The 55,201-nt window shown below is 41.2% G+C and overlaps 1 protein-coding gene across 4 annotated transcripts; it reads right to left on the bottom strand.

Moving 5' to 3' along the window:
* Positions 1–3,545: 3,545 nt before the first annotated feature.
* cep162 (centrosomal protein 162) lies at positions 3,546–50,672 on the bottom strand. 4 transcript variants are annotated; one of them, XM_034289109.1, is made up of 27 exons: positions 50,524–50,672; positions 42,726–42,813; positions 41,226–41,394; positions 40,115–40,189; positions 37,593–37,889; positions 35,304–35,465; positions 28,036–28,222; positions 27,092–27,162; positions 26,303–26,370; positions 22,193–22,223; positions 18,978–19,088; positions 18,608–18,823; positions 16,061–16,251; positions 14,693–14,851; positions 13,847–13,990; positions 11,121–11,233; positions 10,926–11,031; positions 10,701–10,827; positions 10,365–10,528; positions 9,281–9,379; positions 8,965–9,183; positions 5,884–6,090; positions 5,273–5,748; positions 4,871–5,012; positions 4,675–4,773; positions 4,264–4,398; positions 3,546–4,125 (listed from the first exon to the last, which is right to left on the bottom strand). In XM_034289109.1, the coding sequence occupies exons 2-27, from the start codon at positions 42,783–42,785 to the stop codon at positions 3,913–3,915; spliced, it is 4,041 nt and encodes a 1,346-aa protein (XP_034145000.1). In that variant the 5' UTR covers positions 42,786–42,813; positions 50,524–50,672; the 3' UTR covers positions 3,546–3,912. The 4 variants fall into 4 exon arrangements, with proteins under 4 accessions (XP_034145000.1, XP_034145001.1, XP_034145002.1 ...); XM_034289110.1 differs by having other exon boundaries at positions 5,902–6,090; XM_034289111.1 differs by lacking the exon at positions 14,693–14,851.
* Between the last annotated feature and the right edge of the window lie 4,529 nt (positions 50,673–55,201).

The following is a 55,201-nucleotide window of genomic DNA, read 5'->3' as shown; positions in this document are numbered from 1 at the left end:
AGAAACCTAGAGAGGACCCAAGCTCAGAGGGGTGACCAGTCCTCTTCTTGCTGTGCCAGGTGAACATATTAAGATTACAATTATAATTATTAATAGGTGTGGGCTGAGTCTAGAGTCTATTTAAACCTAGTCCAGGTTGGAAGCATGACCGGATGGACAAGGACAGGGACAGGGACAACACAGGGCAGGGGGAGGTGTCAGTACAGTGACAGCTGAAATCATCAGGCATCGTCTTGATCTGCAACACAACCAGGAGGACTCGGGACAGGGACAGCAACGGGTCCCCCAAGCCAGATACTCCGCAGATGTGGGCCAGTACATCATGCCCTCCTAAGCTCAAAACAGGAGAAAATGCATTCCTTATATCAACAACGATTTATAGTAGAGAAGGAGAACTGACCCTACTCCCCCAGCACAATAATATAGCAGCGTAAGACCTTGGGACTGAGACAGGGGGGTCCGGCGACACTTTGGCCCTATCTGGGGGAGGCCCCGGACAGGGCACAACAGGCAGGAAATCAATCCACCCACATTGCCAAGCATCAACCAAAGGGACACCCACCAACCGCAACCACCCTGAATGAGGGCTGAGTATTGCCAGCAGAGTACAGCCCAATTGCACAAGTGTGCAACAGAGAGACAACAACAAACCAGTGACTCCACCCTCGAGAGGCATAGGAGGGAGGGCAATGAGAGCCCACCTGGCAAGACAGCAAGGGTGGACAGTATCAAGCCTTTCTGGTCACCTTCACGCCCCTGGGTCAGGCAACACCTAATCATAGACCGTGCTGTAGAGATGAGTCTTTAGTAGACACTTGAAAGTTTGCACTGAGTTTGCATTTCTAACCTTAATTGGCAAATCATTACACAGTAGTGGAGCTCTATGAGAAAAGGCCCTGCCTCCGGCTGTCTGTTTAGAGATTTTAGGTGCAATTAAAAGGCCTGCATCTTGCGATCGTAGGTTACGTGTAGGTATGTATGTCTGGATAACTGGAAAGTAGAGCATTGCAGTAATCTAGTCTAGAAGTAACAAAAGCATGGATGAAAATAACTCTAGACATATTTTAGGGTCAAGGGTAACAGTGAGGTTTCTTACAGTTTTTTGGGATATGACCATGCAGCCGTCGAGGTTCACAGTGAGATCTGCTAACAATGCTCCTTGTTTCTTGGGTCCTAAAACAAGCATTTACGTTTTTCTTGAGTTTTAAAGCAAGACATTTTCTGTCATCCACTTCCTAATATCTGATACACATGCTTCCAAAGTAGCAAATTTTGGGGCTTCTCCATGCTTCATTGAAATATATAACTGTGTCATCAGCATAACAGTGAAAGTTGACATTGTGACTCCGGATTACATCACCAAGAGGCTGCATATATAGTGAGAACAATAATGGGCCCAGAACAGAGCCTTGAGGAACACCAAAACATACCTTTGACTTGTCAGAGGATATGCCATCCACACTAACAAACGGATATCTTTCAGTTAAATAAGATTTAAACCAGGCTAGAGCATGTCCACGTAGCCCAATATGGGTTTCCAATCTCTCTAAGAGAAGGGAGTGATCAATACTGTCAAAAGCAGTACTAAAATCAAGAAGCAACAGAATGGATGTGGAACCTTTGTCTGAGGCCATTAGAAGGTAATTTATTACCCTCACAGCCTTAGTACTATGATGGAGTCTGAAACCGGACTGGAGCATTTCAAAAATGTTATTTGTCTTCAGGAAGGCATTCAGTTGTAAGGAAACATTTTTCTGAGAGTTGGCCTATAATAGTTTAATATATCGGGATTCAGATCAGATTTTTTTAGAAGAGACTTAATTTCCGCTATTTGTAGTGAGTTTGGTACACATCCGGAGGAAAGGGAGCAATTCATTATGTTCAAAATTGGCTGACCTTGCACAGGAAATAGCTCCTTAAGTAATTTTATTGGAATCGGGTCTTGCTGACTATTTGTGGGTTTAGAACTCATTACAAATTTAGTGAATGTGTCGAACGATACAGTATCAAAAAAATTCAAGAGTCCCCATTGACACCTGGTCAGGGAGGTTCAGGACATTCTCAGGGCTACTGAGATTTTGGGGACTATAACTATTTAAGGAAGAGTCAGTTATTTGTTTTCTAACGGTGATCTTTTCATCAAAGTATTTCATGTAGTCATTACAGCTAAAGGGAAGATCCTCTTCACTTGGTGAGCGTTGCTTTTTTGTTAACTTTGCAACTGTATCGAAGATGCATTTTGGATTGTTTTTGTTTGCCTCAATCAGGTATCTAAAGTATTTTGCAGTGTTGAATTTAGATCCTCGATTTGATCGTTTGCGGATTTATTTACTCTACTTTATTTACTTTACTTATGTAGTTGATGAGCAAACTTGTAAGAATATCTGGATTTCTTGTTTTAACAGTAAATATAATAAGACAGTCATCCGATAATCCAGGATTTTGGAGGGAACTTATTAGATCTACAATATCTATTTTCGTGACAGGAGTAAGTCTAAGGTGTGATTGTGGCAGTGTGTTGGACCTGAGACATGTTGGATAAAACCCACTAAGTCAATTATGGCTTCAAAGGCTTTTTGAAGTACAGTCTCAAGAGCATGGAGATACCAGGAGACAGGCCGTTACATGTGGAGAACTGGACAGGGTCGTAGATGGGCAACAACCCAGCAGCAGGACCGGTATCTGCTCCTTTGTGCAAGGAGGAGCATTGCCAGAGCCCTAGAAAATGACCTCCAGCGGGCTACTGGTGTGCATGTTTCTGACCAAACTGTCAGAGAACATCAGAATTGGCAGGTCCGCCATTGGCGCACCGTTCTCTTCACAGATTAGAGCAGGCTCACACTGAGCAAGTGACATGTGATAGAGTCTGGAGATGCCGTGAAGAACGTTATGCTGCCTGCAACATCATCCAGCATGACCGGTTTGGCGATGGGTCAGTGGCGGTCTGGGGAGCCATATCCTCGAGGTGCAAGCCAACGGTACCCTGACTGCTGTTAGTTGCATACAGGCACACGGGGGCCATACACACTACTGAGTTACATTATGAGTTGCTGTGATGAAATTCACACAAGTTGGAACAGCCTGTGATTTCAATTGTTCATTTTGATTTTCGGTTTCAGTTTGAATCCAGCCGTCAATCGGTATATATAAAAAAATAAGTGCATACTTAAATCACACATTGGGTCTCAAACTAATTATGTGTGATTTAAGTGTGCCCTTATTATTTTTTTGAGCAGTGTAATAAAAGTTTGCTTATTAATTTGTACTTAATGTACCTTAGCTACCACATGAAAACAAAGTACAAGTTGTTAATTGATTACAAATGAATTACTTCTAACTTGTATTTAGCTACCACATTTAAAACTGTAAACTAAGCAGCTAGTAAGCAACAAATAACATTCCACTGTTCAAATCTCTTGGTCAGAAATGTGATTTCAATGTAGATATGAGTGTGGTTTGAAATGTGTCTTGAAATATAAGATTCCATGAGTTGTTCAGCCTGTTGCATTTGAACTGGATATGGGAATAAACAGAATACAAGTTACTTCAAAATGTCAGTGTAAGGCTTTAGTGTTTATTCAGAAAGATGAGATCTCATCTATGTTCTTGTCAAACAAACAATAAAATGGTATTCACTTTTCTGAAATACATTGAGTTACAAAATAAATCCCAATAAATAAAATTAAGAAAATATAAATCTAGAGCACAATGACAGATTCTTCTAAAAGATGTGTGGGTTTTTAAGTGCTTACAAATCCATCCTCTTCATTTCGTCTTCCCCTATATCTGCACATACTGGAAAATACTTGCGTGGAAGCTTGTCATTAGGCTGGCTTTCTCATGATAAATTATTTCAGACCAGACAATATCACAGATTTGTAAGCAAATGAGAAAGACCCCGCATCACATGTATCAGGTCCTCCAGGTGAAGGGTAAAGATGAACCTTGGTCTGGAGGAGGGATGACTACTCCCTGTCTCTGTAGTTCTCTGAGAACGTCCAGGATAGAGTCTAGTTCCAGACGGAACACCTCCAGTTCCCGGGTCTTCCCCTGAGCAAGGCTCCTCCAGCGCTCCAACTCTGACTGGTGCTCAGTCTCCAGCACCAGCCGAGTCTGACTTATCACCTGCATGACGGCACCGTGGGGGCACATGTTCATATCCAACTGATACTTGTTTGGTTAATGTGTGTAATTAGTTTGTTTGTCCACTTTCCTTGTTTCTCTTTGTTTGTGTGTGTGTGTGTATCTACATAGTTTAATCACCTGCTGCAACTCCTTTTCCCTTCGAGCATGTCGTAGCTCCAGGTTGTGGATCTTTCTCTCAAGGCTAGTGAAGTGTCTGAGCTCTGGGCTATGGCACTCCTTCGCCTGCTTCAGTTCCTCCAACAGCCTGGTCAGCTAAACAGAGGTTAAGAGTTAACTTTATGCTTTTAGGGTGAAATATAGCTCCTTTCATGTGTTACTCTCACTATTTCATGAAGGTATGTTAACATTTATTGTGGCAACAAGAATATTTATGATGGGGCTTGTTCGAAACTGTCGCTAACAGTGAAGGCAAGTACCGACTGACTTTGCATCGTAAATAACCCATTATTTTCACTTAACTTTCAGTTTTGGGTTTTGATGTTCATGAACTGGATCACTGTAAATGCGTCAGAGGACAATGAGAGGTACCTGGCTCTGTAGGGTGTCCTCCCGAAGCTTAGACACAGCCAGAGCATCCTTGGTAGTCTGTAGTTCTTTAACCTGGTCACGGAAGTGCTGCACCATGACCTGGAGGTAAATGAAGAAACACAAGCTTGTTTGTCCTGTTGATAAGTTGTACCTTAAACAACAATCACTTGACATGTGCGACAATGTGAAGCCTGACCTCCTGTGAGATCACCTGATTGGTGAGTTCTGCCACTTTAGAAGACGAGTGGGTGACAGATATTTGGGTTAACAGGCGCTCTACCTCCCTCTGGTGGTCAGCCTTGAGGGAAGACAGTTGCTCTGCTGACCACTCCTGGAACCTGCAAGATGGGTGAACACAATAACATATCACCCAGCACCGTTACATCTAACCTACAACTCATCTTGCCAACATTATATCATAATTTAAACATTCAAATTATGATAAAAGGGTTTAGCTACTAAATAGTTGCCTTATTTGATATGGTGTGATGTTTCAAACCTCAATAATGCACTTCAAACCAAATCTTCTTTAGCGCTCATTAGGAATGAATTGTTTAGAATATTTAAATGGTTCAAACAATACTGCGTGACTACATACCTGTGTAACTCAACCTGGGCCTGTGCTGTTGCTGCCTGCAGTGCAACCCTCTCCTCATCCCACTTGTGCTCTAGCTGCTCCAGACGCAGCCTTAACCGCTCATTCTCTAGCAGCACCTCTGAAATGTGGCTTCCAGTGAATACTTTGGGCTGGTAGTCCTTCTCATCATGGGTCGGAGGGAAGGCCGCTGTCTCTCCTCCTTCTCCCACTGTGCCCTCCCTCTCCCCTGGGGCAAACACAGGTCCTTTTGGTACAACCAGCTTCTGTTTGGCCACTAGTCTAAGACTAGGGCCAGGCGGCATGTTCCTCCTTTCCCTCTGGAGTCTCTCTACGGTGCGGCTCAGCTCCTGGATGGTACGAGTCTTAGCTGACAACTCCTGGTTGAGTCTCTCTATCCGAACACCCAGGGCTGTTTCTGCTTGCTGCTGGTGGCGGGATGGACTGTGCTGGGGGGCTTTTTCTGGCTTGGGTTTGGACTAATGTAATGTGTTTCATTAAAATACAGATTCTACATTCACATTCTACATAAACAACATTCTATTTACACTAAATATCCAGGATTTAGGCAAATTTACATAATTGTTCTCTTTAGACACCTGTAATATCTGTACCTGTTGTGCGAGCTTCACCTGTAGGGAGTGGACCTTTTCCTGTAGAATATTTTCTCTGCTCTGAAAAGTCTCCTTAAGCTGCTCGAGTTCATCCTGCAGGGAGTGGACCTGGGCCTCCCAGACCCCAGCAGACTGAGCCAGATCCTGGTCCTGATGTTTCTGTGCCAACTGCTGTTCCAGATCACTGATCTGCTGTTCATACTGGAGCTGCACACAGATAAATAAACACAATTCTATTAATTTCTCAATACATTTCTTGACAAAGATTTCGTAATGCAGTGGTCTATGAACTGCATTAGAGGACAATTCTGTACATGAAAAAACACAACTTAATTTTGAAACAGAAATTGTGTGCGTATTGGTAGTTCATAGATGCCGTTGAGGTGTTACTTCCACTTGCTAGAAGAAGTAACTGGCCTTCATTCAATAATCCCCTCACCCCCTTTCCACACCACCTTCTGAAAACCAATTAGGTGGGAAAGTCAAAGGTCCCTCCTATTTGAACATCCCCACATACTTGTTTTGTGTAGGTGAGAAGGACAGTATGAAATTGGAAAAAAAGACAGTTGTATTGTTGACAACAGACTAGCTTTTACTGAAGACGTGTGATCTCAGCACCGGAATGGAGCAAAGCCAGTTTCTTTTTGCTTTGTTTTTATGGGGTACTGTGTGTAGATTGAGGAGGAAAATAATCAATTTAATCAATTCTGAAAAAAGGCTGTATCATAACAAAATGCCCAAGAGGCCAATCCCCCTTTTCAAGACTGAAAAAGTATATTTTTTTGATATACTAAAGGGCACAGTAGACCTCGGTCACATGGTGCATTGAAACATTAGTCTCACAAAGTGAAACATGGTGCCCTTTTCTATTTCTAGTGAAAAAAAGCCTGCTGTTCAATGACAAACATTGATGGCCAGCTGATTGTTGTTGTGGCTATGAATGACAATACAACAACGCAGTGTCAATGAAGTCACCACCTATTTAGCTCCACTCCACCACCTACACTTTTCTTTGCTGTGTAAATGTCTGGGTCCATGATCTAAGCTCCGCCAAACCTAGCCCATGAGCTCCTCCAACAACTGGGGTTGCTCTCGGTCTGATCCATTGCTTTCTGTCAAGAACAATAGGGCGTCACATCACCACAGGAACGTTCTCCTTCCTACATCAAGAGGAGGTAGAGGTGGGTTTGTCTGACATCGGAGCACCCTTTTTGGCTCAGGCTTGGGAATTTGTTGAGTCCCCATCCATAGGGTACCTAACAAAAGACAGTCTTTGCCATTCAGAATGGGCACAACTGTTTTCAGGCCCCCCACGCTCATGGTACATTTGCCTTGATGAAAGAAAGCTTTGTCATTGGGTTGGTCTTTGCTTCCCAAGTTCAGCATAGCCTCTACATCTTTGACCTGAACTTGTACATAACCATGTGACATAGGCCCATTCCCTTCTATCCGTGGGCATTGGCCCATCATTCAATAGTCCATACTGAGCGGTTTTCCCAGCTCCCGACAACAATAGCACCTCGAGGGTTCTTCTTCAGCCGGCCTCCTCCCAGGGCTCGTAGACAGTGGTCCATGAATTAAAAGGCTCTATCATGTAACCCATTCCCCCTTCAGGTTCCAGCCATCCCTTGGTGAGCCCAATTAGAGAACACAATGTTTAGGTAACAATAATAGGCCCGACATTTGTTTTATGTTTTGTCCAATTCTGTTGAATTTTTCTCCAAATTCTGTGATATACATTTTTGGGTGATTCTATTTTTAATATCACACCTCCATATACAGTTTGGATACCTTTGGAGACCCGCACACCACAAATGCCTAGGGTACTTACAGTTGTACTCATACCTTTTTGGATTTTTTGGGGTTTTCGTTTCGTTGACATGCTACATTTACAAGACAAATATACACTGATGCGCCAAGATATTCTGACCCCTCACAGGTGAAGCGAATACTGTTAATCATCTCGTAAAAAGGGCACAATGTCAAGCAAACAATAATTTCTCATAGCCGACATGTCAGATGCAGGAGAAATGTGCAGGAGTAAAGACCAGAATGACTTTGACAAGCAGGGCCGAATTGTTACAGCCAGACGACTGGGTCAGGGCATCTCTGAAACGGTAAAACTTGTGGGGCACAAACCGGCAAGAGGTTGTTGGGACGCCCAAGGCTCATCAATGCGCAAAGACAACAAAGTCTATCTCATCCGGTCCGAACCAACAGAAGGTCTTCTGCGGCACAAGTCACTGAAAAATGTACATCACACGCTGACCTGCACACCACAACTGCCTAGGGTATTTACAGTTGTGCTCATAAGTTGCAAAGATTTGGAAAATATGACTGATCATGCCTCAAATCTTCTGGCACACTGTAATGAACAGGCCTATAGTGAACAGAATACCATCCCCACTGTGAAGCATGGGGGTGGCTCACTGATGTTTTGGTGGTGAGTGAACTCTAAAGCTACGTGGAATCTTGTGAAGATTTATGGCAAGATGAATGCAGCATGTTATCAGAAAATACTGGCATTCAATTTGCTATCTTCTGCACGAAAGCTGCGCATTGGACACTCTTGGACTTTCCAGCACAACAATGACCCTAAACACAAGGCCAAGATGACCCTCCAGTGGTTACAGCAGAAAAAGGTGAAGGTTCTGGAGTGGCCATCACAGTCTCCTGACCTTAATATCATCAAGCTACTTCTGGGGAGATCTCAAACTTGCAGTTCATGCAAGATGACCAAAGACTTTGCATGACCTGGAGGCATTTTAATAATAGAGTAAATAAACTACATAATGATATTATGAAAACTGCTTCACACTGGAGTTTGATTTTACAACATGTTCGAGACGTACCACGTAGGATTGTGGCCGACAATTCCAGGAAAATCCAACTGACACAGTTCAGACACAATTGGCTACACAATGGAAAACTCTGGGGCTCAATCGAAAAGGTGGAGACTCCAGCTATCGATATATGCAAGTTTACGCACCTATGAGTATGAGGCCTTGTGATAGCGGAAGGGATAACAGGGTAGTTTGAGTACATTTGAGTGCAACTCCGCTAAAAGAACATAAAACTGACCTTAATCCGCTGGTACTGCTGTTCCATGGCTCGGAGGCTACGCTTCGCCTCATCATTATGGCTCTCAAGTTCTGCCTCCAGCTTTCGGATTCGCCGCTCCAAAAGGACTGTGGTCTGAGAGGGCCCTTCATCCAACGCAGGCGAGTTGGCTGCAGCATAGATCAGTGCTGTTAGTGAGTTAGGGTTCCTACGTTTCAGTATCTCCTCCATCTCCTTCACCTGGGAGAGACATATGGTTTTAGTCATATATTAAAAAGGGAAAGATAAGGACTAATCAAGGAAGAGCACACACAGATGTTTTTCCAAGTGTCTTTACCTGCCGTTCGAGATCCTGTATCCTCTTAGCCTCTCGTGTTCTCTGCTTTAACTTGCTCTCATTGTCTTTCTTCCCAACCTCCATTTTCAGCTTCTCCACCTGATTGATATGAACATGTCACTAAAACAAAGTAATAACAGTAATACACACACTGAATCTAAGATTTTGTCTATGTAACGACAGAAATCAAGTCAATTCATGACAGACCCATTTTTACCTTTAATAAGGCTGCTTGAATAGGTGTCTATCAGCCTAGCAGACCTATTGTGATGCACGAGCAGTCACTCCCATAACAGCTTTGGGCCAACGCCCCAGTAAAAGATACCCGGCCAAGAGCTGCAGAATCGGGCCCTTAAATAAAGCTGGGCTGCTAACCGCTGACAAAGATCCTTGCACCCATACATCCCAATACAGTGGGTACAGAAAGTCACCAGCACATTTCAAAATGTTCACATTTTGTTGCCTTATAGCCTGAAATTAAAACATAAAATCATACTTTTCCCAGATAAATGCCATAATATTCAAGTGAACTAATTTATTTTTATTCATTTAAATTAATTTGGATAAGTGAACATCCCCTGAGTTACTAGTGGGACCCCCCCTGACTTACCAGCGGGACCCCCATTTGTTTGAATTACTGCCATGAGTCTAATTTAATATATCTCTGCAATATTTGCCCATTGTTCCTTGCAGAATTGTCAAAACTGCATGGTGATCGCTAATGGACTGCACTCTTCAAGTCATTCCACAGATTCTCAAAGGAATTTTGGTCAGGGCTCTGACTAGGCCACTCAAGTCAACAACACCATAGAGGCAAGTCTCCACAAACTGATAGATGGACTGGCAAGAAAGTTTAAATATGGAATATCTCAGGCACAATTTTGCAGGAAAATAATATTTGAAACAAACTTAAAACATTTAGTGATCATTCATTCTTTTATATATGCTAGTAGTAAAGTAAAAAATCTTACGTGGCCCGTTTTCATACTGGGGTTTATCTATTTTGTGTTTTCACACTGGTGTTTATCCTCAACAGAAATGCCCAATTTGTTTGTGTTTCTCTGTGGTGGCTGGCCTACTGTACCTGCTCTGTGAGTTTGTGTATCTCAGCGGTGGCAGTTCTCATTCTAGCAGCATCTCGGTCTAGTAGCTCCTGGTTCTCAGCGTACCACTGGAGCTTCTTCTTCAGAGAACACACCTCCTCCTTATACCTGTCCTCCACAATCTGCAGCTCAAAACTCCTGTCCCCTGACAGGCACAAGGACAACAACACAATTTCTCATGAAGACAAAGTTAGGCTGTATTCATGGACATTTTGTCATTGTTAGTTAAATCCACTAAATGTAAAACAGGGTATATATCCCATTGTCCTTTGGGTCTAGATACAAGAGATGTGACTACACGTTGAAAATGCACTAACCTGAAGAGTTGACAACATGTGCTTTGGCTAGATCTCGGTCTTTCCTCATCATCTGAAGGTCCACCTCCAGAGCCTGTTTCTCCTGTTTAAGCCTTTGGTTCTCCTGTATCAGTCTCTCATCAGTTCTCTGCACACCCAAGGTCAAAGGTAAGAGTCATCTTTTCCCATTAAGATTAGTTCCATGGTTGTTTCCTACCAAAGATACGTCTAGGAAAGAACACTCACCTGTGCTGCCTCCATTTGACGTTGTAGCTCTGTGATGCGTTGAATATGGTCCACACAGCCTATATTTTGCACAGTTCTTGGCAAAGTACTTTTGCTCAACTGTTCCCTGGTCAAATAATAAGTATCACGGTTAATGTTATATGGCAGAGACAGGTGGGTGTGTCTGTGTACATGTGTATGTTTTTGTCAACTCACTTGGTAGAGGTCAGTTCATTCACTAGCCTCTGGTTCTCTGTGAACATGGCTTCTTCATTGAGTTTACTCTGTGCCTGAAGAGCCTTCATCTGCAGATACAGCTTCTCATTTTCCTGAGACACAGACACACATCACTTCATTCACCATGCTTAATTAAGTACATCAAGTTTCACTTTGGAGACTGAACTGATTTTTTTCCTTATCAATATATCAATCTTTTTTCCTTATCAATCACAATACCCCATAATGAACAAACAAAAACAGGTTTAAAGAATGTTTTGCAAATAATAAAAAAAACAGTAACAGATATCACATTTACATAAGTATTGAGATCCTTTGCTATGACACTCAAAATTGACCTCAGGTGCATCCTGTTTCCATTGATCATCCTTGAGCTGTCTACAAATACATTGCTGTAAACCTTTGGCAAATTCAAGTGATTTGACATGATTTGGATAGGCACATACCTGTCTATTGAAGGTCGCACAAATTACAGTGCATGCCAGTGCAAAACACCAAGCCATGAGGTCAAATGATATGATGGAGGCAGGATTTTGTCAAGGCACAGATCTCCATCAGCCATGTGGTTTAGAACACAGCATAGTCGTACACTAGCAAGACAACTGGATTCAGCACTGAATTAAGGCAATACTGAAACCAAGTTTAAAATATTAAACTAAAACTAAGACTGAGACTACTTATTCAAAATAATTTCTGTGAACTGAAAAAAAATAGGATACAACAAATCTGTGATAAAAGGAAACTAAAATGTAACCTGAAACATTAGCCCAAAACTAAATAAAATCAAAAGAAATTGGAAACATTTTCAGCTTTAGTTTTTTTGTTTAAATTCAGAAAGAATTTATTTTTGTGCTTCACAAACAATAGTTCATAGTTTTATTGTGTTGAAAAATAACCATTGGTGTGTAGACTACAGGCATCGATATCCAAAAGGTGACCAGAAAAAAGCATGTTTCAGTTCCTCTGGTTTTGCCTTGAAGAAAATCGAGTATGATGAATTTTAAATTAACATACTTGTCAAAACAATGAAAGAATCCAGAGGTTTATTTATTTCTCGTTTTTGCTGGCAATGTGTAGAATATTTCAGAAGATAGAGGTGACATCGCAGAGCACCTCAAAATCATTGTATAGAGATGCAACATATTACATGGAACTTAATACGATGTGAGAAAGAAGAGTGTAAACAAGCCATGGCAAGTCATGGTAGATCCCTCAACCTCAGCTGCATACAGGAGCATTATTCTAAACACCAGAAGAAATTGTCTCCAAGCAAGCACAATCCACAGGCTTTGGCATTGCGTAGCAAAACAGAGTGATAGACTTCCTTCTTCAAGATCACCTTTACCCTGTACAAATCTCACACTTCAAGCACTCCTCCAGCATCTTTTAATTTGGTCTGCGTCTCACAAAAGTTCTTCTTTGTGATCCGAACACCTCAATTTGATTTGTTTGTCCATAACAGCTTTTTCCAATGTCTGTTTTCTTTTTCCAACCTTAAGGGTTTTCTAATGATCAATTAGCCTTCTAAAATAATAACTTGGATTAGCAAACAATGTGCCACTGGAACACAAGAGTGATGGTAGCTGATAATATGCCTCTGTATACCTACACGTATGTAGATATTCCATTTAAATTTAGCAGTTTCCGGATTATAAAGGCAACCTAATTTTACAAATGCCACTGAATGATTATACATGCAAGCCAACCCTGACTGCTGTTAGGTACCGAGATGAAATCCTCAGACCCATCGTCAGACCTTACGCTGGTGCAGTGGGCCCTGGGTTACACCTGGGACAAAACAATGCCGGCCTCATGTGGCCAGAGTGTGTAGGCAGTTCCTGGATGATGAAGGCGTTGATGCCATTGACTGGCCCTCATGTTCCCCAGACCTGAAGCTGATTGGGAACCACAGGGACGTTCTGATCCACGTCTGGGAGCAGAACATAATTTTCCGTCTCATCAGGAGCATGCCCAGATGTTGTCAGGAGTGCAAACAGGCACGTGGGGGCCATACACACTACTGAGTCACATAATGAGTTGCTGTGATGAAATTCATGCAAGTGGGAGCAGCCTGTGATTTCAATTGTGTACTTTGATCTGGAGTCCAGCCCAAAATTGGTTGGTGATTTTGGTTTCCATTGGCCATTGTTACATCATTTTGTTCTCGACAAATTACACAATGTACAGTAAAGATTTTGATCTTTAGCATATTTTGTTCATCAAGACCCGAAGTGTGATTTAAGTGTTCCTTTCACTTATTTGAGCAGTGTTAATACTGGGACATGGTAAGAATTATTTTCCACCATGGTATGCCATTTCTGAACATTTTCAAGATAAAGAGAGGCTAATGTCACCTATTGCCACACTCTTGACCACTCCATTGACCATGACCCCTGACAAACCCCTCAACAAGCCTTGATGGCTGCCTTTGATGCTACAGCAGCAAAACTGTACCAGCATCATAACGGTACAAAACTGTACCAGCATCATAACGGTACAAAACTGTACCAGCATCATAGCATACACACAAATTGATCACTTTGGCAAATGCATTACAAGTAACACTGTAAACACTATGTAAACAAAATGTGAAGTGTTATCTGACCTGTATCTTTTTTTGTTTTACACACAAAAATCCAAAAGGCATTCCACAGTTTGTAGAGAAACTGGTAGATCGATAAAGGTCACCACAGAAAAAGACAGACCTGTTGGTATCCCCGGATGAGGGTCTCCTGTTGCTTCACTTCTTTCTGTATTTCTTGGAGTTTCTTTTCAGTGAGGGGGTCCAAGGAGTTGCACAGACCCAGATGCCACCGGCACTTATTCTTGGCCTCCTCTGCAATGTGTAGCTAAAACGCAGGAGGACAACACATTTACCATTTTAAATACACAAATCATAACAAACAGTGCAGGGTTCACAAAATACAATTTGACTTAGCATTCTGTGGATGGTAGAGACATCTTTAATGACATACTGTTGTTTAATGTAATAGTTTATGAGCAGGTGTGAGCAGGGTCTTTGACATCTTTTTTTTTTTGAATGGCACGAATAACAGCATTGATCTCAGATACAAAAATCAGTAAAACTAAATGCCAAAGCTACAAGAGAACAGAAGTAGGGGTTTTACAACTATTATATTCAACAAGTAAGATATACAGGTGGTCAAACAGGTGGAGCTATCGTATACACTTCACTGAAATCACTGTGCATGTGAATGTAACAGTAGATAGGTTTGTATTAAATTGTCCAGAGATTACCAAAAAAAAAAAGGTTACATAGAAATTACATACAACAACTGCCTGCCACAGGTGTGTTTATACTGAACGGCCATGTGTGGACAAACATGTGGGACATGATGAATAACAAAAAAATAATAATCTCCAGCAAAAAAGGATGTTGTGTAAGATTTTACTTATTATATTTAGGCACATTGTGTATTAATGAAGACACAAACAAATGAATGCCCTATCCATTGATCTGCTTCATTCCGCCAGACTGCAAAAGTCAACACAGAATGCATTGACTAATATTAGTAGTATTCTCATTCTACCTTGCTCTGAAGGAGGTAGTTCTCCTGCCTCAGTGAGCTAAGCTCTGTGTTGTGTTGCAGAGGTAGCTCTTCTCTGGTGTGAAGCTCGTTCTCTTTCTGATCTAGCTGCAGTCTCTGTCTGGACTCTAGGGGGCTTGCCTCACCAGCCATGTTCTCAACCTTCATGGGCACAAATTGACAGTGGTACTAGTGGTACAGTTAAGATATTTCTTTAAATACTTGAACACACTTTAATGTGTATTGAACGCTATAATGTTGGCTTGGTTCTTAAAGGGATAGGTCATCCAAATTACAAAATGGTACATTGGTGTTCTTACCTTGTAAGCAGTCTATGGACAAAGTATGCCAGAAATGCATGCTTTGGTTTACTTTCCCTGGGATGGTTTAAAAATCTTAGCATTGTTAGCATTTCTGAATGAAATACTAAGTGCATTGACCTATCTTAGCATTTTTTGTGTATAACCTCATCCAAAGGTAAAAGAAAAGTATTTTGAAGCTCATTAAGGATTATTTTAATAAGCATACAATTATAATATCAGTACCATAACTGTCTTCATTTTCATCAGCTTATTCGGTATCGCGTCGCGGGGGCAGCAGCTCCCAAACTTCCCTTTCCCGAGCCTCATTTGCCAGCTCTGACTGGGGGATCCCGAGGCGTTCCCAGGCCAGTGTCGAAATATAATCTCTCCACCTGGTCCTGGGCCTACCCCGAGGTCTCCTCCCAGCTGGACGTGCCTGCAACACCTCCCTCGGGAGACGTCCTGGGGGCATCCTTACCAGATGCCCGAACCACCTCAACTGGCTCCTTTCGACGCAAAGGAGCAGCGGCTCTACTCCGAGAGTTCCTCACGGATGGCTGAGCTCCTCACCCTATCCCTAAGGGAGAAGCCAGCCACCCTTCTGAGAAAACCCATTTCAGCCGCTTGTACTCGCGATCTTGTTCTTTTCGTCATGACCCAACCATAACTGTGGTATTTGTAAAATAAATCCCATTAAAATAATGGTACAAAAATTAGCATTCTTCACACATCACGTTCAAATAATCTACAAAGCCCGTTGTTGAGCCTCACAGTGAATTTCAGATACTTTTCAAGAATTTGGATATAATGCGCAAAAAATGCTAATATAGGTCTTTGGACTTTGGACCGCTAAAATGCAAGCATTTGATAACCGTGCCGGGAAACTAAACCAAAATATGGATCCCTGTTCAACCTTGTCCATAGACTGCTTACAAGGACAGTGTGTCATTATGTAACTATCCCTTGAATTGCAAAAACAGATGAATTTATGCAAACTGATGAACTTGATGTTTCACAGACTGACAAACTGGTGATCCAGTAAGTTAACTGACTCACTGACAGTACTCACTGTCTTCTCTAATGGTTGCTGAGTCTCCTGAGTTTGGCTGGTGTCATGTTGATATTTGCTTTTCAGAAAGACAGTGTGACTGGTATTCTGGTGACCATCATGGCTGTCCATCTGATGTTGTTGCTGGAGGCAGGCAGCAGGAGACTGGACCCCTGCCACGAGATCACTGCTCACTCTTAGTTCACCATAGTCTGTAATAGTACAACCACATATCAGCATTAATCTGGACCTGAAATACAACCACACAGCATCACATGGAAAAGTTAACTCTACTACTGTAATGTTAACTAATTAACACGGCATGTGAAGAAAAGTGTGGAAAATGACTGTTCAGAGACCAGAGATTGAGACATGTTCAAAGATATGCTAACATAAATGTCTACTGACAGGGTCACATCCTACTGTACATCAAAGTACATGTTACAGACACTGATGAGCCAAAACATTAAGATCACTCACAGGTTAAGTGGTCCGAACTGACAGAAGGTCACTGTGGCACAAGTCACAGACATTTATTATGATGGTTACAGGAAGAATGTGTCACAACACACAGGGCATCACACCCTGCTGCATATGGGGCTGCGTAGCCACAGACAGTTCAAAGTGCCCATGATGACCCCATCCACCGTCGAAAGTGCAAGCGTGGGAACTGGACCATGGAGCAATGGAAGGAAGTTGCCGGGCCTAATGAATCACATTTTAATTTATATCACGTGGATAGCCATGTACATGTGTCCCATTTACCAGGGCAAAAGATGGCACCAGGATGTATTGTGGATGACAAGCCGGTGGAGGGAGTGTGATCCAAGGTGTTACGCTGCTATATTATTGTGCTGGGGGATATGAGGGATGTACTACTAACTTTTCTCAGTTTCCTCCAGTTTTAAATTTTAGAAGATGATGAGGTCCTGGTCCACACCTGCGGATTACCTGGTTTGGGGGGCCCGTTGCTGTCCCTGTCCTTGTCCACCTGGTCATACTTCTGACCTAGTCTAAATTCAAATAGACTCTGGATTCTATCCCAGAGAAATGTATTTATTATTCCAATTGGACTCTTAATATCTCACCCGGCACAGCCAGAAGAGGACTGGTCACCCCTCTGAGCCTGGGTCCTCTCTAGGTTTCTTCCTAAAATTCGACCTTAGGGAGTTTTTCCTAGCCACTGAAATTCAACACTACTGTTGTTTGCTCCTTGGGGTTTAAGGCCGGGTGTCTCTGCAAAGCACTTTGTGACAACTGCTGTTGTAAAAAGGGCTTTATAAATAAATTTGATTGATTGATCCTCTGGGCAATGTTTTGCTGGGAAACGCTGGGTCCAGGCATTCATTTGGATGTCAATTTGACACATACCACCTACCTAAACATTGTTGCAGACCAGGTACACCCCTTCATGGCAATGGCTTGTTTCAGCAGGATAATGCACCCTGCCACACTGCACACATGCACAGGAATGGTTTGAGGAACATGATGAAGAGTTCAAGGTGTTAGTCTGGCCACTGAATTCCCGAAATCTCAATCCGATTTGTGGGATGTGCTGGACCAACAAATCCAATCAACAGGGGCTCCACCTCACAACCTACAGGACTTGAAGGATCTGCTGCTAATGGTTTGGTGCCAGATACCACAGGACACCTTCAGGCGTCTTGAGCCCATGCATCTCTTTTGCGGATCATGAAGGACCAACAGCATAAAAGGCAGGTGGTAATGTTTTGGCTCATCAGTGTGTAACGTATTTTTTTCCCCCCGTCACCTTTGTAGTGTGTGATATGGTGTGTGTCTGTGTTTGTGTGCTGCAGTAGGGTTGTTTCTCTTAGTTGTCTGTCGATATCTTCCTGGTGTGGTGTGTTGCCGGTGATGAGGTGGTGGGCATTTTGGTGGACATGGTAATGTCCTCTGGAGTGCCGGTAAAAAGTTTTAGAACACCAGATTGTTCCAGTTTGTTTAGAAATTTAAGCAATTCAGGTTCACTGTATGACCTGAAATAGTACAAAGGTATGCAGTAAACTGCCAGAGGTGTAAAAAAAGAAATTACATCACCAAAACTGACAAATGTACACTTCAGAGTTATAAAAAGGGCTTTTTTCAGGAAACAAGTAATGGGTTCCCAACTTACAGCTGTCCCAACATTTGTTGATTGCTTACAAACCCTCTGTCTGTATAAAACCAGTGTTATTATATTGCTATCATAATGGTGAGAAAAGGGCAATTAAGGAAGACAGTCAGACCAGGGCTTTCCTTCTGGAAAGCCAAGTTGTCTTTGAGTAATTTCCTACACCATCAAAACATGATTGGAAACAGGAGGAAACTCTGACAGGAAGAGGTCTGACAGACCAAAAGCCACAACAGAATCAGAAGGCAAGTTTTTGAGAGTCAACAGGTTGCATGATATGTAGCTCACAAGACTGGAAAGTCTTATGGCCCAATTTGGTTCATCACATAGGGTTTTTGTATGCCGTCAGGTAGAGGAAAGGATGGTTTCTCAGTGTGACACCAACAGTCAAAAAAAATGTGACCGGTAGTGTAAGCATGTGTTGAAGACTAACCAACCTTCTATAGTGGAGACTGGTGGTAGGGGTTTTTCTTTGCAGAGCTCTAGTACAGTGGGAGAGACATGGCCAGGACTGCTGCTCGAACTTCTCTCCCTCCTGAATGGTGATACAGAGTGGTGATGGTGATCTGAGTCCTCTAAAGAGCCGCTGATTTGCCTGTAGGCATCTGGTAGAGCCTCCATGTCGCTAACCCCACTCTGGCCATATGACTGGTCTAGTGAGAAAAAACAGAAACAACAAAGTTCACTATCATCTAACAATTCTTTATTGTAGACATTTGTCAGACTATATTAGCCACCAAACTGGCACACAATTATCTCTGATTAAATTAATTTATTAGAGCGAAAGCCTCTTTAGTCTGGTCTTACCTGGTAATACTCGCTCTGCCCTCTTGTTCCTACCCAGTTCCTCCTCAAGGTCACTGTCCACTCCAAGGGGAAGGAGATCACTGGCTGAGTCCAAAGAATCATGGAGAGAGACTAAGAAAAAGATGTGATAAGGACAAAAGAAAATCAAGATAAATACAATATTGGTTTCAGGACATATTTGAACAGGTACAACGTACAAACAAAACATGGTAAGCAGTGACATTCTTTTTCTTTTAGATCTGTAGTCCAGCTCTTTGGAATTTAAATGATGCAGTGTCTTTGGGGTTAACATGCAGGTTGCCTGCGTAAATGTGAGGGTATATTCATCCATATCAGATTAATCATTTTGAAATAACAGCACATTCTGTACATAGTCAACCAATTGTAGGGTAACAATTCCTAAATTGTTCATATAGTAGATGAAAACACCATCAAATTAAACGCTGTGAGCCTGCACTTAAGTCATTGTACTATTTAAAGTACAACATGCTGTATCACAGAGACAAAACACAAAGCAAGGTCACAGTATAAACACAATATAGTTCAACGTAAGTCTCATGATATATCAGGAAAGATGTGCTGTTGTTACTGGACCTATGAACAGTAAAATCCCAGAACAAAGCAGTAGCAAAAAACAAAAGACGCTGAATACCCACCATATTTCCATTATGAAACAAACATGTACTCAAGTCTTCTTGTTAATTCCACTTTTGGTCAACTGAAGCTCGTAATGCTTGTTTTCTCTCTTGAACATGAACTGAGTAAACTGCATATTTTAGCAAACAGATTATTATAAAAAAAATGTAATTGCTTTGTCCAGTCAATTGCTATTGTTCTCCAATGGGCTTGAGGAGGAGATTATCACATTTCTAGGTGACATAGTAGGAAGAATGGTACCGTGCAGCTTTTCCATTTGAACTGATGTTGCCAAATTTAGCAAAAATAATTTCAGTTGAATAGATGTTTTGTAATACTATAATTCCACTATTACTGCAGATGCATTAAGGACATTTTCTGATATTACAATGCCGAAATCTGCCGACAATCTGCCGACAACCGCACTCAGTTCCTTTATTGCCCCTCCCAATCATCAAGGTGCTTTTTGAGATGGGCGTCATTTACCTGCTTGAGCTCCTCCAAAAATCCTTCTGGTGCCACGAGTATACCCTCATGAACATGGACCATGCCATCCGACACCCAGAAGCTATGCCCTTCAGACAGGCCACCTCCAAAACAGTTGCTTCAAAACACAGGAGTTGTTCCTGCTCTTCAGCCATTAGGGAATCTCCAAGGACATCACAAACGAGGACAACCCTTCATGTCCCATCTGAAAAAGGACCTCTGACGGATCCTCCATGTACGACACCACCGCACCACCGATGACCATTCACAGAAGGAGAGTCTTGTGGAAAGATTCTACCAGACCCAAGAGAGAATGCTACGGTGGGTGATGGAGGAGTACAGCCACAACTGGGACTTGAGGATCCCATCCTTTCCAGAGCGTGAGATTCCCTATGCCTTCACCAGATTCTCACTGTTTAAGTTTTTGTATGGGCGCCAACAGCGGAGCCTACTCGATGTCATCAAGCTACGATTGAGCACGTGTGGGACATGTGAGAAAGGATAGGGCGAATCCTCAGTGAACCTGTTCAAGCACTGGTAACCACACACGACCCATCTGTGGCCTTTACTCAACAACCCGAGATAATGTTCCCTAGGGGGAGGGCCTGGTACCCCATCAACGGCAGGAACTTCGGAAACTAGTAGACCAGCTCTTGTATGTGTTCTCTTCAACACCATCTAGAACCACATCCAGACAGAACTGGGGAATGTGGTCTGCCAGCACCCTACTAGATCCCCGAAACCCGGCGGAAAGCCGTTGAGGAGGAGACCCGGATGAGAGCTATGGACATCATTGATTGACTGGTTCAGCTCTGGGTTGGTGGTGTCGAAGCCAGATGACTCTCATCGGCTCTGCAACGTCTTCCAGAGGTTGAACAATGTGTCTAATTAGACACCTACTCAATGGCCCTGGTTAAAGAACTTGGTAGATCGGCTGGTCATCTCCACCCTGGACCTGACCAAACGGTGCCAGCAAGTGCCCCTAGCCCCACATGCCTTGGAGAAAACTGTTCAACACCAATTGGGTCCTGCCTTTCAGACTCAATGGGGCCCAGGCCACCTTCAAAATGCTGATGGAAGTCTTGCTCCAGCCCCACTGGGAGTACGCCACCTCTTATCTCGACGATGTCACAATACTCTGCCTTCCACAAAAATCCAGGTACATGCATCATGACAGCATATGGACAAATTCCATTGGCAAAGAAGAACAGTGGTTGAATGTCGAAGCTGAGCGACAGGGATAGATGGACACTTAACAGTTGCAAAATGCCTCAAAAGACTAGCTTCAAAAATTATCACAGAATTGAGTCATCACCATGGAGACCCATTCTAATCAAAAACAATACGTCGTCAGCTACACAATGCTGGAATTTAAGGCATGGTTGTAATTCAGAAACTGCTTCCATCCAAAGCCAATGTACAAAGACGCATAACTTGGTGTAAGCAATGGAAACAAGTAATATGGTCTTTCACCAGCCAGATGGATTTATGTTTAGAGAAAGCCAAAGGACGCTTTACATTTCTGCTGTGAACACTTCAACATCCATAATGGTATGTGCTGCCATCTTGTGGGAGTTATTGGGTCCGATGATTGCTCTGCATGGTCATATAATGGTCAAGGAATAGGAGTACATTTTACTGGACCAGGTGCATTTTATGGTGCAAACACTGTTCCATCATGATGCTCCATGATGACAATGCCCCTATACACAAGGCAACATTTATTCAAGAGTGATTTTATGATCACCAGAATGATATCATATGCCAAATACTGCCTAATATTCAAGTATCCTGCTTCATTCATTTGGTCTCCCATTACATAAACGTGGTAATCAATAAATAGACTAATGTATTTGGTTGTGGTCAACCATCCCTCAGGAAAGCTAGGGTGCGCAGGCACCCAACCTGAGCCCCGTTATAACCACATTTAGCATAAACATCAGTCAAAGGACAGTTGCATTTTCCACTCTCTGTGCTTCACTTTCATACCTGCTGTAAAATGTGAACATTTTGTTTCATTTACAATATTGCATTACTGAAAGACCCACTGAAACAGTAATTAAAAGGTGAATATAGATGTTATGTATAAATACCTTTGGCAAGCATGGCAGGCCTTTCAGGCTTCTGGAAAGAAAAAGAAAGAAAGCAAGAAAATACATTAGATTATGAACAAAGAGAAGACCCATGGAATTAGTCACCCTCCACTCTGTCAGCTAATCAAAGACGTATCTTAGACAATCCCCATTAAAGGGATAGTTCATCCTAGCAACCACACAGTCCCTTTTATTCAGTCATCGGTAGCTAGCAAATGCTAAGTGGTTGTCCCGAGTTAACGGTTGTTAATAATGTTATGTCGAAAACACAGATTGATCAGCTGAAATCATATGATGATAACATTTCTATAGCAACAATTAAAATATTATTTTTGAGGAAAGACACATTGACATGTTCTTAGAGGTAAACAACACCACCAGTCTTGGAAGTGTTTTGGAGTAGGTTTCCATTTGCAATGCAGTTTTAGTTACTGGGGATGCACAATTTCAATTCATGAATTTGGGCAATGATGGTTATGTTAATGATGTTAATTTGAGGCTGGGACATGAATAATGGCATTTTGTGATTCCATGGGCCTTCAGTAACAACTCAAGGTAAGTGTGATTTCACCCAAATATTAATCTAAGACAACTGATTTCTTTAAATGGTTATTGCCTTTATACACTGTAGCTTTTGAAGAAGGATTAGCCAGTGAGCAGAAAACCACTACTTACACCTTATAACCTTAACCTCATTGGGAAATTTTTTATAATTCAATTACAATCAACCTTAGGTAGAAAATTCTGTACAATTCACTCCCTTACACACAACTGCATTTTCAAACCAGGCAACTTGCAATGAATCCATTTATTTTGTTTCATCATTGGACGACCATAAAATGTATAAATGAGCAGTCCAAATTATATATTTCCCTCAGAGAAATATGTCCGATTTGGGCCTGTATCAGTGTACATATTTAAATATATAAAATTTAGATTTTTTTTTTCTTAAATCAGCACCTCTACATGTATGGCAGCCATTCCATTCCAGTGTCTGTTAAATTCCTACACAGTCACAACAGGCACACCTAATTTTACTTAATGATTAGGTGATTACCTGAACCAAATCTAATTAAATGAGGAAAAGTATAAAAACCACTGCTGTGGTCATCATTATCCTCTTGCAATAGGACCAGCTGGATGGCAAAAACAGGGCAAGTAGTACCTCAAAGGTAATTTGAATAACCAGGTCAATCAACCTGGACCACCAGATCAAGAACCTGTCATGGCCAGCCCAATATCCAGATCTGAACCCCATTGAAAACCTCTGGAATTTGATCAAGAGGAAGATGGATGGTCACAAGTCATCAAACAAAGCCAAGCTACTTGATTTTTTGTGCCAGGGGTGGCATAAAATCACACAACAGCAATGTGACAGACTGGTGGAGAGCAAGTCAAGAAGCATGAAAACTGTGATTAAAAATCAGGGTTATTCCACCAAATATTGATTTCTGAACTCCTCCTAAGTTAAAACATTAGTATTTGGTTGTTGATAAATGAATATGAATTTGTTTTCTTTGAAGTCTGAAACAATGCATCTTTTTTGGGTTATTTAACCAGTTAAATAAATACTCTAAATGACAATATTTTTATTTGGAATTTGGGAGTAATGCTGTCAGTAGTTAATAGAATAAAATAAAACAGTTAATTTTCATCAAACACATACCTATGTATAGTAAAACCAGAGGAACTGAACTTTCCAGAGCTGTATATTGTGTATGCTTGCTCAGAGCCAAAAAGGTATTAATAACTAAACATTTATTTGGTCGGATGCCTTTCTACAAACTCAAGGACACCTTAAACAGTAAAGATAGTACTTATACATACAGGAAAAACCAGTATCAGTACAGAGGGGTGACACAAACAAAGAAAACTACAGGTTAAAAGCTTTCTGGAATAAGTGGGTCTTTAGTAATTCTTTTAAAGTATTAACTTTAAAAAATAAAAACGAATGTGTGGGGGGAGCACGTACCAGAACCTAGATGCTGGGCAGGTAAAAGCCCTTGCACACAGAGTTGAGAGGCAGAATGGGGGTTGACAAGTAGGCCAGCAGAGGTAGAGTGGAGGGAGTAAGAGGCATCAAAGCCAGGGAGGAGGTCAGATAGGTTGGTAGGTGCAAGATAATGGAGGGCTTTTGGAGATATGGTGGGTGTGAATAAATGAGGTCCAGGTAATTGTATTTGTGCGATTCGAATGAAAGCAAACTATCCATAGTGACAACAAGTCTTTTGACTTGAGTTGACTGAGGGACTGAGAAACTGTCTGTGGTGATATTGAGTTTGTGGTGTTTAAAGCGGTTGGATTTGGAGCCGCCAAGCATGACCTCTGTCTTATTGCTGTTAAGTAAAAAATGTTGTGCTCATCCAGTTGTGAATGTCTTTGTGGCAGTTGATGAGGAAAGTAGAAAAATGGGCAGCTGCAAGATTCATGAAGAGTTGGAGCTGAGTGTCATCAGTATAGCAGTGGAAGTGAATGTTGTGATGTCGCATAATCTTGCCCAGGGTTAGCAGGTACATGATGATCACAGAATTGAGTCCCCTGGGGGACACTGCTGGTGTGACAGTCGCACAAGGAGCAGGCCTTTGGTTATTTTGAGCAATGCGGTTTTAGTGCTATGTTTAGTTCGGGAAAACAGACTGAAATTGTTCATATAGATAATTGCCGTCAAAATATTGTTGAAGTTGACTAACCACCGCCCACTCCAGTATTTCGGTGACAAATGAACGATTTGAGATGGAAGTTCCTTGGGTCATCCAGATCCCCACTGGGCTCTTTTGGTGTGGGAGTGACTGCAACAATCTGGAGAGTGGATGGTACAATGCCAGTGGAGATGGAGGAGTTAACCATTTTAGTGACTATGAAAGAGATGGAAGGCAGGCAGTCTTTGGATCTAGTTTGGAAGTTAAAAATGTTCTGATAAGCCCTGTCATGAGTCTGAGATGCAGGTACAGTGTAGTGTAAGCCAGGCCCTGTAAGGTGGTCATGTAAGACAGGTTATGGACTGGAGTACTGTGACTAAGTATGTGCTGGTGGAAGGCATGAATTTGTTGTTTAAAAACTTGTTGAACAGGGGAGGGGTCTGAAAGGAGGTTGTCAGGAGGCAATGTCTTAACGCTGCATACAATGTGGTGCTAGAAGGTCTTTCATACACTTTCACCTGCTGAATGTTGGTACATTTGACAGCTGCTGTAAATTACAATAAACATTACGCAGGGTCGTGAATGATACAGTATTGTAGTTTGTTCCGGATCACACAGGTGAAATGTTTTTGCCATTTGGAGATATAGTACCAGTAAAGTGTACTGTGCCATAGTGTGCATCAAAGCATAGGCCTGAAAAACAGTGGTCCTCAAATGCAAGGCAATATGCAACAATTGTAATATTTTACTAGGCTACATTTCCTTAAATGAAATCAATCAATTGACAGATTCATTAGGCTCCAATCTATGGAGTTCACATGACTGGTAATACAGGTATGCCCATATTAATAGGTCCCTGGATCATTTATTTCATGTGGTTTATATTTTGATTCACCACATTGCCATGTTCTCTGTCTTTACATTTTTCAATTAATCCAGCATGTTATGCATAAAATAATCTAAATAAGAAATAAGAAGACAGTGGTATATGGTCAATATATCATGGCTATTGAGAAAGAGGAAACTGCACACTGCATTTGTCCGATTCATTATGCTTACATATGGACATAATGGCCTTCGTCTCATATTTCTATCATGAAATTCTGAATAAAATAAAAAAGTGTAGGTTGCACTTCTGCAACCATTCAAAATTGTTCCTCAAAAAGCATTTTTTTTTTAAAATGTCTATAGCCCTGTAATATGTCTTAGAGTAATTTGCGACACTTCATCATTAAGTGCGCTGTAAAGCATCAGACAAGCTCAGTGTAAAATAGTTGATTTGGTAACACTTTATTTGGACACTTTATTTAAACGTGTCCGATATAGCACCACTCTGTGTTCTATGTGAAGGTGCTTTAATATGTAGATTCTTGTGCCCACTATAATATGTATTGGCAATATTGTTGTCGGTACAATTATGAAAAGTGATAAATGTGGAATATCAAGTTTTGTGTAAATTGGACATTCTCACCTCCTCAATAACCTCCTTGCCACTTCCCTCCTCTTCAAAGTCCTCATCCTCACTGTAGTACGGGGAGGCTAAAGTAGGCACAAACACAATTAAGGAGTCAAGCAGATGCATTATACAATATTTACAATCAATGTTTGCCACTAAGCAAAAAACTTGTGGCCTACTGTCAATAACCTTTTTCTCCAATGCGTTATGGCTGAAACAAAATCACAGACTCAGCCTTACGGAGTTAGATTTAATTTATGACACTTAAAAGGGGTTTACGATTTACGGTTTATTCGCTCACCTCTAAGAAGAAAATGAGCTCAGAGGGAACATTGGAAGTATGTCCAAATACAGTTCACTCCAGAATTATTGGACCCCTTGGTATTAGATGAGCAAAGAATATGCCATTGTCGTTTATCTCAACTTCCTATAATACCCAAAATATGAGAGAAATCCTACCTCTGATTAAAGCACAAAGAACTTCTTAAATCATAAAATAAATGTAATTATACATCTTGATTGGATTATAACGGAACTACTTTTAGAAAAACTCTTTGCTTGTTCCTCACCCTCTCTGCATGCTATTACAATCTCAAATTTCCTGAGAACAGCTATCTTTGATAGAATACTTGTATACTCTACTTGTTGACTCCAGTAGAAATTCATTTCTGGCAATTAGTGTTTTGGCCAATACTGGGGGGAAAACAAGTTCACATGAACCAGCAAGGTCCGGAGTAGGGTGAGCATAGATATCCCATTTAATTAGTATATTATATCATTCTATGAGCACTTGATTTCTCTTACCTGGGGATAGTCTGGACTCCATAGCTATGCACTTTCTTTGATCAATCCCCACCATAGCCACCTCTGCTTTCCTGGAGTAACAGCAAACAATTGTCATTCACTGATCACAAACCGGGAGTATCTGCAATGTCTGTAATACTGTAGCACCTGGGATGCTGTGCCATGCTCCAGAGTGTCTCTAGAAACAGATAAAGGATCAACTACTCTTCATAATCTGCATAATCAACTACTCTTCATAATTTAGTTTGGATTGCACGTTCAAAGAAATGTTTTGCAAATGAAATGTTTTTTTTTTGGCTTCTCGATGCTCAGCTTTTAAATATCAGGTATACCTATTTGTTGAAAAAGGGCAGAAAATGATGTTTGTAAAGTGGTTTGACCATTTAAAAAAATCTAGAGCAAAAAACTTACTAGACACTGTTGATTTTTTTTTTGCCCAGTTTGAATCAAATTCAAGCAGATGCTTGAATTCAAAAGAGGCAATGTTGTGGTTTGTCCTTTGCATATCAATCCAGGGCTGGAGTGATTTCACCTTAAAGATGTCAACATACACAGGTCATATAAATATAGTAGTGACCTAATGTTAATGCTTCATCCCCAAAGTGCACATTGTGGTTTTAACACACAGTGCATATCGAACTGAGCTTACCGTGACTGGGAACAGTCAAACCTTAAAAATTGGGGGTAGTGAAAAATGTACCCATGACCTGTGTCTACAGAAGTGGTTCTCAATCAGGGGTACTACGACCCCTGGGGGTACTGGGCCTATCAAAAGGGGGTATTTGAAAGCACTCATGAAACAATTGGCTTACTAGAAAATTGACCATGTGGGGGTACTTCAGGAGTACTCAGAGCAGAGCAAAATTCTGTGGGTGGTACATTGACTGAAAGAGGTTGGAAACCACTGAGAATACCGCCCTTTAGCAACTCAGTGTAATAGATACCCAGGGGTGATTGTGGTGGTGGAAGAATCCAGGTCTCTGTTCAGTCTGGAGTAGTCTATGGTGGAGGACGCACCTCCTTCCAGGTGGCCAAAAAAGCTGGCCTTCTCCAACTCTTCCTCCAGAGTATCCATACCCAGACCTAGACCCATGGCTATGGACTGACCTTGTCCTGATGCCATTACAGAATCTGGGAAGACACACACAAACAGATATGTACATATACATACATACACGTGTGTGTGAGTGTGTGTGTGTGTGTGTGTGTGTGTGTACACGTGCGCATATAAAAATGTTTTATTTTCCCAAGTGAATGCAAAGAATAATGTAAACAACATAAACAGTAAGTCATATATTGTGCTCAAACATAAGGGGGAGAACTATAATTTCCATTCAACACAATAACTAAAACAAATCATTTTAATAAGCAGAATATATTTTACTTAAACTAATAAATGATATTGCACTAATAAATCAAGGTCTCTATTATTAATTATAATTTAAAATAAACCACCCTTCAAATGTTTGGGTCACTTAAAATGTCCTTGTTTAAAAAAAAAAGCTATTATTTGCCAATTAAAATAACAAAACTCATCAGAAGTACAGTTTAGAAATTGTTAATGTTGTAAATGACTGTTATAGCTTGAAGATTTTCTATTAAATATATACATAGGTGTACAGAGCCCCATTATCAGCCACCATCACACCTGTGTTACAATGGCACGTTGAGTTTGCTAATCCAAGTTCATCATCTTAAGAGGCAACTCCGTGATGCTGGCCTTCTTGGCAGAGTTACCAAGAAAAGGAAACGTTTACAATGGGCAAAAGAACACGGACATGGGACAAAAAAAGAATTCTGCCTAGAAGGCCAGTATCCAAGAGTCACCTCTTCACTGTTGACATCAAGACTGGTATCATTTAATGACGCTTCCAGTTGAGGACCTGTAAGACATCTGAATCTGAGACACTGATGTACAGTGGATATAAAATGTCTACACACCCCTGTTAAAATGCCAGGTTCTTGTGATGTAAAGGAATGAGACAAAGATAAAACATGTCAGAACTTTTTCCACCTTTAATGTGACCAATAACATGAACAATTCAATTGAAAAATAAACTGAAATCTTTGAGGGGGATATATACAGCACTCAGTATTTTTGGGTAGGAGTCTATTAGAATGGGGAAATCTTGACGTGGCAATATTTGCCCACTCTTCTTTGCAAAAGCGCTTCAAATCTGTCAGATTGCGAGAACATCTCCTGTGCACAGCCCTCTTCAGATCACTCCACAGATGTTCAATAGGATTCAGGTCTGGGCTCTGACTGGGCCATTCCAAAATGTTGATCTTCTTCTTGTGAAGCCATGCTTTTGTGGATTTAGATGTGCGCTTTGGGTCGTTGTGGTGCTGAAAGGTGAACTTCATCTTCAGCTTTCTAATGGACGCCTGAAGGTTATGTGCCAAAATTGCCTGGTATATGGAACTGTTCATAATTCCATCCAACCTGATTAAGGCCCCCGGTTCCAGCTGAAGAAAAACAGCCCAAAAGCATGATGCTGCCACCACCATACTCCACTGTGGGGTATGGTGTTCTTTGGGTGATGTGCAGGGTTGTTTTTGCACCAAACATCAGACCATAACACATTTTTCCACATGCTTTTGGGGGACTTGAGGTTTGTTTTTGCCAACCTCAGCCGGGCTTGAATGTTTTCTTTGTAAGAAAAGACTTCCGTCTTGCCACCCTACCCCGGTTGCTCATTCAAATGAAGAATACGGGAGATTGTTGTCACATGGAGCACACAGCCAGCACATGCAAGAAATTCCTTCAGTTCCTTTAATGTTGCTGTAGGCCTCTTGGAAGCCTCCCTGACCAGTTTTCTCCTCGTCTTTTCATCAATTTTGATCAATGTCTCTGTTGTGCCATATTTTCTCCACCTGATGATGACTGTCTTCACTGTGTTCCATGGTATATCTAATGCTTTGGAAATTATTTTGTACCCTTCTGCTGACTGATATCTTTCAACAATGAGATCCCTCTGATGCCCTGAAGGCTCTCTGCGGACCATGGCTTTTGCTCTGAGATGCAACTAAGAAAATGTCAGGAAAATCCTACTAGAACAGCTGAACTTTATTTGTGATTAATCAGTCACTTTAAATGACATCTATTTAACATGAGTTTGAATATGATTGATTAATTCTGAACACAGCCACATCCCCAGTTATAAGAGGGTGTGCACACTTGTGCAACCAGGTTATTGTAAGGTTTTTATTTTCCCACCTCAAAGATATCAGTATGTTTTTCAATTGAATTGTTCACGTTATAGGTCACATTAAAAGTGGACAAGTGGAAAAGATCTATCACAAAAACCTGTCATTTTAACATGGGTGTGTAGACTTTTTATATACACTGTATTTACCCTCTTGTACAGTTGTGCACCAGGGCCTCCCACTCTTCTTTCTATTTTGGTTAGAAGCAGTTTGTGCTGTTCTGTAAAGGGAGTACTACACATTGTTGTACGAGATCTTCAGTTTCTTGGCAATATCTCACAATAGCCTTAATTTCTCAGAACAAGCATAAACTGAAGAGTTTCAGAAGAAAGTTCTTCAGTTTTGGCCGTTTTGAGCCTCTAATCAAACCCTCACACTGATGCTGAAGGGAATGAACTCTTCTAAAGGCCAATTTTATTGTTTACAGTTTTCAGCAGTGCTAACAATCACAAAAGGGTCAATTAACCTTTTACGATAAACTTAGATTAGGAAACACAATGTGCCACTGGAACACAGGAGTGACCGTTGCTGATAATGGGACTCTGTACGCCTATGTAGAAATTCCATAGAAAATTGTCTGTTTCCAGCTACAATAGTCATTTACAACATTAACAATGTTTACACTGTAATTCTGATAAATTTGTTGTTATTTTAATGAACAATTGTTTTTCTAAGTGACCACAATCTTTTGAACGGAAGTGTATATGTTTTATGTCGAAATTATCTCAAAACCAGGTACTGTGGTACTTTTTTTTAGGAGAACCCCTCCAAAGGTAAGAGTAAAAAATAATGAATTGCATGTGTTAGCGGGTGATGACTATAGACTCAGTTGCAACTAGAACAATTTTTGGCTACAAAACGCTAACTAAAGTTAGGCTGTGGAACCTAAAGGCTGAGAGTGCAGAAAATGGTGAGTTAAGCAAATAGTATATAGCTGGCTAGCTAAGCTAACTAGCGTCTCCAGACTTATCCATCTCCTCATGTTGATAAAGATTTGGTTCTCGTTCAGTAGCCAAGTTTTGCGCCTACCACACTGCTTCCTGCATATTAGATTACAACAACACCTACTCATTGGCTTACTAGTGATCGTTTTTCATCAGTAGTTTAAAAACAAACATAACATAACATACTATTCACATTATAAATTATGTCCAATGCACATCCCTAATCTTTACGTCACCAAATGTGCCAGCATTATCTTGGATGATGATAGACTGAAGAGTCATAATAACCATAAAGCTTTGTGGTATGACTTGAAAGGTCTCTTTCGGTTATTGACTGAAATAATATGACTCATAATCCCCATAAAACCTAGTGGCAAAATGCTAAAATGGTTTTAAAATATCCGGTTCCTTTGCCATTTTCGCCCTTAATTTTTCCCATAGTGGATTTTTAGATCCAGTTCAAATGAGGTCAGTGTTTCACCATTTTGATAACTGAGTAAATATATATAAGACAAGGTGACACAGAGAAGAATCTAATCAGCAAGAGTATAGATTGTTGAACTTTTTTTCTCCAAAACAGCCTTTGTAGTTTCTCATTTTAATTGATTAGCTGAGCACAAGCTGAGCATTAGCTGAAGTCCTCATATATTTGGCAGGACAATACTAAATTACATTCTGCATGTATCACAACAGCATGGTTCTGTAGTAAAAGAGTCTGAGTGCTAAACTGGCCTGCTTGCAGTCCAGACCTGTCACCCATTGAAAACATTTGGGGCATTATGAAATGACAAATACAGGAAAGGAGACCCCGAATGGGAATTAAACTACTTCATCGTAGAAAAAAAAGATTGTATAGCAGAGGAGGCACCAATTGTTAAAGCAAGTTTGAATGCAGTCAGTATGCTTGGTGTGGACTACCCAAGGTTTTGTGTTTCATTCTCAGTGTCAGCATTAGCTGCATAGCTTGTGCACCTGCACATTCATGCTGTTTTTTAGCCCCAATGGATGCCCATAATCTCAACTCAATTTCTCGCCTCATCTCTTTCCTATTCAGCAGTCTGTCTCACTTTTGATAACTTTGGGGCACCAAGCCATTTCCTGCTCATGCACATTTTTTTATGTACACTGCTCTGTACAATTATGGGAACACAAAATTATCACAGTGTAACACCAAGTCAATTAAACTTCAGGGAATTAAATTTTTCCGATTAGGAAGCATAAGCGATTGTGAATCAATGGCACTTGTTTTGGTGTAAAAGAAAATGTGCACTGGAGAGGCAACAGCAAGACAACCCCAAAAAGGGAATGGTTTTGCAGGTGGGTCGCCACAGACAATTGCTCTCTCTCCTTATCCTTCCTGACTAATTCTTCTCTAGATTTGGGTTTTGCTAATGACCTTACTTAGTGTCACTAGTGGTAGCATGAGGCGGTACCTGCAGCCCATTCAGGTTGCCCAGGCAGTCCAGCCCCTCCAAGATGGCACATTCATACATGCCATCGCAAAAAGGTTTGCTGTGTCTCCCAGTACGCTCTCAAGAGAGATCGGCCGTACTACGTGGAGAGCAGAACAGGGCCGTAGAAGGGCATCAACCCAGCAGCAGGACCAGTAACTGCTCTTTTGTGCGAGGAGGAAGAGGAGGAGCACTGCCAGAGCCCTACAAAATGACCTCCAGCGGCCTACTGGGGAGCATGTTTCTGACCAAACTGTACAGAACACTGAGTGCTGTTAGACACCAGGATGAAATTCTCAGACCCATCGTCAGACCTTACGCTGGTGCAGTGGACCCTGGGTTCCTCCTGGTGCAGGACAATGCCTGGCATAATTTGGCCAGCGTGTAGGCAGTTCCTGGATGACGAAGGCATTGATGCCATTGACTGGCCCTCACGTACCCCAGACCTGAATCAAACTGAGAACCTATGGGACGTTATGTATATGTGCATCCAATGCCGCCAGGTAGAGCCACAGACTCTCCAGGTGCTCACTAATGCCCTGATCCAAGTCTGGGAGGAGATCCCCCAGGACACCATCTGCCATCTCATCAGGAGCATGCCCAGACGTTGTCGGGAGTGCATACAGGGGCCATACACCCTACTGAGTTACATTATGAGTTGCCCACGTGAAAGGCTGTGTCGTTAACCACTACACCATGGAGCTGTACATTTGCCGGGTGTAAGTATAGCCGTTTTAACAGTTAATTGGTCATTTGTTAATGACATTGATACAGTTAAATTGACTAACGTTTCTTACTAAGTTAACCTCCACCAAAAATAGCGTCTATGCATGGCCTTTGCCACTGGCTGTTTCAAGAGCGTATTTCCCAGTAATAAGATTTACCGGTATCTACTAACTTACTGGAATAGTCATAAGAATTGAGCAATTTCTAGCGAGTCTGCCAAAGCTATTTCATTGCATTTCATAAGAACGTATTTTTTTCTTTCATGGCAAAACAATGTACTTTTTTCTTTCATTTCGTGAATGACATTTATACAATAACTATTAATAGAGGTGACAATAACTAAATTTTTTAATCAAGTGAAAATACGAGAGAATAATGTAATCTACCAGAAATAATTAATACATGTTGTTGCTCTCAAAAGATTCAAACTTAGGTCTTCCACGTGAGAGTCACTGTCTTTAACCACAACGCCACAACACTACACGTTTCAGCAGTCGCTAGACATCATTGAGCATTTTGTTAAACTGACTGACGTTTCTTATTAAATTTACCTCCACCATGGCGTCCACCATTGGCCGTTTTAACAGCTTATTAGCCAGTAATAGGCTTACTAGTATCTACTAACTTCCTAGGAATAATCATAAGAATTGAGCAATTACTAGCGAGACAGAAGATTAACTTTTCCATGCTAGAAACAGTCGCAATATAACCATATACAGTTTCAGTTAAGGCTTACTATAACATAACTACTGTATGTTGTAGCCAGCAAATGTGTTGGTCTATCCTGACCCAAAACGCATACACGGATGAGTACTTCCAAAATCCACCAGAAACAGTCGCAATATAACCGTAAACTGTTTTATTTCAGGCTTACTATAATGTAGATAAGGAAGGTTCTAGCCAGCAAAGTATTAGTCTATACGAAATAATTCATAATGCGTAATTCGCTTTTTCTGTGAGGAGGTACGAACTCGGGACCAATAGTTGACAGGTCCGCTTTTCTAACCATTACACTATTTAACAATGTGTACTCAGTCAGTCAGTCAGAGACATTCGCTCTTCTTGGCCGGCTCCGCTTATGTGGTCCGGCAAAAAGATCACCTTGATAAATCAGTACATCAGCTAGCTTCTTTCCTGGCCAGCTATCCCAGTTAAAAACATGATTTCATATAGATAGCTATACGTTTCTTAGGGAAAAACATTGTTTGCATCAATCAGCTAGCTTTTTAGTATGTTTTTTTTCTTAAGGCTAGCTTGAGGAAGGGTATAGGTGTTGTATCCCTTCTTCTAGCCACAGTCAAATAAGTTTATGCTGCCTTTCCTTCAACAATAGGTGGGCAACACAACTGTCCCAGCATCATTACATACGTACGGTTGAATCAATGTGACATATGCATTACAAATGACAGAGTAATCCCTACGTGTAAAAAATTATTAAGTCACAATATTTCCTACTGAAGTGCTGATGTGTAAACAGGCTCATTCAACATGCATTTCAAAGGCCTGTATACAACACCGCATTTGTGGTGAAATTCTTGCCTACATAGACAGTTCAGCCGATGTAGGTATATTTTCCTTTTGGCTTGTTTGTTTGGTTAATTGTATGTAGCTACTGATGCTCGTAGCCAGCTTATACTCAGCTAATCTTTCTTGTACCTGGCCAGATTCGCTACCTCATCTCCTGGATGGCAGTGTGCATCTCTAACCGCTAGGCAATTTAACAAAAGGTAGTGAGTCATTCAGTCAGTCAGAAACTTTTGCTCTTCTTGGCAGGCACCTTTTATGTGGTCTGCCAAAAATAATCGATAGATGCAGCCCTAATGTCTATATGTACGTGTGTGTATATGGATAAGTGTATCCATCATCACTTCAGAGCAGACTTACCCTCAGACTCCAGACTGTCTCTGCTGAAAATGACAGGTTCAGAGGTGGGGGGTGCAGAGCCTCTCTCTCCTTCCTGAGGCTGCTGTCCTTCTTCTTCCTCCTCCTGAATAGACTGGGATCCTCTCAGAGACTTACGGAAGGTCCGTCCAGATCTTAGAATTCCTGGATACCCACATATTAAATTAAATATAATATTACAAGACCCTAGGTTATTTTCCTCCAAACAATGACATTACTAATAGCTACTCTAAATGCTTGGGAAGAATTGCACACGTCTGTTATTACTAATTGCTCGTTTCTGTCCTGAAAACCAGGCCAGGGAAATCAACAACTTCCAAATGCAGGAACTCTGAAGCACTGTCAGAGCGACCATTTGGTTCTTGGTCTCCTCTCAGGCCAAGGCCCTTTACCCCCTGATTGCTCAGTTTGGCCAGGTGGACAGCTCTAGGAAGTGTGTTGGTGGTTCCAAACATCCATTGTGTTCTTGGGGACATTCAATGCTGCAGAAAAACTAACCCTATCCTTCCCCAGATCTGTGCCTTCGACACAATCTCAGAGTGCCTCGACCCGGTCTCAGAGCTCTACTTCAACCTCATGGTTTGGTTTTTGCTTTGAAATGCAATGTCAACTGTGGGACCTTATAAAGACAGGCGTGCTCCTTTCCAAATCATGTCCAATCAATAAGATTTACCACAGGTGGACACCAATCAAATTGTTACCATAGAAACATCTAAAGGATAATTAGTTGAAGCAGGAGGCACCTGAGCTCAATTTCAAGTGTCATAGCAAAGAGTCAAGGTAAAAAAATAAATAATAATACTATATCTAAAAATGTGTGGGGTACTTTGGGATGATTGATGAGGAATAACATATATTCCATTTCAGAATAAGGCTGTAATGTAAAAACATTTTGGAAAAAAGGGTCTGAATAATTTGAATGCACTAGGTTGGTATAATACATTGAATGCACTAGGTTGGTATAATACACTCTTGCAGGTAATGCTGGAAATGGTCTATCTTTTGTCTAATGAATCAAATTGTTTCACTATTGAATTGACAGATTGATTATCATGATATTTGTTAGTTGCAGTCCTATTACTTCAAAAAATGTATGCATTTGGGTTTTGAAAATTGCATTACCAGATGTTCATAGATTTTTTTTAACTACTCGCAATGCACTGAAAATCTCTGTTACTGGTACACAATCTCACTAGCTAACATGAATTAGATAATTACAGCCACTTGCAATATTATAATGTAATTACATTATAAGCCACTTTATTTCTGCCTATGGACTATAGGCCGAGCCATCCAAACTAAATGTGGCTGTTATCTGGCAGACAAATAGCAGTCCTGTATGCTAGCTACAGGCTGTAGACCAGGCTAGTTGTACAGCAATCTTGCATGCAAATTCATAGTGTTCCTGTAAGTCAGCTGAAATTGAAACAAGTGGTGATGAGTTCACGCAACTTGGTTTAATTTAAATGTTCCCATTCTAAGCCCTTTCTGATGGAATTAACAATGTAGAAAATTAACTGGCCAGCAGGGTCATTAACAACATCACACTCTATGTATCAGAAAATCTGTGATGAAAAAGTCTGGCGTGTGTTTTCATTGGGAATTTGATATGTATTCTACTACAAAATCAAACTGATAAAGTCAAACTGATATTAAAAATCCAGATCAAAGCGCTATTTGCAAGTCTACCAGGGTAGCGCACAGCAGGTTTGGATCAGGATCTTTTCCTATTTCTATATCATACAAGTCTAACTACTGGTCAACAGGGTTCTGGGGATGTCCCCTTAGTAGGGCTGTAACATTCCTAACCATACTGTACAGTACAGGGTCCTCTTTACAGACAGCACATGAAACGCAATGAAAAACTTGCCAAGGCACACTTCGTAATCAATAAATAATAATAATTGTTGGTCCAATAACAAATATTTTTCTCCCCAATGCATTCAAGAACCACTTAACATCAGCTTAATAGCGCTAAAGGAATGACTAGCCGTGGATAAGGTACCGTATTCTGTGGTTAAGAAGACGTTTTAAACATGTTCTAAGGTTCTCAAACCACATTACTAATGTCCTTTGCCTACCTATTTCAATCAGGAAGCACCCACATTATATAATAAACAAAGGAACTACACACAGATATTCAGTATCTGCGGACAATACATTTTTGCCCGGTACCAAAAACTTACCGAACTATTACCCTCATAGGTACCGTACAGTGGGCTAAGTGCACCGTTGCAACCCTACTCTCTAGCTAAGGTAGTACCACTTTACCATCTCCATGATCCTGTGAGTCACTATCAATGCTGTGACTCTCCACTGGTGTGCCACAGACGGAGACACTCCCTACGGGACAGCTCTCTTTCACTTTGTGGGTGCTTTCAATTGTGGCAGAGATCCTCTGCTGTACAGAGGGGGAGTAATAATCTGAGATCTTCTGTTCCACTGCCGTGGCAACTCTAGAAGAGACTTTCAAATCGGCTCTATGCATATTGTCCAGCTGAGTGAGTCTATCCAGAGTTTTGCGCCGAGGCTTAGGGACTGGTTTTGTGGCTGCTTCCACAGAACCAACTGATCAATCAGCAGCATGAAATAGGAATAGAGCGTAAATTAGGGTGGGAAAGAAATCATGTAATGAAAACAGTATAAAGAAGGGGAATTTAGGGGGGAACTAAGGTAAGGCAGAAAGAGGCTATATTAAATTGGTAAGCAATTCAAGGAATGATGATGAGGACTGAATCTAATGAATCTAACGTAAAACAAATATTTTATATTATATATATATACACAGCTCCGTAAAATATTAAGAGACCACTGCACCAGAAGGGTTAAAATTGAGAGACCACTGCAAATTGAACGCTTCTGTTCCTCACTCAAAACATTCCTTTTCAACTTTTTGGAAAGGAAAGAAAAAGATGCAGTGGTCTCTTAATTTGTTTCCTGAGCTGTGTGTTTGTGTATACACACTCACACACAGTGGATATAAAAAAGAAAGTCTACACACCCCCATTAAAATGCCAGGTTTTTGTGTTGCAAAATAATGAGACAAAGATAAATCATGTCAGAACTTTTTCCACATTTAATGTGACCTATAATGTGAATTCAATTGAAAAACAAACTGAAAACTTCAAAGGGGAAAAATGAAAAATAAAAACCGTACAACAACCTGCTTGCATAAGTGTGCACACCCTCTTATATTTGCGGATGTGTCTGTGTTCAGAATTAACCAATCACATTCAAACTCATGTTAAATAGAAGTCATTACACACCTGCCATCATTTAAAGTGACTGATTAATCACAAATATAGTTCAGTTGTTCTAGTAGGAATTTCCTGACATCTCAGAGCAAAAGCCATGGTCCACAGAGAGCTCCAAAGCAGCAGAGGGATCTCATTGTTGAAAGATATCAGTCAGGAGAAGGGTACAAAAGAAGTTCCAAAGCATTAGATATACCATGAAACACAGTGAAGACAGTCATCATCAAGTGGAGAAAATATGGCACAACAGAGACATTACAAAGAACTGGACTTCCCTACAATATTTATGAAAAGACTAGAAGAAAACAGGACAGAGAGGCTTCCAAGAGTCCTACAGCAACATTAAAGGAACTGCAAGAATTTCTGGTAAGTACTGGCTGTGTGCTACATGTGACAACAATCACCCGTATTCTTCATATGAATGGGCTAAGGGGTAGGGTGGCAAGACAGATGCCTTTTCTTACAAAGAAAAACATCCAAGCCCAGCTGAAGTTTGCAAAAACAAACATCAAGTCCCCCAAAAGTACATGGGAACATGTGTTATGGTCTGATGTAACCACTTTTTGGCCATAATTCCAAAAGGTATGTTTGGTGCAAAAACAACACTGCACATCACCCAAAGAACACCATACACACAGTGAAGTATGGTGGTGACAGCATCATGTTTTGGGGCAGTTTTTCTTCAGCTGGAACCGGGGCCTTAGTCAGACTGGAGGGAATTATGAACAGTTCCATATACCAGGCAATTTTGGCACATAACCTTCAGGCGTCCGTTAGAAAGCTGAAGACGAAGAGAAAGTTCACCTTTCAGCACGACAACGACCCAAAACGCACATCCAAATCCACAAAAGCATGGCTTCACCAGAAGAAGATTAACATTTTGGAATGGCCCAGCCAGAGCCCAGACCTGAATCCAATTGAACATCTGTGGGGTGATCTGAAGAGGGCTGTGCACAGGAGATGTCCTAGCAATCTGAAAGATTTGGAGCACTTTTGTAAAGAAGAGTGGGCAAATATTGCCACATCTAGATGTTGCATGCTAATAGACTCCTACCCAAAAAGACTGAGTGCTGTAATAAAATCTAAAGGTGCTTCAACAAAGTATTAGTGTGAGGGTGTGCACACTTATGCATCCAGGTTATTGTGAGTTTTTATTTTTCCCCCTTAAAGAGTTCAGTTTGTTTTTCAATTGAATTATTCACGTTATAGGTCACATTAAAGGTGGAATTCTTTTAATTCACAAGAACCTGGCATTTTAACAGGGGTGTGTAGACATTTTATGTGTGTGTGTATAAACACACACACACACACACACACACACACACACATATATATAGGACAGGAATAACATTGTGGTAGGGTAAGCAGCGAAGGAAAAGCCTAAACTAATATAGATAATTTCATGTGTGTAAGGTGTCAGCACACCACACAACAAAGATGCCAACGACATAACGAAAATGTGCTATTGGATGGTACTAAGGAACTACACAATATTGACGCCTAAACCCGGAATTGGGTTTTTCCTTGGGCTGCTCTCACCCGCTTCCTCCTGACTGTCTGCCACTGCCTGCTGGGGCTTTTTGAGTTTAATAAACCTGCATTTGACAGCTGCTGCTGTGAACGCATGAAAGGAAATTGGAAATTAAACAGAGTTGGGAGGGGACAGAAGGAACTGGTGGACAGACAAGTACAGCACCCTCCACAATTATTGCCACCATTGCTAAAAATGCACAAAAAAGGCTACACAAATGTAATTGATCAGCTTGATCTGACATTTAACATGAGAGCTCAAGTCTTTAAATATAATAACCTTCAATCAAGAAATACAAATTTGTCTCAAATATATTTGTGGCACAAGTATTGGCTACCCTGCATTCAATCAGACTGCATTCAACTGATTCTGAGGTGATTTGTGTCTTCTCTGACAGTTGAATATGTAATCAGGAAATTAATGTTGATGACACACCCAGGCACTGCAAAGAAAATCTGTGCTTAAAAACACAACAATTAAAACAAAAAGGAGACTTGTGAGAAGCCACAGAGGGCAACAATCTCTATGATGTTGTTAAAGACTTCAGTGGCTTCGCATAACACTGGGCTGTTTGGAGAGCAAGTCATATGAAATAATTTTTACAATGCATTTTATTTTGAAGTCAAATAAGGTATGAAACTGACCAATGCACAGTTGGCTGAAGTACACTACTGTTACACAAACTACGAACGCGGAAACCCCCCCTAACTTATAATGGACTGTGTTGTTAGAGAAAAGAAGACGATCCTCCTCCGCATGGTATTTCTTATTCCTATTTCCTTTTCCCACTCGTCTTTACTCACAGAAAGCATGTGTGCAGTTTGTTAACATTGAAACAGAAAAGGAAATGCCAACTTGTGTAAGAAAATTAAAGCATATCTTTGCGATTATGGTTTTCTCTAGCCAACATTTTTGCGATAATGTAGACCTTCACAATCTTGTCAAAATCCATGACCTAGTCAAATAAAACGGAAAATACGGTATGGGCACACCCATACCAGCATATCGTGTCCACACAGTCTACCTCTAGCACAATTAAATGTTTCTGATATTCAAGGAATTACAGGGCAGGTAATGACAATGACAATGTCACAGCTTTGAATACTTGGCTTTGGTTACCTTTGCCAGGTGTTTCCTCACTGTCCTCCTCGCTCTCCTTCTGCCACCACAAAACAGAGACAGCTGAGGTCTTCTTTCCTGTTGTTTTATGAGGGGCTCTGCCCATGCTGTCCAGAACACCAGAGCACTTAACACTGCCACCCAAATCCACTGAGTCATCTGATACAGACTGTAAACACAAGCCATTGGTGATTAGGTTAAAGTAGCTATCTAATTGGTTGAATGCATACATACATAGTAGTATGGACAAATTAAATGGCTGGCTATTGAGACAGCCAAATCGAAAGAATTGGTTATTAGTGACTTAAACCAGTTCCTGAACAAAAGAAACCGCAATACGACAGTCCTCATCTGCCCAGAAACATAGCCTTCAACCTTTAAGACATCACTGCTTGGCAATGTTAAATTATGTTTGTTATTTACTAAAATACAGTGGGGAGAACAAGCCGATTTTGCAGGTTTTCCCACTTACAAAGCATGTTGAAGTCTGTAATATTTATCATAGGTACTCTTCAACTGTGAGTGACGGAATCTAAAACAAAAATCCAGAAAATCACATCATATGATTTTTATAGTGTATCAAATACTTGTTCTCCCCATTGTATGTATTTCTAGATTAAATACTGATATTTTGATACAGTGTAGACATTGTTAATGTTGTAAATAACTATTGTAGCTGGAATTTGATATTGCATTAATGGACATTAAATGTGTTTTTCTTTTAAAAACAACAACATGTCTAAGTGACCCCAAACTTTTGAATGGTACAGCAGTGTATGTGATATTGTAATGTTTACAGATGTACTCATAATACATCATAATAATCATCATAATACATAAATACTTGTCTTATGTGGTTTCATTATGCCTCATCATTAACATATCTCTGGTGGGGATAATAAAAATTAAAACATAAGTTAGTTATTATGGCTGTCACAGTAAATGTATTGGTCATTGTATGGAATGGAAGAAATAACACAGTCTCTTCTGTTTAAATCAGAACCAGATCAGAGGATCATCTAGTTCTACAATGGCAAGTGGTGGTATTGTTAAATCAACATTGTAGAATCTTCAGGCTTCATTTAAATCTCCAGTTTTGACAGTATTTTTACAACAGTGAAGGACAGAGAGGTGCTGAAAAAATATTAAACACATCATACCGACATCACCACAGTATCAATATCCCCAGAAGAACATGGAAATGCAAAGAAAAAACTTGTCTTTAACTTTGTCTCCGCAATGCATTCAAGTGGCCCTTAATAGCAGTCCCTCTCCAACCTATTTTGGCAAACAGTGCACACACACCATACTGCTGATTGGGCATTATATATACTTCCTGGATTAGTGTTGCATCAGATCTTCACGGACTGTTGACAATAACTTTTTGTGCTGTACTAAAATCTTACTGAACCATGGCCCTCAAACTGGAATATGTAGGCATACCATTGCACCCCTATTAGCTATGAAAGTACTATTAGGCTATACCTCCAGTAAACTCACCTCTTTCATAAACAGCTCAAATTGTTCATCAAGCTCATCATTCGTCGGATGATGTGCCATTGTTCCACCCAAAGCGTCCTAGCAGTACCTGGAATATTAGATGGTAGATTAATAATATACTGTATGGGGTCAATTACCATACCCAAATCAACCTAGTCATCTAACAGCCATAAACAGAAATCAGTGGTGACTAGGTTTAAGTAGCTATGTAGTGGTTTGCACCACCCATATCTTTAAATCTATATGTGACTTTCTTGTAAAGGCCACCACCTGCAAAACCATTCCCTTTTTGGGGGTTGTCTTGCTGTTGCCTCTCCAGTGCACCAGCTGTCACTTTCATTTACACCAAAACAGGTGACAGTGATTCACAATCATTTATGCTTCCTAACTGGAGAGATTGATATCATCCATCCATCCATCATCTTCCGCTTATCCGGGGGCGGGTCGCGGGAGCAGCAGTCTAAGCACGTATGCCCAGACTTCCCTCTCCCCAGACACTTCCTCCAGCTCTTCCGGGAGGACACTGAGGCGTTCCCAGGCCAGCCGGGAGACATAGTCCCTCCAGCGTGTCCTAGGTCTTCCCTGGGGTCTCCTCCCTGTGGGAGGGGACCGGAACACCTTCCCAGGAAGGCATTCCGGAGGCATCCGAAACAGATGCCCAAGCCACCTCAGCTGACCCCTCTCGATGTAGAGGAGCAGTGGCTCTACTCTGAGCTCCTCCCGGGTGACCGAGCTTCTCACCTATCTCTAAGGGATCGCCCTGCAGAGAAAGCTAATTTCGGCCGCCTGTATCCGGGACCTTGTCCTTTCGGTCATGACCCAAAGCTCATGACCATTGGTGACCATAGGTGAGAGTAGGAACGTAGATTGACCGGTAAATCGAGAGCTTCGCCTTGCGGCTCAGCTCTTTCTTCACCACGACCAATACATCGACCGCATTACTGCAGAAGCTGCACCGATCCGTCTGTCAATCTCCCGTTCCATCCTTCCCTCACTCGTGAACAAGACCCCTAGATACTTAAACTCCTCCACTTGAGGCAGGCACTCTCCACCAACCTGAAGTGGGCAAGCCACCCTTTTCCGACTGAGGACCATGGCCTCGGATTTGAAGGTACTGATTCTCATCCCCACCGCTTCACACTCGGCTGCAAACCGTCCCAGTGCTATCTTGAAGGTCCTGGCTTGAAGGGGCCAACACGACAACATCATCCGCAAAGAGCAGAGACGAAATCGTGTGGTCCCCAAACCTGACACCCTCCGGCCCCTGGCTGCGCCTAGAAATTCTGTCCATAAAAATTACGAACAGATCCGGCGACAAAGGGCAGCCCTGCCGGAGTCCAACATGCACTGGGAACAAGTCTGACTTACTGCCGGCAATGCGGCAGTAATTGATATCAGTAGATTGATATCACTGAAGTTTAATTAGACCATGATGGCTGCATGAGACATCGCGTGGCTCAGTGTCTACCCAATTGTTATACTTGTAAATGTTCTGCCCTCCTTGATTTCCACTTCTGGTTAGATGCTAACTGCATTGCACTGTACATGTGCTGTACAAATACCCTATTGTAATTGTTAGTGTTGGCAAAAAGTGATATTATTTGTTGCAAATTGCCATGAGATAAAATGGCAAAAAGTGTCCAAAATTTACATGTTGGTACAGGCCACAACTTCTGATGGAATGCCATGCAAATCTGTCTCAAGGTGGCGCTATAATAAGCCTCTAAAGTGGCCAACTTAGGAAGCTTAGCAAGTCTACCCAATTTGATGTACAGTCTTGAATGTTGATACATAGGTCAAACTCATCGCAATTAAGATGTTTTGCCCCTGTCTGGGGGCTCGGCATTGCACACGCCAACATGCAGTAACATGTTTTAATAAAACCTGCTACATCTCTTCAGAACCATGAACAAATCAAACACAAAGAATTTTGAAAAAGAGTTTTGAAAAGAGGTAAATAAATCCACCTCCTCACAAGGAACTTATAGTATCTCACAAATGTGAGTACACCCCTCACAATTTGTAAATATTTGAGTATATCTTTTCATGTGACATCACTGAAGAAATGATGCTACACTGTAAAGTAGTGAGTGTACAGCTTGTATAACAGTGTAAATTTGCGGTCCCCTCAAAATAACTCAACACGCAGCCATTAATGTCTAAACCGCTGGCAACAAAAGTGAGTACACCCCTAAGTGAAAATGTCCAAATTGGGCCCAATTAACCATTTTCCCTTCCCGGTGTCATGGAACTCGTTATTGTTACAAGGTCTCAGGTGTGAATGGGGAGCAGTTGTGTTAAATTTGGTGTCATCCCCTCATACACTCCCTCATACTGGTCACTGGAAGTTCAACATGGCACTTCATGGCAAAGAACTCCCTGAGGATCTGAAAAAAATAATTGTTGCTCTAAATAAAGATGGCCTAGGCTATAAGAAGATTGCCAAGACCCAGAAACTGAGCTGCTGCACAGTGGCCAAGACCATAGAGCCTGTCTACAGTGTTGCAGTATCAACAGATTTCCTCAGCAACTTTCACATTAGCTGCGATCGTACAACATTTATGAAATGCAGTAGAATCGTATATATACACTGCTCAAAAACAATTAAAAGAACACTTACATCCCACATCATGTCTCGATGAAAGGAATATATTAAAGATCAAAAACTTTACTCTGCATTGTGTAATTTGTTAAGAACAAAATGACATAACGGTCAATGGAAACCAAAATCTCCAACCAATTGAGGGCTGGATTCAATCTCACACCGAGTATCAAAGTATACAATTGAAATCACAGGCTGTTCCAACTTGTGTGAATTTCATCAGGGCAACTCAGAATGTGACTCAGTAGTGTTTATGGCCCCCACGTGCCTGTATGCACTCCCGAAGAACAACTGGGCATGCTCCTGATGAGAGTGGATGGAGTGATCTTCTCCCAGACCCAGATCAGGGCATCAGTGAGTTCCTGGACAGTGTGTTACATTAGAGAGAACTGGGCACACACTACACCAGCGACCGCGCACCCAGGCATCACCCGATCCTTGGTGGCGCTCCTGGAGATGTACTGGCGGCCTGGCATGGGAAGGACTGTGCGGCACTACGTCCTCTCTGGCACAGTGTGGACTGCACTGTGTTCCCACAGTTAAACGCGCCGCCAACGGCTCCAGTGGACAAGCTCCACCCCCTACCAGTACCTCAGAGACACAGGTGCCACCTATCTATGGACTTCATCACAGAGCTGCCACGATCAGAGGGGAACACCACCATCGCCATGGTAGTGGATTGATTCCCGAAGATGGTCCGCTTCATTCCTCTACCATGTCTCCCCTCTGCCCTCCAGTTCACTGAGGTGCTGTTTCAGCAGGTCTTCCGGCTGCATGGACTGCACATCGTCTCAGACCGCGGCCCCCCAGTTCACGTCACATGTATGGAAAGCCTTCATGTCCAGACTGGGGTTTGCGGTCAGCCTCACGTCCGAGTACCACCCACAGAGAAACGGGCAGGCCGAGCATACCAACCAAGCCTTGGGGAGGTTCCTCCGGTCTTACTGCCACAACAGACCAGGTAAGTGGGCCCGTTTTCGCACCTGGGCAGAGTATGTTCAGAACTCCCTGCGCCATTCCTTCACAGTCCCGAGGAATGGAGCCGGGGCTGGGAGGTGGACATCTGCAATCACTTCGCTGATGGCCAAGTTTCATGCCCGCCTCTCCGGTGCTCCACCTCGCCAGTGTACTAACCACCGGCAGGAGCAGGTGGCAGCAGCGCACCCATCACACACACACACACACACACACACACACACACACCTGTTTTGAGTTAGTTATTATGATGTTTATATTAGTTCCTGGTTTTCACCTGCACCTCACGGTTATTGTGTTTGTCGGTTGGATCGTGTGATGACGCATTTTCTAAGACTTTAAAAGAGAACTGAATGTTATTCTATGTTTTGTTTAATTCATTTTTGCCTTTTACGCACCTCCTTCCCTCGCATTGTTCCCCCAATTAAGAATACACATTTTCATAGTCATTTTATACTTTTCGTAAGAGCTATTGAAACGTATTTCTCTGTGGCTCGTTAATTGTATGCTTGGTTAAAATGTGGGTGAATAAGGACTGTGCAACATCGTACACACATTTGTAATCACAATGAGACCAATATTGGATTTATTGAATATTTACAGGTGCTGGTAATAAAATTAGAATATCATCAAAAAGTTGATTTATTTCAGTAATTCCATTCAAAAAGTGGAACTTGTATAATGTATACATTCATTCCACACAGACATATAGTTCAAGTGTTTATTTCTTTAAATTTTTATGATTATAACTGACAACTAATGAAAACCTCAAATTCAGTATCTCAGATAATTTGAATATTGTGAAAAGGTTCAATATTGAAGACACCTGGTGCCACACTCTAATCAGCTAATTAACCCAAAACACCTGCAAAGGCCTTTAAATGGTCTCTCAGTCTAGTTCTGTAGGCAACAAAATCATGGGGAAGACTGCTGATTGACAGCTGTCTAAAAGACGACCATTGACACCTTGCACAAGGAGAGCAAGACACAAAAGGTCATAGCTAAAGAGGCTGGCTGTTCACAGAGCTCTTTGTCCAAGCACATTAATAGAGAGGCGAAGGGAAGGAAAAGATGTGGTAGAAAAAAAGCGTACAAGCAATAGGGAAAAGCGCACCCTGGAGAGGATTGTGAAACAAAACCCATTCAAAAATGTGGGGGAGATTCACAAAGAGTGGACTGCAGCTGGAGTCAGTGCTTCAAGAACCACCACGCACAGACATATGCAAGATATGGGTTTCAGCTGTCGCATTCCTTGTGTCAAGCCACTCTTGAACAAGACACAGCGTCAGAAGCGTCTTGCCTGGGCTAAAGACAAAAAGGACTGGACTGCTGCTGAGTTATGTTCTCTGATGAAAGTACATTTTGCATTTCCTTTGGAAATCATGGTCCCAGAGTCTGGATGAAGAGAGGAGGCACAGAATCCACGTTGCTTGAAGTCCAGTGTAAAGTTTCCACAGTCTTTGATGGTTTGGTGTGCCATGTCATCTGCTGGTGTTGGTCCACTGTTTTCTGAGGTCCAAGGTCAACGCAGCCGTCTACCAGGAAGTTTTAGAGCACTTCATGCTTCCTGCTGCTGACCAACTTTATGGAGAAGCAGATTTCATTTTCCAACAGGACTTGGCACCTGCACACAGTGCCAAAGCTACCAGTACCTGGTTTAAGGACCATGGTATCCCTGTTCTTAATTGGCCAGCAAACTCGCCTGACCTTAACCCTATAGAAAATCTATGGGGTATTGTGAAGAGGAAGATGCGATACACCAGACCCAACAATGCAGAAGAGCTGAAGGCCACTATCAGAGCAACCTGGGCTCTCATAACACCTGAGCAGTGCCACAGACTGACCGACTCCATGTCATGCCGCATTGCTGCAGTAATTCAGACAAAAGGAGCCCCAACTAAGTATTGAGTGCTGTACATGCTCATACTTTTCATGTTCATCATTTTCAGTTGGTGAAATCCTTTTTTTGTATTGGTCTTAAGTAATATTCACATTTTTGGAGATACTGAATTTGGGATTTTCATTAGTTGTCAGTTATAATCATCACAATTAAAATAAATAAACATTTGAAATATATCAGTCTGTGTGTAATGAATGAATATAATATACAAGGTTCACTTTTTGAATGGAATTACTGAAATAAATCAACTTTTTGATTATATTCACATTTTATGACCAGCACCTGTAGTTAATGAGTTACTGAGATTTGAAGAGCTGAATGTCTGTCGAATGTCCAATCTAAAGCAAACTTCACCGCAGTCCACCAACTACCCGATGAATACATTGCAGTGCTTGTAATGTGACTTAGTTATTCATAGTTAAACTTTTAAGCAAAATATGATTTCATCGGCCTTGTGTTTAAACATGTTTGTATGGAACCACTGGTTAATGCATTTTGTATTTTTCTGGCCTATCTTCCCACAACCGTCTCAAAGTCTGTGTTGAACTGTCCCAGACATACTTTTTATAGTCCTTGGGACAACGTTAATTTTGAGCCCTGGTGGTCAAAATGTTTTGGCACATCAGTGTATTTCTGCTTTAAAGTATGTGAACAACTTGAGTAATTACACCACAAAATCTATATTTAATCAGAGCCAGTTCTTTTTATCTGAACTGACAGGTTTATAGACACCAATTCCATGTGTTGATTTAGAGGACATCATGCAAGTGTTACAAAAACAAAATTAAAAAGGAATTAGTACAGGTGCAAAAAAAGTGAACTCCCAAGTTGCATTGTTTAAATCAAGTAGGTAAGTAGAATAAGGTTAGGAAATAATTGAGTACCAAATGAACAAATCAAAGGAGGGATCTACAGGAACAAGTTAGGATGGGACTCTGATGAACAGACACAAGAAACCGTGTCAGTTTGGTGTTACCCATACAGGTGAAAAGCATTCCAGATGACAACCACATGAAGCTGGTTGAAATGGCTTTTCACTGCAGAATGCTGTTTTGACTGTGCCATGAATTCTAAATCACAGAGTATGTCACCATCAAAGCACCCCAACACAATCACACCTTCTCCATGCTTCACAGTGGGGAAACACATACAGAGATAATCCTTTCACCCATTCTGCATCTCACAAAGACACAGCGGTTGGAACGAAAAATCTAAAATTTGGACGCATCAGATGAAAGGACAGATTTTCACTGCTCTAATATCCATAACTTGTGTATATTGGCCAAAGCAAATCTCTTATTATTAGTGTCCTTCAGTTGTTTCTTGCAGCAATTCAACCATAGACGCCTGATCCAGTCTCCTCTGAAGCATTTACATTGAGATGAGTCTGTTACTTGATCTCTGTGAAGCATTTATTTGGACTGCAATCTGAGGTACAGTTAATTGCCAATTTCTCTGGCAGGCAACTCTAATGAACTTATACGCTGCAGCAATGGGAACTCTGGGCTTCCTTTCCCGTGGTGATCCTGTTGAACCACTTTTATCATAGCGCTTCATTGTTTTTATGAATGCACATGAAAGTTCTTTATTACTTTTTAAAGTTCTTAATTATCTGGATTGACTGACCTTCATGTAATGATGGGCTGTTATTTCGCTTCGCTTATTTGAGCTGTTCATGCAATAAAATATGGACTACTACAGTACAGACAATGGCCGTTCCAATTCATCCCAAAGGTGCTCAATGGGGTTGAGGTCAGGGCTGTGAGGAAGGCCGCTTGGGTCCCTCCACGTTACTTTTTTGAACCATGTCTATATGGATCCCACTTTGTGCACAGTCATGCTGAAATTGGAAAGGTGCTTCCCAAAACTGTTGCCAAAAAGTTGGAAGCACCCAATGGTCTACAATGTCTTTGTATCTTGTAGCATTAAAATGACCCTTCACTGGAAATAAGGGGCTTAGCCCAAACCCTGAAACACAGCCCCAGACCATTATCCCTCCTCCACCAAACGTTACAGTAGGCCAGTGTTCTTCTATGCAGATATCAATGAGTGTGGCTGAAACACCTGAACTCAATAAATAGTATGGATGTCCACTTTGGGCTATATACTGTATGTATGTACAGTACGTGCAAAAATGTTAGGCAGTGTGGTGTGTGGTGCAACGTAAACGAGGTATAAGGTTGCCGTTTCATAAAAAGAAATCTTGCCGATTACTGCTGCTAGTTAATTCTCTAGCCACCTGACCAACAAGATTTGCTAGCTACAGTACTTAGCTACCACAGCCGGTATCTTATTTGACAACATAAATTATTTGAACTTACCGAAGCATTTCACTTAAATAATGAAATCCATGAGACACATTTGTAACTCTAAAATCCTGGGAGTGCTCAATCTATTGCATTTGCCAAACTACGTAACTTTAACATTGTTTTCATAGTTGTCACCGGTTGGAAACGTAGTTTGGGACCGTTTCTGACCGACATAAAAAAACACTTCCGGGTCACGAACATTTGGAATATATCAAAATAAAAGTGGCCAACTTATTTTTACGAAAGTGACATTTATTATTTGTTTAAGACAATAAACCTCTCTAAACATTAACAAAAATAGTATATGTTCATATTTGAAAGCCATTTGCATAAAATGTGAGTTTTCAAACATGCTCAAAGGTAATAATTCTGCCAAAGCAAATCACAGAATATGATATGAAAATGAATAATGCCTCATAGCGAAATTACTATTATATGTGCCAGCAAATTCATTGTAGGAAATACTCAGGAGTGTGTGGTGTCAAATCATGGGACATTGTGTGCTACATTCACCAACACTATATTTTCCAGACCCCTCTGTAGACCTCAATGCAATACACGGAATACATAGTTTTTGCTGTCTAGAGGAATATGCATTTCCTACACATGGATTTGCATTGTGGCCAATGGCAAAAAACATTACATTACATAGTGCCCCCTGACTTTCAGCATATTTTGGTATTTCCTACATTACATTTACTGTGGTGTGTAGAATTGTTTTTGCACTGAGGGAGTATGTATCGTATGTAAAATGTATTGATGTATTGCAATAGGGTCAAATAGGGGGCAGAAAATATAGTGTTGCTATCAAAAGAGAACAAGAAATGACATTCAGTCCAACCAACACTTACACACATTTAATGCACTCCCACCTACTGTACAATGGGTTAGTACAGTATATGGGACACTAGGTGAGATTGTAAATTTGCAATGCCTCTTTCAAAATTATAGTGTTTTATCAAAAAGGTATATGGACATAGGTATAGGTTGAGGCAAAGTCAGTATGAATGTGGTAAAAAATTATGAATTAAATCATTGTTTTATATTGTGGCACATGGCAGGGAGAGGTGAGGGGTTGGGTGATTGAGGGAAGATACCTGGGGGCCCACTGGCTCCACCCCCAGGCCTTATATGGATATCCTGCCCCAACGAGTGACAGCTGAGCAGCATTAAGCCGCTGAGTGTTTGGGGATAAAGGAAGGAATGGAAGAGGGCAGGTGAGAGAGAGAGGGATAAGGAGAGCTTGTGTAACGATAACCCTATCAGTGTGATTACCTGTAACCTCGGGACGAAGGACCAAGACCAATACAAATATATAAACCCATATATATACACACTCACCTAAAGGATTATTAGGAACACCATACTAATACTGTGTTTGACCCCCTTTCGCCTTCAGAACTGCCTTAATTCTATGTGGCATTGATTCAACAAGGTGCTGAAAGCATTCTTTAGAAATGTTGGCCCATATTGATAGGATAGCATCTTGCAGTTAATGGAGATTTGTGGGATGCACATCCAGGGCACGAAGCTCCCGTTCCACCACATCCCAAAGATGCTCTATTGGGTTGAGATCTGGTGACTGTGGGGGCCATTTCAGTACAGTGAACTCATTGTCATGTTCAAGAAACCAATTTGAAATGATTCAACCATTGTGACATGGTGCATTATCCTGCTGGAAGTAGCCATCAGAGGATGGGTACATGGTGGTCATAAAGGGATGCACATGGTCAGAAACAATGCTCAGGTAGGCCGTGGCATTTAAACGATGCCCAATTGGCACTAAGGGGCCTAAAGTGTGCCAAGAAAACATCCCCCACACCATTACACCACCACCAGCCTGCATAGTGGTAACAAGGCATGATGGATCCATGTTCTCATTCTGTTTACGCCAAATTCTGACTCTACCATCTGAATGTCTCAACAGAAATCGAGACTCATCAGACCAGGCAACATTCTTCCAGTCTTCAACTGTCCAATTTTGGTGAGCTTGTGCAAATTGTAGCCTCTTTTTCCTATTTGTAGTGGAGATGAATGGTACCCGGTGGGGTCTTCTGCTGTTGTAGCCCATCCGCCTCAAGGTTGTGCGTGTTGTGGCTTCACAAATGCTATGCTGCATACCTCGGTTGTAACGAGTGGTTATTTCAGTCAAAGTTGCTCTTCTATCAGCTTGAATCAGTCGGCCCATTCTCCTTTGACCTCTAGCATCAACAAGGTATTTTTGCCCACAGGACTGCCGCATACTGGATGTTTTTCCCTTTTCACACAATTCTTTGTAAACCTTAGAAATGGTTGTGCGTGAAAATCCCAGTAACTGAGCAGATTGTGAAATACTCAGACCGGCCCGTCTGGCACCAACAACCATGTCACGCTCAAAATTGCTTAAATCACCTTTCTTTCCCATTCTGACATTCCGTTTGGAGTTCAGGAGATTGTCTTGACCAGGACAACACCCCTAAATGCATTGAAGCAACTGCCATGTGATTGGTTGATTAGATAATTGCATTAATGAGAAATGTAACAGGTGTTCCTAATAATCCTTTAGGTGAGTGTATACACACACACACACACACACACATATATACATATACATATACATATGTGTGTGTGTGTGTATAAATATATATTTTGTCAACAATTATTAAATTATCAATACGTTCTGTAGCCAGAGACAAAATCAGAAATGTCACGTCCTGATTGTGTTCACCTGTTTTGTCTTGCCACACCCACTCCAGGTGTCTCCCATCTGCCCATTAGTCACTTGGGCGTTTAGCCAGTAGGTTTATATTCGTCCTGTGCGTTTGTACCGAGTTTCTGAAATAACCCCATTACATGTTCTGTTCCTGCCTTCTACGAATAGTCTGCCTGCTACCTGCCTGTACCTTCACCGCCAGCCTGTGTACCGATGTCCTGCCTGCCCACAACTCCTCTCTGCCTGCCGCTTGCCTGTACCTCTGCTGCCAGGCCGGTATTGACCCTGCATTCCCCGACTACTCTTCACCAAAAAATGTATAATTGTTCATTTGAAGTCGCCTGTGTCTGTGTCTGCATCTGGGTCCACCTCCAAGCATAAAGCGTGATAAGAAAGTAGCAACAGAATTTGTCAAGGAGTATTAACCCAACTCCACCCACTAAATCTATTGAGGGCCAAAGAATATAGTTACAGAGGACACATATACATACAGTGGGGACAATTTGATACACTGCCAATTTTGCAGGTTTTCCTACTTACAAAGCATGTAGAGGTCATAGTTACACTTCAACTGTGAGAGACGGAATCTAAAACAAAAATCCAGAAAATCACATTGTATGATTTTTAAGTAATTAATTTGCATTTTATTGCATGACATAAGTATTTGATCAACTACCAACCAGCAAGAATTCCGGCTCTCACGGACCTGTTAGTTTTTCTTTAAAAAGCCCTCCTGTTCTCCACTCATTACCTGTATTAACTGCATCTGTTTGAACTCGTTACCAGCATAAAAGACACCTGTCCACACATTCAATCAAACAGACTCCAACCTCTCCACAATGGCCAAGACCAGAGAGCTGTGTAAGGACATCAGGGATAAAATTGTAGACCTGCTTAAGGCTGGGATGGGCTACAGGACAATAGGCAAGCAGCTTGGTGAGAAGGCAACAACTGTTGGCGCAATTATTAGAAAATGGAAGAAGTTCAAGATGATGGTCAATCTCTCTCGGTCTGGGGCTCCATGCAAGATCTCACCTCGGGACAGGAATGAGGTTATTAAAGCAGTTGCTTCTATTGAAGAGTTTTCTGCAGTGTTAGGCTTAATAATTAATATAAACAAATGTCTTATTTCCACTCAAAGATTGTGTATTACAAGAGGTATTGGGCATTCCAGCTAATGACAGGGTAAAATATCTTGGTATTATTATATGCAAGAATGTTACACAATGAAGTAATTTGAAGGATATCTCATTACATGTTTGGATTTTATTATCAAAATCTGAAGGTTTATCTAGATCAGTATAGGTGTCACTTGTCCCTTGACTGTCCCTTGACAAAGTTATTTAGGATTTAGATGAGATTATTTCACATTTTATTGGGAGTCATTTCCAAGAATATCCAAGAACAATAAGAACTTGAAATTTTAGATTTTAATACTCTTAACAGTACCATAAAAGTTAATAGAATTCTGGATTGTGTGATCCATTCAATGATTCAATGATCTTGAATTTGGATTGTGTTAAGTACTTATTTGACTCAGTTGGTGGCTTAGACTTTCTGCTTTGCTGCAGTTATGATGTAAATAAAATCCCTGTCAAATTGGCAAACTAGCTTGGATGATAATATATAAACACAATGATCCCCTCACAGATATTTTCTACGGAAAGATATGCAATTTAAAAATAAGTCACTTTTTTAACTGGTTGGACAATAAAATGATTTATTAAATGAGGATGGGTATTCTCCTGTTTTGAATTTCTTGACACATTTAAAATTCCAATAACCTCTACAAAATATGCAGATGTCTTTGATGCAATCCCCATGTTTTGTTTTAAATTGTTTAAAAAAATATCAAATCCGATTGTAATTCGAGTAATATACATTTACATGATAATTTATTTGAGATGTAACGATCCTCAAGAACAAATGTAATAATGCACAGATTAGGAAAAAATTTCAAACAATCAATGTATTAATAATAAAGTAAATGAAGTTTTA

The sequence above is a fragment of the Esox lucius genome, chromosome 20 (genome assembly GCF_011004845.1).
Source record: "Esox lucius isolate fEsoLuc1 chromosome 20, fEsoLuc1.pri, whole genome shotgun sequence".
NCBI lineage: Eukaryota > Metazoa > Chordata > Actinopteri > Esociformes > Esocidae > Esox > Esox lucius.
Note: the sequence above shows the minus strand (reverse complement) of the source record. Positions and strands in the feature narration are given on the sequence as shown.

Bases quoted from the DNA above. Each gene is read 5' to 3' on its own strand.
- cep162 (XM_034289109.1), bottom strand. From the start codon at position 42,785: ATGGCACATCATCCGACGAATGATGAGCTTGATGAACAATTTGAGCTG. The intron at 27,163-28,035 runs GTATCTATTACA...CTGTTACTCCAG, and splicing joins ACCACCACAATCACCCCTGG to GAAAGCAGAGGTGGCTATGG. The intron at 14,852-16,060 runs GTGAGTACTGTC...GTGCCCATGAAG, and splicing joins AGCAACCATTAGAGAAGACA to GTTGAGAACATGGCTGGTGA.